This window comes from Bidens hawaiensis, unplaced genomic scaffold (genome assembly GCF_021521415.1).
Source record: "Bidens hawaiensis isolate Kalapana, Puna unplaced genomic scaffold, B.hawaiensis_p1.1 tig00061428_1, whole genome shotgun sequence".
Taxonomy (NCBI): domain Eukaryota; kingdom Viridiplantae; phylum Streptophyta; class Magnoliopsida; order Asterales; family Asteraceae; genus Bidens; species Bidens hawaiensis.
In genome coordinates, this window is record NW_027501055.1 from 1,081 (window position 1) to 73,169 (window position 72,089).

The 72,089-nt window shown below is 37.6% G+C and overlaps 1 protein-coding gene and 1 pseudogene across 2 annotated transcripts; both read left to right on the forward strand.

Moving 5' to 3' along the window:
- The first annotated feature begins 31,395 nt into the window (after positions 1–31,395).
- On the forward strand, positions 31,396–36,749 carry LOC143603365 (pumilio homolog 2-like). The gene is made up of 9 exons (XM_077080175.1): positions 31,396–32,553; positions 33,514–34,742; positions 34,846–34,987; positions 35,081–35,188; positions 35,271–35,483; positions 35,572–35,682; positions 35,774–35,968; positions 36,060–36,234; positions 36,312–36,749. The coding sequence occupies exons 1-9, from the start codon at positions 31,948–31,950 to the stop codon at positions 36,347–36,349; spliced, it is 2,817 nt and encodes a 938-aa protein (XP_076936290.1). The 5' UTR covers positions 31,396–31,947; the 3' UTR covers positions 36,350–36,749.
- Positions 36,750–51,062: 14,313 nt separating this feature from the next.
- Positions 51,063–53,195, forward strand: LOC143603366 (zinc transporter 2-like; annotated as a pseudogene). The gene is made up of 2 exons (XR_013148045.1): positions 51,063–51,932; positions 52,805–53,195. The product of XR_013148045.1 is annotated as a zinc transporter 2-like (transcript).
- Positions 53,196–72,089: the final 18,894 nt, after the last annotated feature.

The following is a 72,089-nucleotide window of genomic DNA, read 5'->3' on the forward strand; positions in this document are numbered from 1 at the left end:
CATGGGAGAAAGCCCAACTTGAGTGGTCTTGAACCATTCGGGTCCCCGTGTTCGATATTAAAGACAAATTCTAAATTTGGTGAAGTAGCCGACGAAGGAATTTTAGTCGGATATGTTGTTGGGACTCCCAACAGACGTGTCTTTAATACATCGACCAGCAAGGTTGAGGTGGTGTGTAACACTGATATCACAAGTTACAAATCACCAAAACCAAGCACGGGACCCGCTGGGGTTTTCGACTATGATAGACTTTTCAAATCTTTTAACATACCTTACTTGGATTGTGCAGAAGTAGATGAAAGAATTGTTTCGAAGATGATTTTTGATGAGGAAGACAATTTTGTGCAACGACCAAAGTATGATGAATGTCAGCCTTCCTCGTCAAAAGCTGTCGATACCCCTGCTGCCTCTACTGAAGAAGAATTTTTCAATCCGTTTCACTCTCAACAACAATCACCCACTGATGAGCTACCTTCGAACCTGGAAGACAATCTAGATGTCAGTTGCGGTTTCGACTACGAGAGTTCACAAAAATCACCCATTGGAGAATGTGATAGGTGATCTGTCCGACGGTGTACAAACAAGACAAAGCTTGAATGAGCACACATGTGTTTATACAAGCATTAAAGATTCAGGCATAATCAACGAATGCTTGTACACCTGCTTCATCAGCCAGATTGAACCAAAGAACTATCAAATGGCTCTCAAGGACAACTCGTGGGTCAAAGCCATGCAAGAAGAATTAGCCCAGTTTAAAAGATGGAGGTATGGAACTTGGTTACAAAACCAAAGAATGTGCATGCGATTGGCACAAAATGGGTCTTCAAATGCAAGAGAGATGAGAAAGGGATTATTATCAGGAACAAGGCGAGGCTAGTTGTAAAAGGCTTTAATCAGCAAGAGGGATCGATTATAATGAGGTGTTTGCTCCTGTCGCGAGATTGGAAGCCATTCGTTTGTTTTTGGCATTTGCTGCACATAAGGAGATGAAGGTATTTCAGTTGGATGTGAAGACTGCGTTCCTAAACGGTAAAGTCGATGAGGTTGTGTACGTTGAGCAACCTCCGGGTTTTCCTGACCCAGACTTTCCTGATCACGTATACAAGCTAAGTAAAGCACTGTATGGGCTACATCAGGCCCCTCGTGCCTGGTATTCCACACTATCCGACTACTTGCTTGAGAATGAGTTTGAAAGAGGAAAGATTGATAGCACTTTGTTCTTCAAAAGAAAAGGGAGCGACTTTCTACTGGTGCAAGTCTACGTGGACGACATCATCTTTGCTGCATCAAAAGTCGCCATGTGTCAAGAGTTTGAGGCCGTCATGAAGAAGAGATTTGAAATGAGTGCTATGGGTGAACTAACATTCTTTTTAGGACTGCAGGTTGATCAGAAGAAAGATGGGATGTTCATTCATCAGACCAAATATGTCCATGATGTTCTCAAACGCTTCAAGATGGAGGACAGCACTCCATACGATACTCCAGTCTGCGTCAACCACAAATTGGGTGCTGATTCAGACAACGATGCAGACGTGGACCCAACTCAATATCGGGCAATAATAGGTTCTTTAATGTACTTAACTGCTTCTATGCCTGATATAATGTTTGCTGTTTGTCTTTGTGCTCGCTTTCAGGCAAACCCAAAGGAATCTCACTTGAAGGGTGCAAAGAGGATTCTACGGTATCTCAAAGGCAAGCCTAAGCTGGGGTTGTGGTACACGAGAGGAGGAGACTTGGAGTTGGTCGCCTACACAGATTCTGATTATGGAGGGTGCAATCAGAGTCGGAAGTCAACTACAGGTGGATGTCAGTTTCTTGGTGGCAGATTAGTGTCATGGCAATGCAAGAAGCAGACCTCAGTCGCGATTTCAACCTGTGAAGCAGAATACATGGCAGCATCTAACTGCTGCTCCCAGGTTCTTTGGATTCAACAACAGTTGCGCGATTACGGTCTGAATTTCACTCATACTCCTATTTGCATTGATAATACTGCTGCTATCTCAGTAACTAACAATCCCGTAAAACACAGTAAAACTAAACATATTGACATCCGTCATCATTTTATACGGGATTGTGCTGAGAAGAAACTGATTGTGCTCGAAAAGGTTGATACGCTAGATAATTTCGCTGACATGTTTACGAAAGCGTTTGACAAAACTAGATTTCAAAACCTTGTTGACTGAATGGGATGATCAATCCCGAGTAACCGTGTTTTTATCTTTATTAAAAAAAAAAGGTCACTATCGCTTAGAATTATGTCGGTTGCCTCAGTTTGAAGGACATATCTTCGGATATGTTTGGTCCTCATTTCTACTTGTTGAATATAAGGATAGCCATTAACCAGATGACTGAAAGTGATCGGGGCGGTTTATGATGTGTTTTTATTCTTTCGCTGAAAATTAGTCGATCATACTTAGTTAGAAGGACACATACTTGTATGTGGTCGGTCCAGCTGATCCATTGGATCTTCGGGATAGCCGTTTACCTGAAAACTTCAATTTGATTGGGGCGATTGAAGTTAAAAATTTTTCCGGGAGATGAAATTATTTTTCAAGTCTACTACTTCGTAAGAAGTTCCTTTACTATGTTTAACAGAAAATTGATCCAACCTTGGAAAGTGATAGATATACTGATTCTGTGTGCTTAACTAGTGAAGTTATTAGGCCTAAAAGACTTTAGAACAGTCATTGTATGTCTTGGTAGCTTTTTATGGTGCGTAAAAGTAGAAGTGATACTAACTAAATCTACTCGATTTTACGTGGAAACTTCTTAACAATTGTGCATGTCTCCATATATATCTTTCCGAATGATAGGCAGAAAAGCTATTACCCAGTCATACACGAGCCCGTGAGTGTTCTGATTCCCGTGAAGATAGCGTGTCAAGAAACTGCAGTGATCCAGATTCGGGACTTGCAGTAGTTTATCTGAAGTTTGTGTAAATACTTAAAAAAAAAATTAGTTATTGAGACATTATAGAGTTCATAATGATAAGACTTCTCAATCAAGATGCAAGATAGAGAACGGGATTAAGAGTCCAAAGATCGAAGAGTTCCTACTATTTAATCAGACACTACGGGTCGAGGTCAACTCGGGGTGACTTGGGGAAAGCTAAATACACTTTGAGAATAGATAGGAGGTATCATAATCTCTGAGTTGTTGCCCACTTAAGTTTTGAGCTTAATTGAACCGAACCCGTATCACAGAAACGATGAAAACCATTTTAACTTATTACCTGCTTACAACGTGTTTCTTTATGTCATAATAAAGCTGAACACGGATCTGTGTGACAGTCACGTAGTTAGTATGATTCCTGTTCGGATCTTTTCTAAAACATGGTAGTCCCTATCGAGACTGAAATTTGATCCCGTGTACTTTAAATTTTAAAATTTTTCTACTTATGTAGTTGTATGATTTTATATCTGGTTACTTGGTCTTGATCGTATCATTTAACACATTAAAGGTTGTTTTAAAACTTAATTGCAAATTGTTCAGATTATGGGGTTTGTTTTGAAATTTTTTTTAATTCCAGCGAAGTTGAGCATAACTTCGCCATTTATTGGCGAAGTTATCCATAACTTCGCCGGAACAACTCTGACCCTATATAAAGAAATTCATAGGTCAAACTGGTCCATTATTTTCCAAAACTCCAGCGAACTTGTCTATCAAATCCCTAGGCGAACTTATCGTATACCTGGGCGAACTTCATCTCGATCTTTCTGTATTCAATTTTCTCAAGTTCTAATCCGTGTTTAAAGGTGTGTAGGGTAATCGAATCGATTAATCATGTTCATTAACGTTTATCATCGGTAGATTCGACCCGTTTAACGTCCTCGTTTTTCGAACCCTTAACAACCGATTTTCAAACGTATCTTTACGTGTTCATAATCAATCTAATCGTCTAAATCGTCATTAAATCAAGTTTTACGAGATCCGCAAGCTCAAAATTGACCAAATCACGTCGTTCGATAAACCTAACTGATGCCGTTTCATATTCGGCGAAGTTACAGTTTAGGCGACGTTGTCCGTAACTTCGCCTGATAATTATTTTTAAAACAGTTTATGAGGCGATGTTGTGGTTAGGCAAAGTTACCATTAACTTCGCCTGGACTTTTTTACTTAACAGTTAACAGACGAAGTTAAAGTTGAAGCGAAGTTGTTTCCCAACTTCGCCCCACCTTTAACTTCGCCTATACTGAAAAGATCACAACTTCGCTCATGGTCACAGGCGAACTTGTTATTTGCTTTGTCGCTTATCTAACTTAGTCTGTTTGGTGCAGATATGGCTGCTATAGGTGGTGCAGGCGGTGATGACGGTGGTGATAACCAAAGACAGTTCTTCCCGGGTCACAACATGTATATAACGTTAGACCCGGAGGCGAGCGGAGTTGATGATTTCCGCGAAATCATCACATTCCTACTACGCTCGCGTATATTCCACGCGATTACGACAACACTGCCAATATCCTTGCCAAACATTGAGGATTTTTGGCAGACCGTGGAATATGATTGTAGGGTCGAGCCCCCGGTGATGCGAGCAACAGTCAACAATCACATTGTTCAGTTCTCATCTGAACAGATCCGGGCGGCTTTACGTTTTGGAGATGAGACGAGGGATGACCGGACAGACTTTGTAGCTCCTTTCCGTGATGGAGCGTTTTGAGGATGGGATACTCAGGTCCCTTGGGAGATACGCAGAGAAGGAAGGGGTTTTTACTTGACCAGTGGCGCTTTCTCATGCATGTCATGATTGTTTGCATGTCAGGGAGAAAGGCGGGCACTGATGGCATGGGCGCGACCATGCAGTCGGCAATGACTGCTCTGACTTATAATAAGCGTTACAGCTTTAGTCAGATGGTCTTCTACGAGATCGATCGACAACAAAGAGCGGTGGCGCGTGAGAGATTTATCATGTATCCAAGATTTCTCCAAATGATCTTCGATCATGTTGCTCCAACACTACCTCAGCGTCCGACCAATCCGATACGTAGAAAGTGTGAGCAAAAGGATCTTTGCCCAATGCAGATCCTCCAGTGCGAGGAAAAAACCTGAGCTCCGTCCTCGACATACTCCACTATTCGGGTACTTAATCAACCCGGGGTATGTGCCTGCTCGTGGGGACGAGTTTCGGGACCCGGCACCACAACAGGCAGGAGCACCTCAAGCTATACCTGCTGCTCCTGTTGTGTCACCGGAGGAGAACGTTGACCTTGACGCAGAGTTTGGCGGTCAAGGATTTTTTGACATGGAGAGGGTTGATCCAGAGAGATTGTGCAAGTCTCTGTTGCACATGTTTCGGGTGTGAATGTTACTAGGGCAGGTACAACGGTGGCTGGCTCAGATTCTGATGATGAAGTGGCCGAAGCAAGACGGATTTTGGTAACACATGAACGGACTCATGGGAAAAGGAAGAGAACTGATGATGATAGCGAGTCAGACTATGAAGAAGAAGTTCAACAGTTGATTCGCAGATCAAGAAGGGAACGGGCAGGTGCAGGATCGGGAGCTGGTGAGAGCTCGAGGGTGGTACGTTTCACCCCACCCGCACTGTCCGGTATGACAATGGTTCCCTCATCATTACAGGTTACAAGGCCAAGCGCCACGGACATTCCCGTGGTGGCTACCTCATCCTCATTTGGCCTCCCACTCACTTCATTTCAACTATCGGCTCCGGAGATTGTCTCGTTGCCACCTCCAACTCTTACTCCAACGGAAGTCGTGGCACATTTTATTGAGTCGATGGTTGTGGCCACTGCAGGGTTATCGGTGACGATACCACCTGCGGTTACGTCTACTTCTGAGGTCCCGGATACATCGGCAATCCCTCCTCAGTACACTCACGATATATCTCATATGAGGTTTGATTTCGATGCAACCCTATCAGACTCTGAACGAATAGCAGCACTTGAACGGGTCGTGGCAGAACAGTCAAGGATTAATCTTATCCAGACCCAGGCTATTCAACGCCTAGTTGCAGAGAATCAGATGCAGTCGTCCCTGCTGGTAGAACATGGAAAAATCATAGATGCTCTAAAGGAGTTCTTGGCATCTCAGGGGGAGACGAGCTGTAAAGGCGATGAGTTGAGGACCAAGAGGAGAAATGATCGAGACGATGATCCCAATGCATCGAAAGGTGCAGGTGGTGAGTTGCCAAGAACTGTACAAGCTCTTGGGACTTCCACAACTCAGGGGGAGTCGACAACTGCAGCTGGTGGTGATGATGTGGTGGTAGTGGAGGTTGAGGAGATGGATGATGACTTTATGTGTGATGATGATGTATTACCGAGTGATGAGATAGAGAAGATTGGTGAACAGATTGTGATTGATGATGAGATAGAAGAGGGAGAGATAGTAGAAGAGAATGTAGAGCATGAGATTCCAGAAGTCGATAACGCAGATATGAGTAAAGAGATGGGAAATGATGAGACTGAATGGGAAGAGCAGCCTAGATGGAAAGAAGGCTATGCTCAGTGGTTCGTCAAAACGAAGAAACCAGCGGTCCCTACTATGTTTAAGAAGACTTACAACATTAGAGGCTATGCTGAAGCGAGAAAAGGGATTATTTGCTGGATATACGATGAGCAGTTGAGGCTCTTCGTGATTAAGAGATATGATGGTATTCAGTACTTCAAAAGAATGTTGAGATCGTTGAACACACTGCCAGAATGTGAAGTGAAAGACTAAGCCAGATTGGGATTGATAAATCGAAGTGATGATAATATGGCTAGAGTCATCGGGAAGATAGTATGGAAGGAGAGTATAAAGGAAAAGAAGTTTGAGCTGCTGAAACCACAGAAGGGTAAACTTATCAAAGATAAAGATAGAGGGTTGAGAGCAGATGGCAAGCCTTGGATGATTATGAAGTATAAACCGATCCGGTGTTTGAAAGAAGTGCCGATGAAACAAATGCCCAAGGATGTGCTCAAAGAGTTGAAGTGGTGGTATGTAGATTGTGAGACAGCTGAAGCAGTGATGGAAGACGAAGATGAACAAGAGCTGCTGAGAGTCTATGATCCGATGCATCTAGTGAACCTGTCTCGAGCTGATCTGCAGGTGCTGAATGAGAAGAAAATCTTTTATATTCCTGCTTGGAAAGACGAAGCGAGGAAATATCAAAGAGTTGTTTCGGTATGTGTACGAGAAGGAGTGAATGCTTAAAGATGAAGATTCAAGATTGTTGAAGATTACAAGACACGTGCTTGAAGATAAAGAGATGAAGCTACTGCCAAGGGGGAGTCTGTTGGTGCATGATGTCAGTAGTTCAGTGTCTAGTGTCTGTAATCGAGTTTGTAATGTTTTGTATTTGATGTAAGCGAAGTTAGCTAACAAGTTCGCTGATATAGGCGAACTTGTTAGACAAGCGAAGTTAGGGACAACTTCGCCTGAACATGCCAGGCGAAGTTGTCGTGATATATATTGATTAGGTTACGGCTTAATCAATAAGAAGTTTTATTATTCGAGTTTACGAGTCAGAGAGTCCTGTAATCAGTGATTGATATCACGTGTTTAAGGTTGCAATATAACGAGTATTTGTTTATTGTAACGTGTGTTCGATTTGTTAACTCGTATCGTCTTCTACGCCGTGCATGTTTTGTGACCGTCGCTATGCAATTCTGTTCAGTGTTGTGGAAGTACGAAGTTAGAGCAACTTCGCCATAGGCGAAGTTGTAACAGCTTCTGCCATAGGCGAAGTTAGAACAACTTCGCCATAGGCGAAGTTGTAACAACTTCGCCTACAGGCCCAAGCCCGCGAAGTTTATATATTTATATGCGTGTCTTGTTTAGGTTTGTGTATCCAGAAAAGTTAGAGTTTTTGTGTTCAGTTTATTTGTCTAGAGAGAAACCGAGAGGGAGAGTTGTGTGGGACGACCCGAGGTAGAGCTCACCTCGGGTCGGCCGTCGTTTGTTTTCATGTTTGGTATGTAAGTGTCTCGGTTATTATATAAAAGATCTGCAGATGTGTTTATCCCATTCGTGTGTTTATTCATGTGTTTGTTCGTGTGTTTGTTTGTGTGTAATCGTGTTCTTAGTATTCCACACCATAAACGAGTCTAGGAGGATTCCGCACTCCTAGACCTCGTGCGGATCTCGTATCGATCAGCGACGCCCCGCAGGGACTTACAAGTGGTATCAGAGCCTTAGGCTCTTATGCTATGGTTCGAGATCTGCGTTTTGGTGTTTCTGGCACGTTTCTGATGCGTTTCTGGCCGATCAGCGCCGCAGGCGAAGTTATGGGGATCAGGCGAAGTTGTCGCTTAAATTTTAGGGTTTAGGCGAAGATATAAGGTTAAGCGAAGTTATTCACAACTTCGCCTACCTCACAAGTTCGCTTATCTCAGGCGAAGTTATCTGTCAGGCGAAGTTTTGGACAGGCGAAGTTATGGTCAGGCGAAGTTAAGGAGGGGCGAAGTTGACTTTTAGGCGAAGTTGACTTTAGGCGATGTTAAAAAAAAAAAAAAAAAGTGTTTGGAGTTTTCGTCTGTATGGCCAGGTGTACACGATTATTGTGAGACCGAAGACGCTGTTCCGTCAACAAGTGAATCTTGTTATCTCTTGGTCTTACGTGTGAACAAATACGTGTCAACTCTGGATATGGGGTTGAGTTTGTGAATGGGATATTGATTGAAACTGGATATTGACACATATTTAGGTGTTTGTGGGCAATGAAATAGTTGTTGTTCGAGGTTGACCAACTGAAGAAAGTCAAATTGAACTGAAGGTTTTCGTCATTATTGGATTGCGGTCAGAGCATATTATTTATGTTATTTTCAAGGCGTTCGAGAATTGGATCCTGAAACGTGATGCTTATTTATTAAAGTGAAAATTCTGGAACAAGTTGGATTTAATCGGGAATTAAAGTGTTTATGCTCTTGATCGTTATCCCTGGTGATTGAAGATGCTTCAGATTAATTAATGGTCATGTGTGTTAGATTCTGTCAAGGTGGTTTTGTGATGAAATTGATCACTTGATGTTGAGTAGTTGAAGATTAAACCTTATCGTATGCCGACGTGTTGGTGAAGTTGTGGAGGGAGCCCAACTTCACGTGTTGGTGAAGTCAGAAGGACTTCACGTGATTGGTTGAGATGATCAATTAGGCACGAAGATGCATGCATTTCAAAGACCTCAATCTATATTGTCGGAGAAGCTTACACTGAATGGGAGATCTGATATGGAAGATGCTGGGTGATTGGTAGATTTGTGAAGCTACAAGACAGTTTCAGACACGGCTGGTTGAAGAGCAAACAGAAGATCATCAGTTAAGAGGGAGTCTGTTGGTGCATGTTTTGTAACAGATGATCTTTTGTGTTTGTTAGAATTGAGAGCAACGGTCAAAGGGGAGTCTGTTGGTGCATGTTTTGTGACCTTCGCTATGCAATTATGTTCAGTGTTGTGTAAGTGCGAAGTTAGAGCAACTTCGCCATAGGCGAAGTTGTAACAACTTCGCCTACAGGCCCAAGCCCGCGAAGTTTATATATATATGTGTGTGTCTTGTTTAGGTTTGTGTATCCAGAAAAGTTAGAGTTTTTGTGTTCAGTTTATTTGTCTAGAGAGAAACCGAGAGGGAGAGTCGTGTGGGACGACCCGAGGTAGAGCTCACCTCGGGTCGGCCGTCGTTTGTTTTCATGTTTGGTATGTAAGTGTCTCGGTTATTATATAAAAGATCTGCAGATGTGTTTATCCCATTCGTGTGTTTATTCATGTGTTTGTTCGTGTGTTTGTTTGTGTGTAATCGTGTTCTTAGTATTCCACACCATAAACGAGTCTAGGAGGATTCCGCACTCCTAGACCTCGTGCGGATCTCGTATCGATCAGCGACGCCCCGCGGGGACTTACACTAGCGCTAGCCGAATCACGGTTGACTTGTAGCCGTTGAAGCTTTGGGCAATGGGGAAATCGGCCCCTTTAGACCATTAGAGGCAATTAAAAAAAACAATTTAGTTTTATTTTTCACCTATTTAACAACCATTTTAACCTTTAAAAATTGCCTACCATTTTCATTTCTTTCTACACTCTTTTAAAAATCTACCTTATTTCTCTTTACACCTTAAAAAATCTATTTCATTTCTTTAAAATATGTGGATCAATTGGGGGTGCCGGGGAGGGGGGGGGGGGGGTTGCTAACGCCTAAATATGGTTTTCGGTCAATACGACAATTTGTTTAGCATGGAGCTTGGCCATAACTTGAGTCAAATGTCACCACTGTTTTCCGACAATTTTTATTCCGGATACACAAGAACCTTCTAAAGAAGGGGCCAAGGGCAAATGATCGCATAATGGTTCCAAGAAAACCGGTAGAGGCGGCCGTTCAATGGGAGGATCTAGCGGAGCGGCCGAGGCAGACGTTCCGATACAAAGTGCAACTCCTTGGACAGTTAAGTTGCTCTGCAATGGACAATCATCATGTAGACTGTGTCAAATCTCATTTCGACGATGAATCCCAGAACAAACCTTGGGAGACTTCTGGCTCTCGTAAGCTCCGATCCATCGATTGTTCTATATATTGTTTCGAGTTAGTGTGTTTAATTGTGAATATTTGTGGCGAGATCAACATGGATTCTGATGGTGGAGTGCTGTAATCCGGAAGTGATCGCTAAATATGACTTGAAGACATATGTAGATGTTCTCGAGATGCTTGATATTGGAGCCGAACAAAAAAACATTTTCACTTTTCACATTGCTTCTTCTTTGATCCCAACTTTCTTAGTATTAGAATATTCGAATGATAAACATGCATCGCATGATGCATCGTTCTAGACTTAAGCCGCCTTTGGTCTGGATTTATATCTTTTTAATTAGCTCATGCATTTTTCTCCTGATGCCAGAATAATTGATGAGTATATTGTTCACCCAATCCGATTGAAGATTAGAACCAAATGCATATCGTCTTAGCACATGTGTCGTGTTTAACACATCGCGTATTATTCTCCATTTCTATCTATATCTCACTCACAAACACTATTTTATTATTTTTTTTCTCTATTAGACATCATATATATATATATATAGAGAGAGAGAGAGTAAAGTTAAATACAAATGATAACAAAAATGAGTAGAATGAGAAAGAATCTAATCTATTGATCTTATATTTGAATGATAGAGATTAATTTAAGAGAATAAATTGATAGGAAGGACATAAAGGTAATAGCACATTTTTTTTACTTTCTCTTTCCACATGCAAGACACATGTCAATTCACCCCATCATTTTGAAACGTCCATAACTTTTTCATGCAACATTCTTTAAAAAAAATCACCATAATAACAAAAGTTTTTTTTATCTTTAACATGAGTATCATATTGTTATATATAAAAAAAATTAGTGGGTTTTTTATATTGTGTTATTAGTTATTCGTTGTGTTTTTTAATTGGGTTTTTCTATGCATTGTGTTGTAGATTTTTATCATTGTGTTATCAATTGGTATCATATTAAAGATAACTATTAAAACAAAGATTACGTCATTGTGTCTTTTTGTTTGTCATAATGTCTTTCTACTTATCATTGTGTTTTAGTCATTGTGGAGAAAAAAGTATTATGTTCATTGTGTATGACGTTCATGTCATTGTGTAATATGTATTTCCATTGTGTTTTACGTTTCAGATCATTGTGTTGTATGTATTCACCATTGTGTTATATGTATTTACCATTGTGTTTTATGTTTCAGGTCATTGTGTTATATGTATTCATCATTGTGTTTTACGTTTCAGGTAATTATGTAATATGTATTAATCATTGTGTTTTATGTATTAGATAATTTGTTGTTATTTTATCATTATATTTACGTATTAAGATTACACAACAGTAACATTTCGGATTTTTCAAATCCGTATTCGTTTACATTTAACTCAACCGGGAACACTTTTAGATCTTTATTATTCATCAAGAAATTAATATTTATAAGAATTAAAGATTTTCAAGGTCAATTTATACCCTTATACTTTTTAGAATGTTCAAAATCTTATTTATATCATAAAAAGTTGAATATTTGACCAAATAACAAACTTCAAGGGCTAATTGTGACAAAAATGAAATTTCCAACCAAAGATGGCCGTTGCACCATGCGAACAACCCCCTCTTCCCCATCGCGTGGTGTGGTGGAGGTGCTGCACAGAATCGTTACATGATCTCGTTTACTAGTTCGTTTTTGGTATGTAAATCGCTTATTTTAAGCATTATTGAGTGAATTAAGGTCCAAGAAAACATATTATAACTAAAACACAACTCCCTATTTGTTTCTTACTGACCAAGATCAAATCTTTCAGTTTATTTCACAGATATTCTCATTAAAACCATATTTTGTTACTTAAATGAGTAAATCTTCCATAAATGGTTCGTTTTTGCTATTTCCATATAAGCACGTCACAATTCTTTGCGACAAACTTTTATTCTAACCCTAGGGAGAGCCTCCAGTCGTTACCTACCTCCAACCTTCATCATCTTCTTCGGTTTTTGATTTATTGTTGAAGATACGAGCTTGTTCGTTTGACTTTGCTTTCGTGTGGACCATTGACTCATTGTTTCTGTTGATCCTTTCACTTTTCGGGTAAGTTGTAAACATAGAATTCGTTCATTAACATTCTAGTCAATAACCTTCAATCAATTTCGGTGGTTGAAAGGTGTTGAGTAGTCAACTCGCTTAAAACTTGTTAAAGGGTAAAACAGTCAATAAGTTTGACTTTACGTTTTCTCATAATTATGGTCGGATTCAACATTCGGTCCAGAAGACTGTTATTATCGTAACAAAATTTAAGGCTACTGACCAAAATCCGACTTCCGACTCGCTGTTTGGATTCTAGTAAGTACCAGCTCGCTTAAATCTTTAATTTATCATAACTTAAGTTCTAAACGTTCGTTTGGATTGATTCCGGCGGCCACGAGTTCGTTTTTACTTGTATTATCATATCTCAAAGATTTAGATTTTGATTTTTCATATCGTTTGACGTGTAGTGGACAACTCACTTATTCGTTAGCTCGTTTAATCGCATTTATTAATCGTTTGTCATTAATCTAAGGTGAGTTTTATCATTCCCCTATTTTACTTAGTTTTCTAAACGTTTTGGGGACATATGCGTATATTATATATATATAATATATATATATATAATATATATATATATATATACAGGGTTAGGTTAGAATAAAAACCCACTTGAGTTGTGAAAACTCTAGAAACTCATTTTTTCTCTCTCATGAAAACATAAATAAAAATTAGTAAACAAATGTAAAAAAAAAATCAAAACATTTTTATTTATGTTTTCGATGTTTTGTATTAAATGTAACAACATATATTACATAAAAAAAATAATGTTACATAGGGTTTTCACAACTCAAGTGGGTTTTCATTTTATACTTTGCCTATATATACTCAAACAATAGCAAACGTGTAATTGTGTATGATTAATCAAATATACTTGTTATGTGCTTACTTGTTTATGTGCGCATTCGTGTTCGGAGAGGTCCCGCATATGCCTTTGTATAGGGTTCTCATATTATTGACCACCGCCCGATTCGCTTGGCAATGGTCTTATTATTATTTTCTCATGGTTGATTTACCGGCGCCCGATTCGCTTGGCAATTGTTTAATCGACAACTTATTTGCTCATGGTTTGATATCATTACCGCATTTATTACGTTTTGCTTATTTCTCTTATTTATTATATTAACATTATTTTATTGCAAAACTGGTAATAAACTCACTTAACATCTGTTGTTAACAAACTCTGTCTTCTACGCATATGCAGGTTGCTGTTGAATTGAAGTTGAAGTATAGACACTTAGAAAGACCTTAGGGTTTTAATGAAGACAAACATAAATTTAAATTTGTTATATATAATTATTTGAATTGTTTTGTTATATTTGGATATTGTGTGTACATTTGAAATAAAATAATTAAATAGATATTGTCACATTTATATTATGATAATATATTCGAGATGTGAGCAATCGGATCAAACCCCGGCATTTCCGCCTTCGGTTGGAGTGTGACAACAACGGTTTTATTAGCATTAAAAAAAGACACACAATGATGATTTGAAAGACACAATGACGAAAAAAAATGACGAGCATAAAGACACAACGACGAAAAAAGACACAATGACAAATAAAAAGACATAATAACGTAATTTTTTTTTTATTTTATGTGACAAAGTCATACTCATATTAAAGATAAAAAAACGATTGTTATTATGGTGATTTTTTTTAAATATCATATGAAAAAGTTATGGACGTTTTAAAATGATGAGCAAATTGACATGTTAACTTGCATGTGAAGAGAGAAAATATGTAGAATTACTTTTATACCCTTTTTTATTTGGTCCTCACTTGACACTTGTCAATTAATTATAACTTCTCACACTTCTCATTTTTGTTGTCCTTTGTAGAATTACTCAACCTATATATATATATATATATATATATAAATAGTGGATATTCGTAAACTTCTAAACTTTAGAGATAAACCTGATTGAAATTCAAAAAGAAGTAATTTTGAAATTTTAAAGATGAGGATAAAGATGGAGATCCTATTGTGAATATGCTTCAAATCTAAACAAAAATTTGGTGTCTTTTCTTAATTTATTGTAGAAAACTGAAGTTAAAACTGAAGTTGTGACTTAAGAGATCAAGAACAACCATATATAGAGAATAAAAAAATATATATATTTACCTTATAATGTTGTGCATTAGCTAACCTTCACTAGTTTCTTGCAAGAATTGACACAAACTTGCAACTTGATATTTAAGGATCTGCTATTCATCAATAATGTTTTCTTCTTTTTTCTTCGTGACAACAAAAACCAATATCCCTTATTTAAATAACGTTAAATGTCAATGTGTTTACACACCAGTAAAAAAATCTTCATACTCATGAGGGAGCTTTACCCAATGTTGGAACAATATATGGGCTACCATATGAAAATGTATGTCTACTCTTATTCTTCAACTATCCAAGTTGATACACCAACTATGGCTCCCTTTCAATGTAAGAACTGAAGCTCTTGTGTTACCCAAGTACGGTGGATGTAGCTTATTATCAAGATACCCCTCAACTTTCTTAACAAAGTATAAAACTAATGCTTATTTTTTTTCCCATCTTCGTTTTATGTAATTGGATACCCCTGAGCCTCTTAGGTCCAAACTGTTTTTCAGATATCCCTAAATATTTCTTCTAGAATCGCCACTGACCGAGTATACAGCATAGTTGGCCCTCGTATATATAAAAATAAGAAGAAACACAAACTTATCTAAATACATTTTAGTATAATTTTTTTAGTAAAGTGCTAAAATCGTCCTTGAAATTTGGTTAATTTTACGACTTTCGTCCAAAAAGTTTCTTTTTTGTAACCAGGCAATCAAGGTTTTCTATTTCTTGTCAATTACATCCAAATAATTAACTTTGTTAGTTTGTTAATGTTAAATTAGGGGTAAAATTGTCTTTTCAATTTATTTATCATTTAATCAATTTTTGCCCCTTTTTACCTAAAAGAAATATTAAATATTTAATACCTTTACTCTATTTATTATTTATATTGTATAAATAATAAAGGTTTTTGACACATGCTATCACACTAGAATGATCATTACAAAAGTTTTTCTCATCTTTCTCATATTAAATACATTTATCTTTCTTATTAATAATTTTATATTTCATTTTTTTTCTTTTTAATCTATCATCTATCATTTTCTTTTTAATAATTATTTTCTGATTTCAAAAATTTAACGACATATATATATTATTTTTTACATAAATATATTGTATTAGTTATTAATATTAAGCTTTTATAAGCAACTAATTTTCACATTGATTTTGAATAATTATTCCAAAAATTAAGGTTTTAAATATATTATATTAGTTAATTAATATTAATGTTTTATAACAAATAATATTAATAGATGAAGAGAAAGCTTAATTTAAAGTTTAAAATTTCAATAAACTATATATATATATATGTGTGTGTGTGATTATTTACCAAATTACAAGTTTTTTCTTTCAAACCCTTAAGATAAATTCACTATTTATGATTCTCAGTTTTATATTAATCTAAATGAGCGGATTTCTTTAAAAGGATCAAACATGGTTCATGTCAAAATAGTCTGTGATTAGAATGAGTTTCAATCCACGAGTAGGTTTAAAAGAGTATCCATTTACAACTTCTTTTTTTTTACTTGACTATTTAATCAACCTATCATTTATATTAAGTTCATCATCTTAAAAATTACCAAAAAAATATAAACACTAGACTACATGTTTTAGTTTTTCAGGTGAATAAAACAAATTCTTACCTTAGGAATACAAATGTTAGACTTAAGTACACTGTTAATCAGATGATAAAGTGACTTGTATATTCTTTTATTCTTGAAGATTTTAAAAATATAGATTTATTTAGTGAACGAGTAATACTTGCAAAAAAAAATGAGTTGTTCAAGAAACTAACAACCGTTTGCTATCCATGTTTCTGATAAATAAAAAATATTACCATTGTTCAAACGGTATCTGCCAGAAATAAATTATATTTACAAGAAAGTATTACTTTTCTAATGGTTTAAATGGCTTCAGAATCAAAGATTATCAAGTCATAGGTTAGTCTAAAAGGCTGATGTTGAAGTGATACTTCTTAAAATATTAACTAGAAAAAGGGCCAATGCAATGAAACTAAACTACATGTGAATATATAATGTAGTAATCGTGTTATAGAAGCTGAAATCATTCTGAAGGTAGTATTGGAACTCACACTTTTATTTAAAAAAAATACTATACCTTTAGATAAAATAATTAATTTCAAATTTCAAATAAAGAAATTTTCACTTTATGTTTGTTTTGCAATAAAGATAAATAAAAGTTAAGGCAAATCATTATAGATTGTTGGTTTGTATTTGTGACAACATGTTTTAACTCATGATCAGTTATGTGTTGTATTATCTAGAGTTAAAAACAACAGAAATAAGGTGAAACTAATAATTTTTGATATAGAGGGTAAAGTAACAATTAAAATTACAAATATTGTTTATAAAAAAATATTTAGATATTTATGAATTTTCAACAACTTTTTATTTCCATATTGTGTAATGTGTGATTTTGTAAGGCCCCGTCACCGGTAACCCTACTTTCTTTTTGGATTTACTCATAAACACAGTTCTAAATATCAGAGTTAATTAAAAACTTTACGCGGAATATAAAACTTTCATAAAACATTACATATCAATTCATAATCATGTCTTAAAACATTCCTCTTGTCTTTCAAAATCAAAACATAACTTATAAAACATATCAGATCTTCAGATGCCAGGCTTTAGTCTTCTGCCATGTGTCCTCCACTCAAGCCAGCTGTCTCATCCTACTCACCTGCGTGCATACTAAAAGTCAGCTACGCTGAGTGAGTTCTAGTTAATCATACAATACCATACAATACCTTATTACATACATACGTACTTAACCTCATAACTTTCTTTCATACACACATAAGTACTCATACCTTCATTCTTACTTACATACTTTCTTTACATTCATAATCATACGTTTTAAAGAGCCTTTCGCCCTATAACCTCACAGATATTATAAGGGTCTGGTCCCTAACATCACAGATATTATAAGGGTCTGGTCCCTAACATCACAGATATTATGAGGGTCTGGTTCCTATCCTCACAGATATTGTAAGGGTCTGGTCCCTATCCTCACAGATATTATAAGGGTCTGGTCCCTAACATCACAGATATTATAAGGGTCTGGTCCCTAACATCACAGATATTATGAGGGTCTGGTCCCTAACATCACAGATATTATGAGGGTCTGGTCCCTAACATCACAGATATTATGAGGGTCTGGTCCCTAACATCACAGATATTATAAGGGTCTGGTCCCTTGTTTTCGAATATTAGTAGGGTTCGATTCCCTCTTCGTTACCATACAACCATACATCATACCTCGAGTATTATTAGGGCTCGGTACCCTTTTCGTAACCATACAACCATACAACCGTCATTTCCTTCTTTTATTAACTTTATTACGTTCATACACATAAACATACATATCATACTTACCATATTTATACCGTTACAACCTGACAGTACGTGCAATATCCGAAGATCGTTCACGTACCATCAAGCAATCATTCTTACATATCACATATATCACATATGGCATACACTTATCACTTAGGATAAATGTATTAACAACACATCAAGTATGCACACAACCATACAACCATACATCATACCTCGAGTATTATTAGGGCTCGGTACCCTTTTCGTAACCATACAACCATACATCATTATTCCCTTCTTTTATTATCTCTATCACGTTCATACGCATAAGCATACATATCATATTTACCTTATACTTAACATTACAACCTGACTGTACGTGCAATATCCGAAGATCGTTCACGTACCATCAAGCAATCATTCTTACATAACACATATATCATATAGGGCATACACTTATCACTTAGGATAAACGTATTAACAACACATCAAGTATGCACACAGCCCCGAAAACATAACAAGGAATGGGGCTAGAAACTCACCTGAACTCTGCTTCTTTCTTCTGATAGCTGTAAATCCTTTCTTTAACTGAGCTCGGCTAACTGTACAAGTTACACGTATCAATACTCGCCTGACCTAATCTGGTGGCCTAGTATTAGCTTACTTTAACTTATCGCTTATAATTTATTTTCTAATCAAACTTGGCTTTAGGCGAAGTTAACCCTTAGGCGAACTTGGCTTCAGGCGAAGTTAAACCTTAGGCGAACTTGGCTTCAGGCGAAGTTAAACTTAGGCGAACTTGGCCGTAGGCGAAGTTATCCTTAGGCGAAGTTACGCTTGAAGGCGAAGTTCATCAGGCGAACTTAATCTTGCAGGCGAAGTTATCGCGCTGCAGATCTGTTTGCCCATAACTCCTTCGTTTCTTAACCAAATAACTCGATTTTGGTACCCACGGAATCGTATGATCGGCGCCTACAAATCCCAACCATCAAATCGGCCTAAAATCGACGTTTTAGGGGTCCGATTTGGGCAGTTTGGGTTTCGGGTCCGGTTAACCCATCCAATCCTAACCATTTTCAGTAATATTAGCTTTGTTGGATTAGTTATTACCTTACCAACTCAGATCTATCAACAAAATCTCGGGTCTCGGCTTCGAATCTTGATCGGTTGGAATGTGTGTGTTTTGAGTGTGTGAAGAAATAGATATAAAATGAAGATATTTTGGGGTTTTGGGGGTATTTATATCCCTGAAATCCCTTTCTCATTTAACCCATCTCAATTAATCCAAGTCCACAACCCGCATCCATTACCCAACACTAGCCCGATTCATACCAACTCCTATTCTGTTATTTATTTCCTGCTAACCCGAGTAAACTTTCCCTCTATTATTAAATAATATAATTAATACTATCTTGAAATTTCGGGATGTTACAAGTCTTCCCTCCTTAAAGAGGTTTCGTCCCCGAAACCTAACTTATTTCCTATAAAAGGAAAACTTCTTATATTTACACGCTTTATTGAATCGCCTTCGCTTTCTATGTTACCCTTCTTACTTCTGACTTTACAGTCACCGAATGGTGGTCACGTGTATTAGCTATTTAAGGTAGCTTGTCCATGAGACCCTCGATGTACCAAGACTCATCTCATCCTTCTAAGGGTTTCGATTAGTACTTTTAACACTATTGTCTAAAACAACATTTCATCATAACATAATAATCATTCATAACCTACTCAATATGTTACACGTCACTGATAACCATAAGTTTTAAACCTTAACACACAACAAGTCCTTAAGCAAAAGCAACTTAATAAAACCATTGCATGAGCAATTATTCCTTCATCAGGCGTTCCTCTCTGCGGTTTCCCCAAGTCTTCATCCTTTCGCACCTTCCGCCCCTGATTCCTTGCAATCCCTAGCCATGTGGTCAGCTTTTCCGCATTTGAAGCACTTTGGACGATCAGGGCATTCTCGAGAATAATGCCCACTCTTTCCACACCGATAGCACCTGTCTGTCCCAGTCTTACATTCTCCCTGGTGCACTCGCCCACATGTCTTACACGCATCCTTGTTTCCAACCTTGGCCTTCCTCTCATCAGTTGTTGTCACCATCTCGCCAGATCGCTTAGCAGAGGTAGCCCATTTCTTCTCCTTCTTTTCTCCTTCATGTCCTCCCTTTGGCTTCTTGCAATCCCTTGCTAGGTGCCCACGTCCTCCACAGTTGTGACACCTATGGTAATCATCACATTCCCAAGAGGAATGCCCTGCTCTTCCACACCTGTAACAAACACCTAATCCTTTTCTGCACTCTCCGGGGTGTCTCTTCCCACATTTTTCACAAGCAGTGAACCCCTCTTGCCTTGCTTTCTTTTTGCGTGGATCCATCTCATTGGCTTCCTCTGGTTCTGGGGTTGGGTTCTTTTTCTTCTTTTCCCCCACCGTTCTTGCTCCCCCACAATCCCTAGCTAAGTGACCCGACCTACCACACTTATAACACTTCTGGTCCTCGGTGCAATCACGGGTTATGTGTCCCTTCTTCCCACATCGGTAGCACTGATTTGGACCAGCCTTGCATTCTCCTAGGTGCATCTTCCCGCACACTTTGCATGTTTCCCTTCCCGCGACCTTTGGTATCTTCTTCCCCGCATACTCCACGACATCTACAGATCCTTTGGTTCCTTTCGCTCCTCCCTTATCATCATCACCCTTCTTCCCGTCTCCTCATGCCTTCTCAGTGGCCCTTGCATGGTTCTCGGCAGACTTGTCAGTACGAAATTTCTTCTCTGCAGCAGCTACAGCGTAGGAGATGGCAAATTGAGTAACAGGATCCAGCTGATACCCTTCATTGCTGCTTGGTCCTTGCAAAGTTTCACTTTTATCCTTTTTCGTGGTAGTAACTAGTTCTTCAGAAGGTTCTCGGACAACGCGTATTCCAAGAGGACGTCCAGTGTGACCTCCCTTACCAACAAACCTTTTTGCTCCAGCCATTAGTATTCAAAGGGAAAACACAAACATCATCACTCAAGGAACTATCTAGTACAAGGATAGCAAGGCTAACAGGTAATAACAGTGGCCAGCTGTGACTAGCTGATCACATTGCTTTCCGTGTCCTATACACTTCCCTTTATGAGTCTATTTGTGCTGGTTCTACTTAAGCAGTTAGTCAAATCAAACAATCAATTATTCCTATCCCTATCGTTCACATATCTTTTCTTTCTCATTAACATATATCATTTAATCATACACTTTACCTTTACTGATCTTGCTTGAGCGACACATGGCATTCTTGAACTGGCATCTTCTTTCCTTTCTTACTTAAATCCCATTTTCTGTTCGAGTCTAAGCATGTAGGATGCTTAAATCTCTCGAACTTATGCTCTGATACCAACTTGTAAGGCCCCGTCACCGGTAACCCTACTTTCTTTTTGGATTTACTCATAAACACAGTTCTAAATATCAGAGTTAATTAAAAACTTTACGCGGAATATAAAACTTTCATAAAACATTACATATCAATTCATAATCATGTCTTAAAACATTCCTCTTGTCTTTCAAAATCAAAACATAACTTATAAAACATATCAGATCTTCAGATGACAGGCTTTAGTCTTCTGCCATGTGTCCTCCACTCAAGCCAGCTGTCTCATCCTACTCACCTGCGTGCATACTAAAAGTCAGCTACGCTGAGTGAGTTCTAGTTAATCATACAATACCATACAATACCATATTACATACATACGTACTTAACCTCATAACTTTCTTTCATACACACATAAGTACTCATACCTTCATTCTTACTTACATACTTTCTTTACATTCATAATCATACGTTTTAAAGAGCCTTTCGCCCTATAACCTCACAGATATTATAAGGGTCTGGTCCCTAACATCACAGATATTATAAGGGTCTGGTCCCTAACATCACAGATATTATGAGGGTCTGGTCCCTATCCTCACAGATATTGTAAGGGTCTGGTCCCTAACATCACAGATATTATAAGGGTCTGGTCCCTAACATCACAGATATTATAAGGGTCTGGTCCCTAACATCACAGATATTATAAGGGTCTGGTCCCTAACATCACAGATATTATGAGGGTCTGGTCCCTAACATCACAGATATTATGAGGGTCTGGTCCCTAACATCACAGATATTATAAGGGTCTGGTCCCTTGTTTTCGAATATTAGTAGGGTTCGATTCCCTCTTCGTTACCATACAACCATACATCATACCTCGAGTATTATTAGGGCTCGGTACCCTTTTCGTAACCATACAACCATACAACCGTCATTTCCTTCTTTTATTAACTTTATTACGTTCATACACATAAACATACATATCATACTTACCATATTTATACCGTTACAACCTGACAGTACGTGCAATATCCGAAGATCGTTCACGTACCATCAAGCAATCATTCTTACATATCACATATATCACATATGGCATACACTTATCACTTAGGATAAATGTATTAACAACACATCAAGTATGCACACAACCATACAACCATACATCATACCTCGAGTATTATTAGGGCTCGGTACCCTTTTCGTAACCATACAACCATACATCATTATTCCCTTCTTTTATTATCTCTATCACGTTCATACGCATAAGCATACATATCATATTTACCTTATACTTAACATTACAACCTGACTGTACGTGCAATATCCGAAGATCGTTCACGTACCATCAAGCAATCATTCTTACATAACACATATATCATATAGGGCATACACTTATCACTTAGGATAAACGTATTAACAACACATCAAGTATGCACACAGCCCCGAAAACATAACAAGGAATAGGGCTAGAAACTCACCTGAACTCTGCTTCTTTCTTCTGATAGCTGTAAATCCTTTCTTTAACTGAGCTCGGCTAACTGTACAAGTTACACGTATCAATACTCGCCTGACCTAATCTGGTGGCCTAGTATTAGCTTACTTTAACTTATCGCTTATAATTTATTTTCTAATCAAACTTGGCTTTAGGCGAAGTTAACCCTTAGGCGAACTTGGCTTCAGGCGAAGTTAAACCTTAGGCGAACTTGGCTTCAGGCGAAGTTAAACTTAGGCGAACTTGGCCGTAGGCGAAGTTATCCTTAGGCGAAGTTACGCTTGAAGGCGAAGTTCATCAGGCGAACTTAATCTTGCAGGCGAAGTTATCGCGCTGCAGATCTGTTTGCCCATAACTCCTTCGTTTCTTAGCCAAATAACTCGATTTTGGTACCCACGGAATCGTATGATCGGCGCCTACAAATCCCAACCATCAAACCGGCCTAAAATCGACGTTTTAGGGGTCCGATTTGGGCAGTTTGGGTTTCGGGTCCGGTTAACCCATCCAATCCTAACCATTTTCAGTAATATTAGCTTTGTTGGATTAGTTCTTACCTTACCAACTCAGATCTATCAACAAAATCTCGGGTCTCGGCTTCGAATCTTGATCGGTTGGAATGTGTGTGTTTTGAGTGTGTGAAGAAATAGATATAAAATGAAGATATTTTGGGGTTTTGGGGGTATTTATATCCCTGAAATCCCTTTCTCATTTAACCCATCTCAATTAATCCAAGTCCACAACCCGCATCCATTACCCAACACTAGCCCGATTCATACCAACTCCTATTCTGTTATTTATTTCCTGCTAACCCGAGTAAACTGTCCCTCTATTATTAAATAATATAATTAATACTATCTTGAAATTTCGGGATGTTACAAGTCTTCCCTCCTTAAAGAGGTTTCGTCCCCGAAACCTAACTTATTTCCTATAAAAGGAAAACTTCTTATATTTACACGCTTTATTGAATCGCCTTCGCTTTCTATGTTACCCTTCTTACTTCTGACTTTACAGTCACCGAATGGTGGTCACGTGTATTAGCTATTTAAGGTAGCTTGTCCATGAGACCCTCGATGTACCAAGACTCATCTCATCCTTCTAAGGGTTTCGATTAGTACTTTTAACACTATTGTCTAAAACAACATTTCATCATAACATAATAATCATTCATAACCTACTCAATATGTTACACGTCACTGATAACCATAAGTTTTAAACCTTAACACACAACAAGTCCTTAAGCAAAAGCAACTTAATAAAACCATTGCATGAGCAATTATTCCTTCATCAAGCGTTCCTCTCTGCGGTTTCCCCAAGTCTTCATCCTTTCGCACCTTCCGCCCCTGATTCCTTGCAATCCCTAGCCATGTGGTCAGCTTTTCCGCATTTGAAGCACTTTGGACGATCAGGGCATTCTCGAGAATAATGCCCACTCTTTCCACACCGATAGCACCTGTCTGTCCCAGTCTTACATTCTCCCTGGTGCACTCGCCCACATGTCTTACATGCATCCTTGTTTCCAACCTTGGCCTTCCTCTCATCAGTTGTTGTCACCATCTCGCCAGATCGCTTAGCAGAGGTAGCCCATTTCTTCTCCTTCTTTTCTCCTTCATGTCCTCCCTTTGGCTTCTTGCAATCCCTTGCTAGGTGCCCACGTCCTCCACAGTTGTGACACCTATGGTAATCATCACATTCCCAAGAGGAATGCCCTGCTCTTCCACACCTGTAACAAACACCTAATCCTTTTCTGCACTCTCCGGGGTGTCTCTTCCCACATTTTTCACAAGCAGTGAACCCCTCTTGCCTTGCTTTCTTTTTGCGTGGATCCATCTCATTGGCTTCCTCTGGTTCTGGGGTTGGGTTCTTTTTCTTCTTTTCCCCCACCGTTCTTGCTCCCCCACAATCCTTAGCTAAGTGACCCGACCTACCACACTTATAACACTTCTGGTCCTCGGTGCAATCACGGGTTATGTGTCCCTTCTTCCCACATCGGTAGCACTGATTTGGACCAGCCTTGCATTCTCCTAGGTGCATCTTCCCACACACTTTGCATGTTTCCCTTCCCGCGACCTTTGGTATCTTCTTCCCCGCATACTCCACGACATCTACAGATCCTTTGGTTCCTTTCGCTCCTCCCTTATCATCATCACCCTTCTTCCCGTCTCCTCATGCCTTCTCAGTGGCCCTTGCATGGTTCTCGGCAGACTTGTCAGTACGAAATTTCTTCTCTGCAGCAGCTACAGCGTAGGAGATGGCAAATTGAGTAACAGGATCCAGCTGATACCCTTCATTGCTGCTTGGTCCTTGCAAAGTTTCACTTTTATCCTTTTTCGTGGTAGTAACTAGTTCTTCAGAAGGTTCTCGGACAACGCGTATTCCAAGAGGACGTCCAGTGTGACCTCCCTTACCAACAAACCTTTTTGCTCCAGCCATTAGTATTCAAAGGGAAAACACAAACATCATCACTCAAGGAACTATCTAGTACAAGGATAGCAAGGCTAACAGGTAATAACAGTGGCCAGCTGTGACTAGCTGATCACATTGCTTTCCGTGTCCTATACACTTCCCTTTATGAGTCTATTTGTGCTGGTTCTACTTAAGCAGTTAGTCAAATCAAACAATCAATTATTCCTATCCCTATCGTTCACATATCTTTTCTTTCTCATTAACATATATCATTTAATCATACACTTTACCTTTACTGATCTTGCTTGAGCGACACATGGCATTCTTGAACTGGCATCTTCTTTCCTTTCTTACTTAAATCCCATTTTCTGTTCGAGTCTAAGCATGTAGGATGCTTAAATCTCTCGAACTTATGCTCTGATACCAACTTGTAAGGCCCCGTCACCGGTAACCCTACTTTCTTTTTGGATTTACTCATAAACACAGTTCTAAATATCAGAGTTAATTAAAAACTTTACGCGGAATATAAAACTTTCATAAAACATTACATATCAATTCATAATCATGTCTTAAAACATTCCTCTTGTCTTTCAAAATCAAAACATAACTTATAAAACATATCAGATCTTCAGATGCCAGGCTTTAGTCTTCTGCCATGTGTCCTCCACTCAAGCCAGCTGTCTCATCCTACTCACCTGCGTGCATACTAAAAGTCAGCTACGCTGAGTGAGTTCTAGTTAATCATACAATACCATACAATACCTTATTACATACATACGTACTTAACCTCATAACTTTCTTTCATACACACATAAGTACTCATACCTTCATTCTTACTTACATACTTTCTTTACATTCATAATCATACGTTTTAAAGAGCCTTTCGCCCTATAACCTCACAGATATTATAAGGGTCTGGTCCCTAACATCACAGATATTATAAGGGTCTGGTCCCTAACATCACAGATATTATGAGGGTCTGGTCCCTATCCTCACAGATATTGTAAGGGTCTGGTCCCTAACATCACAGATATTATAAGGGTCTGGTCCCTAACATCACAGATATTATAAGGGTCTGGTCCCTAACATCACAGATATTATGAGGGTCTGGTCCCTAACATCACAGATATTATGAGGGTCTGGTCCCTAACATCACAGATATTATGAGGGTCTGGTCCCTAACATCACAGATATTATAAGGGTCTGGTCCCTAACATCACAGATATTATAAGGGTCTGGTCCCTTGTTTTCGAATATTAGTAGGGTTCGATTCCCTCTTCGTTACCATACAACCATACATCATACCTCGAGTATTATTAGGGCTCGGTACCCTTTTCGTAACCATACAACCATACAACCGTCATTTCCTTCTTTTATTAACTTTATTACGTTCATACACATAAACATACATATCATACTTACCATATTTATACCGTTACAACCTGACAGTACGTGCAATATCCGAAGATCGTTCACGTACCATCAAGCAATCATTCTTACATATCACATATATCACATATGGCATACACTTATCACTTAGGATAAATGTATTAACAACACATCAAGTATGCACACAACCATACAACCATACATCATACCTCGAGTATTATTAGGGCTCGGTACCCTTTTCGTAACCATACAACCATACATCATTATTCCCTTCTTTTATTATCTCTATCACGTTCATACGCATAAGCATACATATCATATTTACCTTATACTTAACATTACAACCTGACTGTACGTGCAATATCCGAAGATCGTTCACGTACCATCAAGCAATCATTCTTACATAACACATATATCATATAGGGCATACACTTATCACTTAGGATAAACGTATTAACAACACATCAAGTATGCACACAGCCCCGAAAACATAACAAGGAATGGGGCTAGAAACTCACCTGAACTCTGCTTCTTTCTTCTGATAGCTGTAAATCCTTTCTTTAACTGAGCTCGGCTAACTGTACAAGTTACACGTATCAATACTCGCCTGACCTAATCTGGTGGCCTAGTATTAGCTTACTTTAACTTATCGCTTATAATTTATTTTCTAATCAAACTTGGCTTTAGGCGAAGTTAACCCTTAGGCGAACTTGGCTTCAGGCGAAGTTAAACCTTAGGCGAACTTGGCTTCAGGCGAAGTTAAACTTAGGCGAACTTGGCCGTAGGCGAAGTTATCCTTAGGCGAAGTTACGCTTGAAGGCGAAGTTACGCTTGAAGGCGAAGTTCATCAGGCGAACTTAATCTTGCAGGCGAAGTTATCGCGCTGCAGATCTGTTTGCCCATAACTCCTTCGTTTCTTAGCCAAATAACTCGATTTTGGTACCCACGGAATCGTATGATCGGCGCCTACAAATCCCAACCATCAAATCGGCCTAAAATCGACGTTTTAGGGGTCCGATTTGGGCAGTTTGGGTTTCGGGTCCGGTTAACCCATCCAATCCTAACCATTTTCAGTAATATTAGCTTTGTTGGATTAGTTATTACCTTACCAACTCAGATCTATCAACAAAATCTCGGGTCTCGGCTTCGAATCTTGATCGGTTGGAATGTGTGTGTTTTGAGTGTGTGAAGAAATAGATATAAAATGAAGATATTTTGGGGTTTTGGGGGTATTTATATCCCTGAAATCCCTTTCTCATTTAACCCATCTCAATTAATCCAAGTCCACAACCCGCATCCATTACCCAACACTAGCCCGATTCATACCAACTCCTATTCTGTTATTTATTTCCTGCTAACCCGAGTAAACTTTCCCTCTATTATTAAATAATATAATTAATACTATCTTGAAATTTCGGGATGTTACAGATTTAGTCTATCATATATTATATCTTTATATTTGTTTAACATATTTTTTTATATTTCACATTGTATTATTATTTAAAAATAAAAAAATTATTTATTTTAACTCGTGTTCTACACGGGTACCTAACCTAGTTATATAATATATGTGATTATATGCATATATCTAAATATATACCATGAAGGCAGAAGACCGCCCACCACCACAGCTGCAACTAACCACCAGCCAACTACCGCACCACCAATGCTAAAACTCGCCAGCCGTCACCGCATCGCCAACACTAAAACTTTCCGCACCACCGATTGTGTTCTTACTTCACAGTTAAACATTTGAGATCTGAATCCCGAAAAAATGAAATATGTGGGTTTGAAACGCATTTGTAGAGGGGTGATGGTAAACTCGCCATCATTGTTGGGGCCCATAGAGCGAACCCCCTGGGGTCAAAAGTAAGTCAAAATCGTTGGAGCTCACTATGTTGGTGTTTGTCGAAGGCTGGCGGCTGGAAAACGAACGAAGATTAGCAGGAGGGGGGGATCACTATTGAGAATGAAATTGAAATCGATTTGAGCTTATGCATTTTTTGATTAGCCAAGAACAAAGGCAAATTGTCATGGATTTATATAGGAATTAGATTTAAACTTGTTGATTACGAATTGGTTTAAATTAAAGATAATAAGTTTATCTCTAACTTTAAGATAACCCAAAGTTTGAACAAATTGATGGATAATTATGAGTTTTATGATTAGATGCAAGTTTAGTATCATAACTACATTATACATATCACCTAATTAAGAAGATTTGCGAAACAAGAAAATTGGATGAAAAACTTGTTAAATATGAAGTTCGAAAGTGAGTTGATGGTAGCTCCATCGCGCTACGCGCCAACACCAAGACCATCCCCATCATGCTACGCGACGGGCAAGTTACCCAGACTTTTCCATTTTGCTAGTTTTAGCCTCTATACCTTGATAAATGCAGTTTTCAGCCCGAAATAAGCGATTTTAGGATCGTTTAACATATTTAAATGCCTTAGCAATGTGAAATGAATTAAACACAAATAAATAATAGTAAAGAGAAATATGAATCATTTTAAAAACTTTTATGGCTTCCTTTACATGTTTAGGATTGAGTTATTCTACAAAGGCTCATAAAAATGAGAAGATTGAGAAACCATACTTGATTAACATGTGTCAAGTGAAGACCAAAGAAAAAATGACATAAAAGTAATAACATATATTTTCTCTCTTCATATGCAAACACATGTTAATTCCCCCTATCATTTTAAAGCGTTTATAACTTGTTTATATGATATATATATTTTTTAAAAAAAATCACCATAATAGCAAACATTTTTTTATCTTTAATTTGAGTATGACTTTGTTATATAAAAATTAAAACAAAAATTACACCTTTGGCGTCTTTTTACTTGTCATTGTGTCTTTTTATCATTATTGTATATTTCTATTTATCATTGAGTTTTTTTTTAAAACTAATAACACCGTGGTATAATCCTAATATGTAAATATAATGATATAAAACAATAAACTATCTAATACATAAAACATGATGATGAATACATGTTATGCAATAACTTGAAACATATAACACAATGACCTGAAACATAAAACACTATGGAAAATACATGTTATACAATGACCAAAACGTAATACACAATGAACATAGTACTCTTTTTCTTAAATTAAGTGAATGCCACATGTCAATCCTGAACAAAATACAATGAACGTTATACACAATGACTAAAACATAATGATGAATAGAAAGACACAATGACGAACAAAAAAGATGATGAGTCCAAAGACACAATGATGTAATTTTTGTTTTAAATTTATCTTTAATATAAATACCAATTGAAAAACACAATGACCGGGATCTATAACACAACAAATAAAAAACCCAATTGAAAAGCACAATGGCCGATCAAAACACAATGTATAAAAAATCCACTACTTTTTGTATTTTTATATAACATTATGATACTCATATTAAATATAAAAAACACTTGTTATTATGGAGATTTTTTTTAGATAAAAATTGTCGTTTGAAAAGATTATGAACGCTTTAAAATAAGAAGGAATTGACATGTGTCTTATATGTGAAGAACGAAAGTCAAGAAATATATATTATTCCTTTTATGCGTATTTCTTCATTTTATACTCTTAAATTAATTACAACTATTTAAATACTTCTCATTTTTTTTTTTTGACATTTCTTCCTATATGTTTCATGGGGAGTACTTGCGTGTGAAGAAGTGTACGTGTTTCCCAACAAAATTTCTTAAGTTCGTTAATTGCAACTTAATATGTGCAGTAAATGAACTTTTGGTACCTTGATGTGGGGTAACTTATTTTGTTTGATCATTAGAAAAATAAAACTATTAATTTATGTAGTATGCTTATGGAAAGAAAAAAAAAACATGAGATTGCTCTATAATTGTCGTCTTAAAACATTTGATTTTTAGAGGTACCTATATCATGTGACATAAATTACAAAGGTTATTTGAACATTCATAAGCAAAGGTTTTGTCCAATCAATTGTGGGTTCATATACTAAACACTTATTTAAAACCATACATCAAAACAAATACGACCAATTTATTATTGTAATCACAAAAGGTATGAATATGTTTTAGGTTGAAAAACTCTAACTTAGAAACAGCCGTTACGATTTTGATGGAGTGAAAATTTCATTAGAAAGGAGGTAGTGTTCTTGTTCCTTATTATTTGCTAACTTAAAAATCATAATTTAAACATACATCATTCACAATTTTTAGTTTTTTTTCTTAAATAATACATTTATCAATCACATAGGCATAAATATAAGTTCATATGAATATTATTTTATTTTCACATAAAAATAAAATAATATTTTTATATGTAAGAGTCTTAAAATCTTACTTTTAAAATTTTTTATAACAGTAAGAGTTCGTTAGTTTTTAAATCACAAGATACAAAAGTACTTTAATAATCAGTAAAATCATGTAAAACACAGTTTATTACGAACAAACAACTTTTAAACAGCAGTAAAAGGAATATATTTTTGGTTGATCAAGTGATAATATATTAATTCTTTACTAAAACTATATATATAAAAACGCAAAAACAGTAATCTATTTTGAACCATTCCAACATCTTAATAAATCAAACTTAGAAACATACCATGTGTCCCTTACCCATTTCTCAAAAAGATATGATCAATCAAACCCTGCCAAAACTTTACTTATTTTCATCACTTGTTTCAAATAAATTTCAGGCCATACAAAATCCCTTTTATACAATAGTTTTAACTTTCAAAAAATAATAAAAAACAAGAAAATAAATAAAACCTAAGTTTACTGTATATAATCTCACCACTTCAGTGAGTAGTTGAAAACAAAACCCTAAAAGGGTTCTTTCAAATAACAAATTCGCCGCCAGATCGATCTCTTTCACTTCTTGCCATTAGTTATCTATATACATGTAACCCTAACAAACCTTTGTCACCACCATCTCTCTTTATTCAGCTCTAATTTCTTGTTTTATGGCAACCCTTCTGCTAAAGCCTGCTGATTTTGCAATCCAATGTGAAAACAGTTGAAATTTGTTGCTAAAGATTGTTTCTTTTCTTTTTATTGTCTGATCATCTATGAATTTGGTCTTTATGCTATAAAGTTTCGATCTTGATGAGCTTCAAGAGCTGATGAAGATTCTTACCCTTGTTATGTCTAAATTTGTTGATTTCACTTTTGTTTACAAGGTTTTTTGTTTTTAGGGTTTGTGTTGTGTGAGTGATTAAAGATTGGATTTTTATTGTGTAAGATGTCAAATTTCTTTGTGTAATCATTTGGGTTTTCTTTTTTATGTTCTTGGTTTTCATTTTCTTGATATAGATTGCATAGTTTTATAATTAAAAAGATGTTATCTGAATTGGGTAGACGACCGATGATCGGTAGTGGTGGTGAGGGTTCCTTTGGGGATGAATTGGAAAAGGAGATAGGGTTGTTGCTCCGTGAACAACGGCGTGAGGCCGATGATCGGGAAAAAGAGCTAAACATGTATAGAAGCGGTTCGGCACCGCCTACTGTAGAGGGTTCGTTAAGTGCAGTTGGTGGTTTGTTTAACAATAACCATGGTCAAAGTCAAACCAATGGTTTAGCTGAAGATGAACTTAGGGCTGACCCTGCTTACATATCTTATTATTATTCGAACACGAATCTAAACCCTAGGTTACCACCACCACTGTTGTCGAAAGAGGATTGGCGGTTTACGCAGCGGTTGCAGGGCGGTGGTGGGTCGGGTTTGGGTGGGATTGGAGATAGGAGGAAGTCGAATAGGAGTGATGGCGGTGGTGGCGTGTCGCTTTTTTCTATGCCACCTGGTTTTAACTCGAAAAAACAGGATAATGAGAATTTGGAGGCTGAGAAAGTTAAGGGTTCTGCTGAGTGGGGTGGTGATGGATTGATCGGTTTGCCTGGTTTAGGTTTAGGTAGCAAACAGAAGAGTCTTGCTGAAATTTTTCAGGTAGTTATTATTACTGATATGTCATAAAATGATGTTTTGGTTGTTAAATTGGTATTTAGAGTTATGATTGTAGTTAGTTAGAACAAATAAATTTCTGTCTTGCTGGTTCTGATTTTTAAAAAGCTACGCTTTAAGTTTTCTTGTTCGTTACAGGAAAGTTTTTTACAAATGATTTGGTGTTCTTTGGATAGGCAAGATGTAAACTTTAAGCTCCATTGTTTTCTTGATGATTATTTTACGAATTATGATAGTTAATTAAGAAAATGTTTAAGGCAGTTAAGATGATGTGTTCTTTTTTTCTTTCCGTATCCAAACTTGTAATTCTGTTAAAATCTTATACAAATATTTGGTGTTCTTTTGGGTACTTTTAGTTGTATCCCAATTTTTTAATTCTGTTAAAAAGTTTTGTACAAATGAGTTGGTGATCGTTTGGGTAGCAAGATGTAAACTTAAAAGCTCTGTTTGTTTCCTTGATGGTTCTTTCTTGAAATAGGCAGTTAATTAAGAAAACATTCAAGTTATTAAGATGATAAATGATTCTTTCTTTCTTTTTTCTTTTTCTTTTTTTTTTCAATCTTTTCTTTGTTTTTTTTTGTATCCGAACTTTGCATTTCTGTTAAAATTGTTTACAAATGATTTGGTGTTCTTTTGGGTGGCAAGATAGTTCTATAGTTTTTTTTTAGGATATTTAATTAAGAAAACATTTAAGGTAGTTAACATGCTATGGATGGTACTTTTTTTGTATCTAAATTTGATAAGTCTGTTGAAATTTTATACAAGTGATTTGGTGTTCTTTTGTGTAGCAAGATGTAAACTTTAAGTTCCATTGGTTTCTTGATGATTCTTTCTTGAATTGAGGTAGTCAGTTAAGAAAATATTTAAACTAGTTAAGATGGTACTTTTTTATATCACAATTTTGTAATCCTGTTAAAATTACTAAAAATGTAACCTTTTATGCAGGATGATTTGAGCCGTTCAACCCCACCTTCAGGACATCCTTCACGACCAGCAAGTCGTACTGCTTTTGAAAACAGTGATGAAACCCTAGGCCCCACCGATGCTGAGCTGGCTCAACCACATGGTGCGAAAGGCCCACCAACATCATACTCTTATGCTGCTGTTTTAGGTGCTTCTTTATCAAGAAGCACAACCCCTGACCCGCAACACATTGCTCGGGTCCCGAGCCCGGTTCCCACCCCAATTGGGAACGGGCGAGTCAACCCGTCAGATCGAAGAAATCCCAACAGCCCGGGTTTATTTAACGGACCGACTTCTCACCCAAAAGATCCAGCTGATTTGGTGACTGCACTGTCGGGTATGAATTTGTCAAATGGGGTCATGGGGGAAGAGTCAAACCTGACCCAGTTTGACCAAAATAATATGCTGCAGGGTCAGAAAAATAATAAAAACAGCTTGTACTTTGACGGGTCTTCGAGTAACTTACAATCTCAATACCAGCATAATAATGGCAGTGCACATTCTTATTCGACCAACAAAGGGTCAAACGGGCAGCATTCTATCAACTCACCACAAATGATGTCTAGTCAACACGGAAGCGGCTTGAATCTGCCGCCACTTTTTGAAACCGCCGCCGCAGCTTCTGTCATGGGCTACCCTGGAATGGAATCAAGATTTGGTTTGGATTCACCAAACATGAGCAGAATCATGAACCAAATGTCGGGATCTTTTATGGACCCTGTGTATCTTCAGTACTTGAGGTCAACTGAATATGCTGCTCAAATTGCCGCCCTGAACGACCCCACCATTGACCGGAGCAACTCTCTTAATAATTCATATGAAGACTTGCTTCAAAAAGTGTATCTTGGACCTTTATTGTCGCCACAAAAGTCGCAATACGGTGGTGTGCCGTATGCATCCGGTAGTCCTCACCACCATGGGTATTATGGAAACCCTGCATTTGGAGTCGGGCTGTCGTATTCGGGAAGCCCGTTAGCAAACCCACTTCCTAACTCTCCTGGTGGGCCCGGTAGCCCAATTAGGCTCGGTGAACTCAACACACGGTTTTCTCCCCAAATGAGAAGTTTAGGTGGCGGTAGTGGTGCAATGGGACATTGGCATTTAGATGGCGGAGATAATAACTTTGCATCTTCTTTGCTAGAAGAGTTTAAGAGCAATAAAACCAAAAGTTTTGAGCTTTCTGAAATTAACGGTCATGTTGTCGAATTTAGGTATGCGGATACAAAATCATAATATCTTTTTGGCTTTTGCTAAAAATAACGTCTTTTTACTAAATGCATGATATCTAATTTGTTGTTACTTTCTTATCATCAGTGCGGATCAGTATGGTAGCCGCTTTATCCAACAGAAACTAGAAACCGCTACAACGGAAGACAAAAACATGGTTTTTAAGGAGATTTTTCCTCAAGCTTTGACTTTAATGACTGATGTTTTTGGAAATTATGTGATTCAGAAGGTGGTATCAACAACTTATCTTGTATTATCCAAAATAAAGTTTCTGCTATTTTTGCAACTTTTAACGGTTTTTTGGTTCTTTATTTGTTTTCAGTTCTTTGAGCATGGAATGTCAGCTCAGCGAAGAGAGTTGGCTGAAAAGCTGTTGGGCCATGTTTTGTCTCTTAGTCTTCAAATGTATGGCTGTCGAGTTATACAGAAGGTAATAACATGGGTTATTTAGCATCACTTTAGCAAAACTTATGTTTCAAGATTACTGATTTTTAATTTCCATAATGTTTTAGGCGATTGAAGTTGTTGACTTGGACCAAAAGATCAAGATGGTGGAAGAACTCGATGGGCATATTATGCGCTGTGTACGCGATCAAAACGGCAATCATGTTATTCAAAAATGTATTGAGTGTGTTCCTGAAGAGCATATTCAGTTTATTATCACAACTTTCTTTGATCAAGTTGTGGTCCTTTCAACCCATCCATATGGTTGTCGTGTCATACAGGTACTGTAACACTTACCGAAAATGAAAATTTGACTACTTTCAAAGTACATGACTTGAATTTACAAATTTATCCTTGGCAATCTTTCAGAGGGTGCTTGAGCATTGTGTGGATCCTAAAACTCAAAGCAAGGTTATGGATGAAATCCTTGCATGTGTAAGCATGCTGGCACAAGATCAGTATGGAAATTATGTTGTTCAGGTTTGTAATCAGTGACTGTATCTTAATTTACTTGTTTGACTTTTATTTTTGACTAATGATTGTTTGATCCTTTGGTCACATTTGTGAGCAGCATGTATTGGAACATGGAAAGCCACATGAGCGATCAATAATAATTCAAGAGTTGGCCCCTAAGATCGTTCAAATGAGTCAACAGAAGTTTGCATCAAACGTGGTTGAAAAATGCTTGACTTTTGGTGATGCTAGTGAACGCCAGCTCCTCGTTCATGAGATGCTTGGTACTACTGACGAAAACGAGCCCCTTCAGGTTTCTTTTTATCTTTTGTTTTATTATTTTGCTATTATTTTTTCATCATAATTGACGCTTATTTTGGTTTGGTATGCGTGCATTTATTCAGGCAATGATGAAAGATCAGTTTGCAAATTATGTGGTGCAAAAAGTACTTGAAACTTGTAGCGATCAAGAACGTGAACATATATTGTCGCGAATTAAGGTTCATTTGAACGCGCTTAAGAAATACACTTATGGAAAACATATTGTTGCGCGTGTAGAGAAACTTGTTGCTGCTGGAGGTATGCGCATATCCACATATAACTCGTGTTATATTTAACGTTGTTTAAAGATACTGATGGTGTTTTGTTGGGTGCAGAAAGGAGAATTGCTGCACAGTCAGCATATGCTGCATAGGAAGATGACGAACGAAAGTTGTACAGTTAACGAAGGAAGGCTAGTTTGAGCTACCCTTTTTCCTGTTTATCTTTCCTAGTAGCAAATAAAGTTTGGTTTGACTTGGAGAACTGTAAATTCTGTAGTGGTTAAAAGTTTATACGTAGAGTTACTTTTTATCATAAGAAAGAATGTTGAGGGTGGCTAGTGGCGGTTGCACCTGTGGCGGTATGTAAAGGGAAAGGTGAGGGAGGAGAAGGTAATAGTTCTGTGACTTGACTGTACAAAAATGAAGCTCTTATTTATCAGCAGAGCTTGAGAGTCGTTGATGTTTTTAGGCAAGAGAGTTGAGTTGGTTATGCTATGTTATGCTGTTCTGTTTAAACAATTTTCGTATAATTTATGTTTCAGTTTCTTGTTTCAAGTAGTGGATATGCTGCATGTAGGCTATGAGCCTGTGATGCATTTGGGTCGGGCACGGGTCGGGTACCAGGGTGGGTATCACGGGCGGATCTTAGTGTGGGCCAAGCCGGGCCCTGGCCCACTCGGCTTTTTCACTCATTATTATAATTTAAAAAAAAAGTGTATTGAGCTCGGCCCATTTATTGTTCAAGATTTTTTGGCCCACTCATGTTATGCGTTGTGTTCAAGATTTGTCACTAGTGGCCAGTGGGTGGAGTAGTGGGTATATGAAATTATAGTTGGTTTTGGAAAACTTCACGGATTTGGAATTAGGCGATATCTTACTGAATTCTTTTACTGAAATGTTTTATTTCTTTTTTTTAATAGTTTTAAGCAATTTTTTTATTTGAATATTTTAATATATTTCTTAATCTAAGGGGTGTTTGGGTGAGGTTTTAAAAACTGTTTATTTGATTTTTAAAAAACAAAAATTGTGGTAAAGGTTCAGTTTAAAGCTTGAAAAGCTTCAAATCAAAGCTTTTCAGAATTTTGCTTTTACTTTTTAAAAAATAAATAAGCAATTTTAATAAGCTCAACCAAACATCCCCTAAATAAGTACAATGAAAATTATATGTTGAATTTGTTAAAAACTATTTAATTGTCATGCTACGCGGTGTGGACGTAATATTTTTTTCGCACCTGTGGTCATTTACAGATGCATTTTGAAACGTTGATACAATGGGAGTGTTTTTAAAATTTTGTAACCTAAAAATAGGAGAAATAAAATGTTCGGAAGCTTCTTAGTTCAAACAATAATAAAAAACTTTACCGAAAGAAACAATAAAACAGGTTGGGAAAATCAAAACTAAAATAACTTAGATTTAAAAAACACCAATAAGAAGCTAGAAAAAATAAAAATCTGCAGATCTTAAGGATAAATCCCGGGTAAATGTTGCCACAGTTCTTGTTCTTTCAGATCGTCCATGGAAGCTTCTTAGTTCAAAAACATCTATTACTCTTTTATACAGACAAAATCTAAAAATTCAAAAAAAGAGTTGGTCTAATCAAAACGTGAAATGTGGCAAAACGTCCAAAACAACCAATTACGATCCAGAATTGTTCACCTCAATTTGATGTTACAATTATAGAATAAGTGTCATTGTACACTTGTACTTCAAATTTTAGGATCTCAAGCAACGTACATCTTAACATGTAATAGTTAATGGCTTAACTAAATGGGTATTTCTAGCAAATTCTATGGATAGGTGACAACTTTATATTTCACCTATTGTTACCCCTAATTGAACACCCTGAGTCTATGGTGTCCTAGAGGTTGGATTTACTCATGCATCATAGTTATTAAATATTAAGAAACTTTATTAATAACGCAACATAAACACTAACGATCTTGTACCATACACATAACAATCATAAAATTGTCCGAACATAACCAAAATACCATGAATGAAGAAAGGTATGTGACAAAGTAGTGATTGCGAGGCCCTAATTCATGACTGAGGGGACACCAAAGAACTCTGCCCTTCCATCCCTTGATAGATAGAGAGGGAGGGAAGAGCTTTTGGTTTTTCATGTTGTCCAAGAGTTGAACAATGAAAATAGATGGGGAGTGTTTGATCGAATTGATCGGGTCTTGTAGGAACAAACTTCAAGTCTACCATGTAACATCTCGGATTTTTCATATTTGTATTCGTTTAAGTTTAAACCGATTCAAGAACGTAATTTGAATCTTTCGAACCATTTAAAACTTGTATTTATTGGTATTTAACTTGGTTTAACTTATTTTATAATTTTATAACTTTCAATTATGCTAAATAGCCATTAGAAACCTTTAAAATCGCTTAAAACGGCTAAAAATCGCATTTTCGGGAACTACATGGACTAGTTTTGCCAATTCTTTCCTATTTTCGATTAAATTAACGAAAATTAAGCTCCAAAATATATCAATTAATTTTATAAAACATTACACTTTCGATTTATTGCTGTCTAGACCGAAATCTTTAAGTTATTATATCTGATTTTGTCATTAATTGATTATTCGGTTTCCTAAAATAGCTATTTCCTAATAAACAAGTCTTAACCCTTAATACTTAAACAAGGCATATCATAAAACCCTATATTATTACTTCAATACCAGCCCCCATAGCTACAATCCACAAAATTCCTTTCCCCATTGTCGGTTTTTTCAAGAATTTATCAAGTTCGTATTGCTGCGTTGGCTTTCAAGCTTCAAGACCCTTTGACCTCGATTATCTCTTGTTCCATTCATAGTTCGGGTAAGTTGTCTTCTTCAATATTGTAGAATTTTATCTGTAGAACAAAATACCTTAATAAATTTTGCCGATTGAGGGAGTCTCGGTGGTCAATTGGACTCAAACCCGTGTAAGGGCATAATAATCAACAACTTTGACCAATCAATTTCTCATGCTTCTGGTCAGAAGTCATAACCACCGTTCGGTCCAGAAGACTTTTATTTTCGTAACGAGATTTTAAGGATACTGACCAAAACCCGACTTCCGACTTGCTGTTCGGATTCTGGTCAGTATCAGCTCGCTTAAATCTTTAATTTAACATAACAGGAGTTCTAGACGTCCGTTTGAACTTATTCCAGCGAAAACGAGTTCGTTTTTACCTATATTATCATATCTCAAAGTTTAAGATTCTGATTGTTTATCTCGTTTGACGCGTAGTGGACGACTCGCTTATTCGTTAACTCGTTTATTCGTATTTATATTCGTTTGCCTTTAATCTAATATGAGTTTTGTCATTCCCCTATTTTACTAAGTTTTTTAAACATTTTGGGGATATATGCGTACTTCATGTAAGAGGGACAAAATGGTAATCGTTATCCACTTGGGGAGACGCCGTAAAATTTAATGAAATCACCTCCGGACGACCTTCCAATTCATCTCAGGCTACAGTCTCCGGCGACACAGTTAATTTCAATTGATATGAAATCATTACAATTGAATGGCCATCCCAACCGTCCATTACCACACTTTCCTTTAGAAATCAATTTGTATCTTCAATCATCACATTCAGTCCAGTCGGTCCTATCGATTAACTGATCATCTTCATCTTCACACACAAGAAAGAACCCATTGACAATGGCAATACAAATTCGTCATCCCTAATCTCAAACCAGATCTCACCGCGTGCAAGTTCTCCGGCACGATCGACATCCGCCTTGAAATCCTTGCCAATACAAAATTCGTCGTCCTCAGTTCCGCCGACCTCCAAATTGATTCCAAATTCGTCCGCTTTCAATCTTGTTCAAAGGTATTATTATTATTGATGATTTTAGGGATTTGAGGCTGTGAACGTTGTACAATTGGTAGAAAATGAGGTTTTGTGTTGGAGTTCGGTGAGAATTTGCCTCATGATTCAGGTGCTTCTCTGTTTATTAGGTTTGATGGCACCTTCAATGATCAAATGAAAGGACTTTACAGAAGGTAAATGTTTTATTTCTTAGGTTTGATGAGTGTTATATTTTGGATGAATGATTAATTCATAATTCATAAGCTAAGTAGCATGGGACATATTTCTTTACGGGGAGTATGTTTCTTTTATATTGTTTTTTATTTTTGTCGAGACACGAAATGAATCTTACCTGATCCATGACGATGTTTACACGGATTTTCGAGATGAACGAACCACGTCTTGATCTTCTTCTTCTTCTTCGGCGGCGCCGGCGACCTGCAACGTCGAGACCTGCGATGGTTTCGGGAGTGTGGAGGCGACTGCTAAGATATCCTGAGGATTTCTTGTTCACAGACACAAAAAGTGGTGGTGGCTCTTATTGAGCATGACCATGATAAGGAGGTGGAGACCTCCTTATATAGAGTCTCATGGCCACCATCATGGTACCCTAATGGGCCTAGCCCAGTTAGGGTTACCTCCACAAAACCCCCTCGGCCCAATAACATTGTATTAGTCCATGCGATAAAATAGGCCAAACATAATAGATTTAGGGTCGTAGAACCGGGTTTTAGTACCATACCCCTACAAGCCCCCCCAAGTCCAGTGTTGCTCCTGGGCGCGCAAGCGTCTAGGTGGAGCGCTGGACTTTATAAGGTGTGAGGCGGTTTTTTCCCCTTTTCTTTGGCCTTGTCTTTATTGTCTGAGTTTTGAGAGGCTTTCTTCATGATGGTGACATGTTGTAATAAAAGCCTGCGCGCGAGACGACTTACGAGCTATAATAATAATGAAGCTCGCGCGTGAGGCGACTTACGAGCTATAATAATAATGGAGCTGGCGCGAGAAGCGACTTACGAGTTATAATAATAATGAAGCCGGCGCGAGAAGCGACTTACGAGCTAAAATAATAATAATGCCTGCGCGCGAGAGGCGTCTTACGAGCTGTAGCATAATAAAGCCTGCGCGTGAGGCGTCTTACGAGCTAAGAATAATAAAAGCCTGCGCGCGAGAGGCGTCTTATGAGCTTTGAGAATAATAATTGAGCTGGCGCGTGAGGCGACTTACGAGCTGTGAAAGTAATAAAGCTTGCGCGCGAGAGGCGTCTTATGAGCTTTGAAAATAATAATTGAGCTGGCGCGTGAGGCGACTTACGAGCTGTGAAAGTAATAAAGCTTGCGCGCGAGAGGCGTCTTATGAGCTATAAGAATAATAATTGAGCTGGCGCGTGAGGCGACTTACGAGATGTGAAAGTAATAAAACTGGCGCGTGCGGCGTCTTATGAGCTATAAGAATAATAATTGAGCTGGCGCGTAAGGCGACTTACGAGCTGTGAAAGTAATAAAACTGGCGCGTGCGGCGACTTACGAGCCTGTAGAATAATGAGAGCCTGCGCGCATGGCGACTTACGAGCTGTAATAATAAAGAAGCTGGCGCGCGAGGCGACTTACGAGCTGTAATAATAAAGAAGCTGGCGCGCGAGGCGACTTACGAGCTTGTAGAATAATGAAGCTGGCGCGTGAGGCGGCTTACAAGCTGTAAAATAATAAAGAAGCTGGCGCGCGAGGCGACTTACGAGCTTGTAGAATAATGAAGCTGGCGCGCAAGGCGACTTACGAGCTTGTAGAATAATGAAGCTGGCGCGTGAGGCGGCTTACGAGCTTGTAGAATAATGAAGCTGGCGCGCAAGGCGACTTACGAGCTATAATAATAGAGCCTGCGCGAGTGGCGACTTACGAGCTAAGAATAATAAAGCCTGCGCGCGAGAGGCGTCTTACGAGCTGAGAATAATAAAGCCAGCGCGTGAGGCGACTTACGGGCTGTAAGAATAATAACAGCTTGCGCGCGAGGCGTCTTATGAGCTGTGAATAATAAAGCCAGCGCGTGAGGCGACTTACGGGCTGTAAGAATAATAACAGCTTGCGCGCGAGGCGTCTTATGAGCTGTGTGAATAATAAAGGCCTGCGCGTGAGGCGACTTACGGGCCGTAAGGATAATAACAGCTTGCGCGCGAGGCGTCTTATGAGCTGTGTGAATAATAAAAGCCAGCGCGTGAGGCGACTTACGGGCTGTAAGAATAATAACAGCTTGCGCGCGAGGCGTCTTATGAGCTGTGAATAATAAAGCCAGCGCGTGAGGCGACTTACGGGCTGTAAGAATAATAACAGCTTGCGCGCGAGGCGTCTTATGAGCTGTGTGAATAATAAAGGCCTGCGCGTAAGGCGACTTACGGGCCGTAAGAATAATAACAGCTTGCGCGCGAGGCGTCTTATGAGCTGTGTGAATAATAAAAGAGCCTGCGCGTGAGGCGACTTACGGGCCGTAAGAATAATAACAGCTTGCGCGCGAGGCGTCTTATGAGCTGTGAATAATAAAGGCCTGCGCGTGAGGCGACTTACGGACCGTAAGAATAATAACAGCTTGCGCGCGAGGCGTCTTATGAGCTGTGTGAATAATAAAGCCAGCGCGTGAGGCGACTTACGGGCTGTAAGAATAATAACAGCTTGCGCGCGAGGCGTCTTATGAGCTGTGAATAATAAAGCCAGCGCGTGAGGCGACTTACGGGCTGTAAGAATAATAACAGCTTGCGCGCTAGGCGTCTTATGAGCTGTGAATAATAAAGGCCTGCGCGTGAGGCGATTTACGGGCTGTAAGAATAACAACAGCTTGCGCGCGAGGCGTCTTATGAGCTGTGTGAATAATAAAGCCAGCGCGTGAGGCGACTTACGGGCTACTTTATGTCACGCGCCACGTGCAGATGTTGCATGCACGTGCGCGTAGACTTTGGTTTTGTGTTATGCGCCACGCGCAGATGTTGCGTGCGCGTGCGTGTAGACTGTGACATGTGCGAGCATGTGATGCGTAAGCATGTGATGCCTAAGCATGTGTAATATGCGTGAACATATGTGATGCGTGATCATATGGTATGAGGATTCCCAACCCCTAAGTTTGGCGTGTAGCCATATGGGATCTTAGGAGGATTCCCAACCTTGAAGTTTGGCGCGTAGCCATATGGGATATTAGGGGGATTCCCAACCTTGAAGTTTGGCGCGTAGCCATATGGGATATTAGGAGGATTCCCAACCTTGAAGCTTGGCGCGTAGCCATATGGGATATTAGGAGGATTCCCAACCTTGAAGTTTGGCGCGTAGCCATATGGGATATTAGGAGGATTCCCAACCTTGGCGCGTAGCCATATGGGATATTAGGAGGATTCCCAACCTTGAAGTTTGGCGCGTAGCCATATGGGATATTAGGAGGATTCCCAACCTTGGCGCGTAGCCATATGGGATATTAGGAGGATTCCCAACCTTGAAGTTTGGCGCGTAGCCATATGGGATATTAGGAGGATTCCCAACCTTGATGTTTGGCGCGTAGCCATATGGGATATTAGGAGGATTCCCAACCTTGGCGCGTAGCCATATGGGATATTAGGAGGATTCCCAACCTTGGCGCGTAGCCATATGGGATATTAGGAGGATTCCCAACCTTGGCGCGTAACCATATGGGATATTAGGAGGATTCCCAACCTTGAAGTTTGGCGCGTAGCCATATGGGATATTAGGAGGATTCCCAACCTTGAAGCTTGGCGCGTAGCCATATGGGATATTAGGAGGATTCCCAACCTTGAAGCTTGGCGCGTAGCCATATGGGATATTAGGAGGATTCCCAACCTTGAAGCTTGGCGCGTAGCCATATGGGATATTAGGAGGATTCCCAACCTTGAAGCTTGGCGCGTAGCCATATGGGATATTAGGAGGATTCCCAACCTTGAAGCTTGGCGCGTAGCCATATGGGATATTAGGAGGATTCCCAACCTTGGCGCGTAGCCATATGGGATATTAGGAGGATTCCCAACCTTGAAGTTTGGCGCGTAGCCATATGGGATATTAGGAGGATTCCCAACCTTGAAGTTTGGCGCGTAGCCATATGGGATATTAGGAGGATTCCCAACCTTGGCGCGTAGCCATATGGGATATTAGGAGGATTCCCAACCTTGAAGTTTGGCGCGTAGCCATATGGGATATTAGGAGGATTCCCAACCTTGGCGCGTAGCCATATGGGATATTAGGAGGATTCCCAACCTTGAAGTTTGGCGCGTAGCCATATGGGATATTAGGAGGATTCCCAACCTTGAAGTTTTGGCGCGTAGCCTGATGCGCGCATGCACGGCGATAGAGTGGTGACTCGCAAGTGCGTGTGCATGGCGGAGGTCTCTTGCGCAAAACCCAGATGGTGGTTTCCGCGGCGGCACATGCACGGCTGCGGAGTGAGAACCCCCGGGCGTGCGTACATGGCGGCGGAAGTCTAGTAACTTCTGGATCTGCAATTTAAGAGTCAGATCTGCAACTTTAGACCTAAAATCCAGGTCTGTAATCTAGACCTAGATCTGTAAATCAGAACTGGACAGATCTGAAGATTCGGAGCAGATTTAAAACCATCACAGATTCGGAGATCCTGAATCACAGATTCACAGATTCGGAGATCTGATCATTCGAATCACGGATTTTCCTTCTTGCCAAGATCTGGAAGCCTCTTTTTAGATCTATGGATCTTTTTGAGCTTTAAATAGAACAAGCTTTGAAGCCTTTTTCTGTAAACTTCCAGATCTGCGTTTTTCTTGGGAGAGATCTGACAGCCGAGATGAAGATCGAAGGGCAGTTCGTTGCCGTCCCACGGATGGCGCCAATGTCGAGACACGAAATGAATCTTACCTGATCCATGACGATGTTTCCACGGATTTTCGAGATGAACGAACCACGTCTTGATCTTCTTCTTCTTCTTCGGCGGCGCCGGCGACCTGCAACGTCGAGACCTGCGATGGTTTCGGGAGTGTGGAGGCGACTGCTAAGATATCCTGAGGATTTCTTGTTCACAGACACAAAAAGTGGTGGTGGCTCTTATTGAGCATGACCATGATAAGGAGGTGGAGACCTCCTTATATAGAGTCTCATGGCCACCATCATGGTACCCTAATGGGCCTAGCCCAGTTAGGGTTACCTCCACAAAACCCCCTCGGCCCAATAACATTGTATTAGTCCATGCGATAAAATAGGCCAAACATAATAGATTTAGGGTCGTAGAACCGGGTTTTAGTACCATACCCCTACAATTTTTTTTTTAAAATGCACGCATCAGGAGCGTAAAGTGCGTGATGCGCATAGGGTAGTGTACTATGTAATGTATCATGCTTGATCGGGTATGATTCGCTCATTTTTTAGTTGAACTGAGTTTCTGCATAGGTTATTGGATTTGAACAACTAAAAGCCCATGGCTGATTACAGTTAACATGGCAACCATTTGTCACCGGTTATGGATTTTTTAAGCTCTTTTGGCTGATTCCGCCCCATTGAAAAGAAAAAACATAAGCTCGCTAAAGGTCTAAATTTATTACTCAAAATAAATAAATGAGTTTATCTGTGTTTCGCTTGTATTGTATTTTTTTAGTCCTTTTTTTTTAAATTACATTGGTAATCTTTATTGCTTATAAATACATACCCAAATGGCTTGGGTCTTGATGATGTAACTAAGGGCGATGTGCAGGTTAATATTGTTCATATTCAGATAATGATTCATTATAAACTTGTTTTGTTAAATTTGCATTTGTGTGCTTTTGGTTTCAGGTAATGCTCTATTATTTAAAGAATTTGGATGTCTTTGTGCACTTGAGTAGTATTTCTACAGCTGGAGACGATCAATATAAACTATGTAGACAGATCGATCTGAGAACATCAACATGTAAGCCATTTAATGTACACACACATTCTATTCCCTAAATAAACGCTTCAGGCTTTTAATTTCTTGGCATGGTATCTTTTATTATGAACTTCATACTGAAAAATCAACCAGCCACCACATAAAGAAACTACCAGGTGGTCACTCAAGCCATTACTATTCTTGTTGGGTTTAGATCTCAAGGAAAGAATTCGGCATACCAACAATTGCGTACTCACCTGATGGCAGGGGTTAAAGTAGGGGTCACTTCGATTGAAGCGGATGGAAGGGTAGGCTGGGCGAACACAAACAGAGCATGTTCGTGTTCGCTCGTCTAACTTTAATGTATCAAATAATTAATTAAATGAATGGGGTTTTCATGTTAATGTTTGTTCGTTATAGTATAATCGAATACTTCACAGAGCTAAAACTAGCTAAAAGTATTGTGAAGAACAGTGTGTTGGGTCTCAAAAAACATTAAAACTACCAAGTTGTAACGGGCCCAAAATTTTTAAATGAATATATTTACGAATGTAAATGAACAAACGTAAACTAACGAACGTAAATGAACGAGCATAAAACGAATTCAAATGAACATACCTAAATGAATAAATAAATGAACAGGACATGTGTTTATTTCTTTGTTTAACTAAATGAACAACAATTATTGCTCATGTTCGTTCATGCCCCCAATGACATTTGTTTTCATCAGTGAAAAATTGGATTCTTGTTATATAATAATCTATCTATGCATCTGTTTGTATATTAGCCCTTTCTTACTCTCTTTCATAATTTTCCCAACCTGCCCCTCTAATTTTGACATCTTGTTCTTTTCAGATATTAAGTTAATAAAGCACCGAGAAAGATTTGAAATTGAAATCTTAAGTAGGAAGCTATTATAGACCAACAAGTAGTTTTCTGCATGACATTTTTGCACTTTGTAATGTCAGGGTTACTTGATAATGTACCATAACATCTTTCACATAAACCACGTTATAGTCTTTCTTGCTCAGATATGCTCTATTTCTGGTTATAATCAAGTTATTATTATTATTTTTTGTGTAGTCATCTCTGAATGCTTCACCTTCAAATCTTAACCGGTGACCACTTTCTGCATCTTTCTCCTATTTACATGGCTGTTTGGATATGGAACCATTTTCTGGGCCTCCTATTTTTCTAGATTTTTTTTGTCTTGTTCATCAGGTTACTTTTTTTCCCCTTATCTATTTTTTTGTCATAGATTGTTTACCTATTTGAGGGTTTTATGTTTCAGATTTGGTTTTTGATTCCATGCTAAAAAAATCCCCCTCAAACCAGCAAACCGCCAAAACTATCCATTTTGGCTGTTCCAGGAAACCCAGACAATCCAGCGGTTCATTTTTGTTTCTGTAAAAAACGTAGTTACCGGTTTAGCTCTAAATTTTATCAAACCGCCCAGACGACCCGAACGAACTGCGAACAACCTATGATTTGCCTTACGGTTCAGCTAAAAATTTTATCAAACCGGCCGGACGACCCGAACGAACCGTGAACAACCTATGATCTGCCTAAGCCTGGAAAAACGGGTCGGGCAGGTCAAGTAATGGGTAAAAACAGGTTTGGGTCAAATGGGTTGTTTTAAAAGCCTGGAAAAACGGGTCGCCCGGTTCAAGTAATGGGTGAAACAGGTTCGGGCCAAATGGGTTGTTCTAAAAAGTATCAATTTGGTTAACGGTAAAATGGGCTTTCGCCAAAATGGGATGAGGTTGAAACGAGTTGTTATAGATACAAAACTTATATATATATCAGCCACCATATGTTTTTTTTCCGTGTTCGTTTAATATTATTGATGTGATATAATCTTTGTTATGTTTGTTTATAGACTGCCCAACAGATCACAATTTTCCGGTATTCAAACTGGATATCAAAGAAATATTCTTGTTAAAGGGCGGTCAAAACGAAGCTTGTGGTTCGCAACGCACACTTGCCTTTGAGTTTATGATACTCGGAAGTCCTTAGCTAAGTAGGTTTTTAGTCTTTGGCTGATAACATTTATATATTTTCTTAATGTGCTGTTCATTTTTTAATGTCGAAACGTATGCACACTCTCACCGAAACCGACATGCTTGGTTATGTGAAAGGGTATCACAAAAAACTAAATGAACAAGAGTTTCTTGTTCGTGTTTGTTAAGATGAATTAAATTATTCTCTTTTTGGCTAATATTATTGTCTAAAATTTCATTTCTTGGTATCGTAAACTATACGGAATCCAAATTTCACTATCGCAAATGTCGGTAACAGAACGAGCCGCTACTAACTGAATCACAATTGTGTCCCCGCCGCAACGCGCGGGCACTCTTACTGGTATATATATATATATATATCAAAAATTAGCAAACGTATAATTATGTGTGATTGATCAAATATACTTGTTATGTGCTTATTTGTTTATATGCGCATTCGTATTCAGAGAGGCTTTGAAGAAATCGTAAAGTATCAAAGGGTCAAGATGGAAGCTAGCTGCCAGTTGTTGCTTTAAGTTGACGTAGGCTGTCGCGGTCTACTAAAACAATCAATTTTAAATACTTAATTGCCTATAACTAGTACGGGTAAGTAAGGTCGTCTTCACAGGAACTCAAGGAAAGTGCTAATTTAATATTACTAAGTAATTATTTAACTAAAGGCAGACAGACGATGTCAAGCAGTTTTTGAAAAGATTGATTAAAATTAAAACGATTACTTAAAAAGATTTGTAAACAATATTAATGAAAGGTATTCATCCTCGGTTCGGGTAATGTGTTTTTCAACTTAATCACAGATTCAACTGATTTGATTGCGCAGTAATTACTAGACCTATTAGTTTGATTATGATGACAAACGATAGTTTAACTGGATTGTAGAAATAACTGAACTTAGTCTACCAAATTACCAATTTATGTTATAAAAACCAATTAAATTGCAATAACCGATGATTACTAGTTCAATGACACAAGAGCCTAATCCTAAGTGTTGATTAACACAACCAAACAAGTGATGCGACAATTAATAATCAATAACACAAATTGTTTAAACAATCAAAGCAATAATCAAGCAAGATCAAATCATAAACTCAACCAAACTCTTAATCCTTAAGCATAATGAATCTGATCATAAGTTAAAGTACATAAACCCTAGCCTAGAATGAACACGGGAACTTAGCCGAGCATCGACATATCGCTTAAAATACTTATCTTGATGAACATACGGTTAATGATGGAACCGGCAGCTTTGAGATGGTGGAAATCGTCCTTGGGAACTTCTTCTGCCTCTGGAAATCGTGATATCACGAATGATGGGGTTAATGGGTTTATATAGTGATTACCTTAGATTTTTTCGGTTTTAAGGCGGTTCGCGTCGTGCGAAGCCTTCATGGGCCTCATCTTCGCGTTGCGCGAAAGATAAAATAGTCGAGCAGATTTTCCTCAACTTCGCGTTGCGCGAAGTTACTTCTCCAATCCTTCGCGTCGCCTGAAGGACAAAAATTACAGCAAAAATCTTTTTCTTTTCTTTAACTGCCTCGTGATACGTGCACTCCCATTCCCGCACTTCAAAGTCTTCATTTCAAGCTCGTAAATAATTCCACTAAGCTCGTTAACTTTCAAAAACACATAACAATGCTTGAAGTACCAATGTTCACTCGTTTATTTATCTAAAACTGACTAATTAATATATAAAAATAACTAACCTTTACCCAACCATCATAAGTCCATCATAACCCTTAGTAGTAACTGTAAAATCAATCACATCGATGATTATTAAGCTGTTAGCTGCCCATCACTATGAATATAATACACGATAGGTCAACACCTGAAGCTCCTAGCTTCTGCTTCTAACCCTAACCTTCAATCGTGGAAGTTTTGGGCTACAAGCTCCTAGCTTCTAGACCATACTTTAGAAACATTTCCAGCTTATAGACTTCAGTAAACAAGCCTAAAACAGCAAAATGGGTATGTGCATTGGTCTATGAAGAGGCACGCTGGTGAGCCCAAAAGCATTAAACACCCAGGGGGATTGAAGAAAAGAGTTAAGTCAAAAGCATTTATCATGCAACTCAAAATACTTCTGACCGGGGGGGGGGGGGGGCTGATGATGTGGGTACCCATATCCACTCACAAGCTAAAGAAGCCTAACAACTAAGAAGCCACAAGCTCCAGCTGCTAAGCTAGGAGATTTAAAGCTTCATTACCATAGCTAGGCTGGAAATGGAAGCTCCTCGCTACAGTAAACCTTAGACTTTCACATCTGATGTGACATAAAGCTAAAGTCTGACACCTCTAATGTGACATAAAGCTGAAGCCTGAGGAAAAGCAACTATGTCTGCTTGCAGGCTCAACGTAGACTACAAGTTACATCAAAGAGGGATGGCTTGTCTGAGTTAGCTAAAAGGAGGAGTTGACCCATTCATCTTATAGAAGCTTAAGCTTCCCCAGGGAAGCTCCAACGGTGCCTATAAAAGGAGACCCTCACATATTGTGTGATCATCTCATTCTCTCTACCCTTTCTTCATTACAACTCTCCCACTCTCTCACTATATTCTCCTATTCTAGAATAATACTCTCCAGAATATTATCTCTAAAATACTAACAACTAAGAGATCTCCGTCACCAAAGAGTAATTATTGTTAATTGAGTTGTTAGTCCCCTGAGCTGCTAAGTCCACGAGCTGTTGAGGCATAACACTATTAGCTCACTTCAACCCTGACGACCAGTCATCGGTTAAGCAGCTTGAGATCGCCTCAGCTGCTCTCTAACCGTCGAGTCTCAACCACTATATCCTCTTCCATTTTGTATCTCTAGTATACATATCTATATTTACTATTTATATACTTTCATAGGATAAATACTAATGTTGAGTGTCGGAGGGTGGTCGAGAGACCCCGGTCTCCGGTCCCCTACTCCCCTTCTAACGAATTCTTTGGTGTTATAGGTCCAAACTGGAAGGTGACTTTGGAAGCGTCCATATCATCAACCTACCATACCTTCATTTTCTCTATACCCGTTGTAACAACTGTGAAAAAATATGTATGGGAAAGCTACGTTAGGTTTAGCATTAATTGTTAGTTTCACTAAAATATCTTGTACATGCTTAAATGATTAAATAAAATAATAACATATATTAATCCCGATTCTTCGTCATTCCACACATCATCGTATTATCTTCACCGTGTGAGGAGTTTTAGTGCATCACGATCGAGTAACAGATATATATTTTAAGACATACACTCAAATAATTATTTCTAAATCTGTCGTTTCAGAATTTTATCTATAATTTGACATTGTAAATGACAACTGTTGGTGCAGTACAACCAATGCAAAGTCAACACTGTACTACACACCACATCCAAAAATCAGTACTACATACATATATATTAGTATTAGATTAAAAACGACCAAAGACTTAACTGTAACCTAACTGTTCTGCTCCTCCATGGCTTTCTCCTTCAAGGTTCTGAGGTCAAACTCAGCTCTTCTGTTAGTCTCCTTTGTGTTCTTACACCTATCTTTAACCTCCGGTCCTGGCGGTGCAGACCATGATGATGAAGATGAAACCCCCCATGAAAACTTGCATGCTAAAGGGTTGGTTTTGGTGAAAGTTTATTGCTTGATCATCATGTTTTTCAGCACTTTTGCTGGTGGTGTCTCCCCTTATTTCTATAGATGGAATGAAAGCTTTTTATTATTGGGTACTCAATTTGCCGGAGGAGTGTTTTTAGGGACTTCTCTCATGCATTTCTTGAGTGATTCTAATGAAACATTTGTTGAACTCACTACAAAAACATACCCTTTTGCTTTCATGTTGGCATCCTCAGGGTACCTTCTTACTATGCTTGGTGATTGTGTTATATTGTATGTTACTGGAAGGGGCGGTGATGGGGATAATAAGGTGGCCGGTGAGGTGGAGGACGGGAGATTGACCGTTGGTGATGGGACGCACCACCCGGTTCTTGTTAGGACGTCGTCGTTAAGCGATACGATACTGCTTATCTTGGCCTTGTGTTTCCATTCAGTTTTTGAGGGTATTGCCGTTGGTGTATCATGTAAGTTTCTACTCTTTCTGTGATCGTTAGTTGTTACAATCTCTAATGACACATGATATATCTCAAGCTCATAATAATGTTTCAATAGTTCAACAGACGCTTATTATTCATTATGGAACCTATTTTGCATATTATGAAGACATTATATGTTCTTAATTTAATCTCCAATTAAGGATTTATTTTTAGGTTTATGCATACAGTTAGGAAAGTGGTTTTATTTTTCATATATGGAGTTTACAGGTAGATATTTTAGGGAAGGAAATGAGTTTAAAATTATTGGAGTTCTCGTATTCTTATTTGTAACTGATGTGTCCACAACACGTTGATGATATTTAAGAAGTGACATTTCTTATGATCCCAATCCCCCCCCTCTCTCTCTTTTGGTAACATGTCGACAAAACTATCTCCACTTTTGTCATCTTAACTATTGAGTTTTCCTTTTTATTTTTTGTTGAGTAGCTAAATTTACGAGGCCAAACTACTCAATGATTGATGCATTATTTTCCTTTTCTTTTCTTTTCTTTCTTTCTTTTTTTTTGGATTCACAACCAGGATACAGTTTCCTAACAGAAGCATACATTCTAAATATTCTTGATTTCTGAATTATGGAGCTAAGATTTCAAGTGATATATAGAAATATTTCAATCTGAAAATGATCACACAACATAAGATACGGTTCGGGCTTTCATAAAATTATTGATAGTACTATGAGTTACAGAAAGGCCCCCCATCCCATAATAGGAAAATCAAACAAGAAAAATATGGACTATATAAAGGTCTATTTTATAAACCGTAGTCCGATTTGGAGTTCGACTTGCACATAAAATCTTAAACATTAACAATTACCTTTGATTTCGGCATTGCTTGATCAGCAACAAAAGCGGATGCATGGAGAAACCTGTGGACAATTTCTTTGCACAAGATATTCGCAGCTGTTGCAATGGGAATCGCTCTCCTAAGATTGATACCTAAGAGGCCATTCTTGCTAACTGTTGCCTATTCTTTCGCCTTTGGGATTTCCAGCCCGATCGGGGTTGGAATAGGGATTGCCATTGATGCCACAACAGAAGGGGAAACAGCGACTGGATCTATGCAATCTCTATGGGCATTGCTTGTGGAGTTTTTGTGTATGTAGCTATTCACCATCTCATATCTAAAGGGTTTAAACCACAACAAGACTCTTACTTTGACACACCATTCTTCAAGTTTCTTGCTGTGCTTCTTGGGGTTGGAGTCATTGCAGTTGTGATGATTTGGGATTAACTTGATCGTGAAAAGGTTTGTGACTATCTTTATATGATTATGTAATTTGAAAATGCATTTCTTTTTGTTTTATTGGGATGGTTCTTCAAAATGTTTCATTCACCTGTGATTTGTGATTGTAATTATGAATCTGGCCTTTAAAACCAACGTTGTCATGTTTTCGAAAAGTAATCTCGAATATATAGTTCCCTAAGTAGTATGTCACGAGTGAGCGCTCACACAATTTTATAATACATATATTTAAATATACTAGATAAATTAAGATAGAATTGAAGTCCTTGGCAGAGAACTATTTCTAAATTATTTGGAAAGATATGCATATAAAGTGGATTATTTCTACTAAACTAATCAAATTCAATCTCGTCTTTACTCTTTAGAGGGTAGATGTCACATCTGTTTTTATGTTTCTCATGTTGTAAGAATTAGTTCTTCAATGTATCTAGGATCATAGGAGAACATGTTGTACAACAGTTCTTTTAATACATATACCTTTCTATTCTTAGAACTAGTACAGTGGCGAAGCTTGGAATAAGACATCGGGGGGGGGGGGGGGGTGGAGACTCAAAGTGTATACAAAAATTCACAAACGATGGGGGGCCGGACTCAAATTTTCGGCCGAAAACGCCTAAATTTACACTATGCATAAAAAATTTCGGGCGCAAACGGGTAAATTTATACTACTACGCGAAAAAACCGGGGGGGGGGACCTCGGGCCCTAACTAAGCTTCGCCAGTGCTTCTAAAATACATTTATAAAATGCATAATTGCACAAATTCTGTAACCAGAAGTTAGAAAAGTGAGTTCTTTTAGGTGTGTTATTTCCGTAGTAAAATCGATGATTAAAAATGTTATAACTATAAACTATATATTGTTGTTCTTAAATATTTGTTACCATTGTTAAAAAATTAAGTTTAGAATCCGTTATATGGGAACACGAAATGAAATGGTGTGAGCCAATGGCTTACTATTGTTGGAAATCATGCTCAAGAATACGAACACGGAATTTGATATTAACCAAGATCGACTATTTTTTTTTATTATAATTATTGACACACGAATTACATACCCCTAACCATCTACTTATATTAAATAAAAGCTCCAAAACTTGCTATTTATTTGGAAATCCTTGGATGAATTTTGAGAAGAAAATAATGTAAAATAATGTTTTGTAATATCAAGGGTTTTAAATCTATTTTTATGAACAATCACTAGCTTGGTTTAGCGGCAAATATTTATGTCTTACAACCAAATAATTGCAGACTTACGTGTTATAGTCTCACTTGAGACATGAGGTGAAAGATGACAAAAAAAATTAGTTCAAACAAAAAAATTAGTTGTTTAAGGAAATATTTTTATTCCACTACATGAAGTTTGAAATAAAATCAAAACATATATAAAATGTTGGTTACACGTCTAGACTCCCAAAACCGTTCACTTATCCTACATTGCCATCCATACACCGAGGTCTAAGCTGACCCATCGTAGGCGCCTATGTTGACCCGGCGTAGACTACGTCAAGCATGATTTGAGTTTAACTAAGATTTATATTGTTTAAAGTAAAACAAATTTTTGTAACCTTATTTAAAGCACTTAATTATACAGTAAAGTCGTTTCTGATATTAGGGTGTTACAAAGGTGATCTGTTACAATTGATCAACTACAATTTGGTGCATCAGTGGTAAGCATAGTCCGTTGTAACTAATTAACAGTGGTAATTGATCATGATTAGTAACTGACCTATCATTGTTTTTCCTACTGATTTAATTGAATAGCCGTTGATAGTTTATATTGTCAACTGACATAGTTTTTCATGATAGTCATATTAAGGGTGGCAAAACAAACCCAAATGGGTTGTTTGTGTAAGGCCCCGAGCCCGACAGCCTTACATTCAGTTGGATTTACTCATAAACTCAGTTTGTTACAGCGGAAGTATAATCAATTTGCAGCGGAACTAAAACTTTTTATATAACAACTTTCTTCTCTATCTAATCTTCGATATGGATTGCCTCGTACGCGCCTCAAGCTTGCCACTTCATCAATAATACCTGCATGCATACTAAAAGTCAGCTATACGCTGAGTGAGTTCTAACGTTTCTTTACTTTCCATAACATACGATTTATAAATATATCAAATCTTTCATACATTTATACATAGCATAACATTTAAATTTACTTTCTCTACGCCTGCCTGCAAATCATTTCCTAACTATATACATATACGCTTGATCATAACCGAGCCTCCTACTCTTACTCATAATCGAGCCTCCTATCCTTGCTCATAACCGAGCCTCCTATCCTTGCTCATGACCGAGTCTCCTATTCTTGCTCATAACCGAGCCATCTTTCCTTGCTCATAACTGAGCCTCCTATTCTTGCTCATAACCGAGCCATCTTCCCTTGCTCATAACCGTGCCATTTTTCCTTGCTCATAACCGAGCCATAAAAAGTTAGAGGGATTTGTCATCCTAACTTATTGTGCATGAATGAGGCCCGAAGGCTCTACGCATGAACGTATACACATTCTTCTATACATAACATTCATACTCATTTATATTCATATAACATTCTACGCAAGCATTAGTAGGGTTTGTTTCCTAACTCTTTCTATTCTATTAACCATCATTCAAACATTCAAATATATATAAACACGTCCTTATAAGATATATATCATTAATTAAAATTAAATATATCTATTCTTTTACATACGAGTATGCATACAGCCCCAAAAACGTTTAAAGGAAAGAGGAGGCTAGAACTCACCTGTAGATTCCTTTCTGATTTAATCGTAATGCCTTTCTTCAACTGAGCTCGACTAACTGTTAATAACGTACACATATTAATCCTCTACATTTGTTTATTACTTTCTTAAACTAACGGGGTTAACTGTTGAGTTAACCGAACTGAACATATAACCTTCTCCAACCGGTCATATTAATTTAATGTACTTTGGCTTCCTTTATTAGTTATTAAACCTTATCCTCCATACTATGATTCTTTAACTTACTCATATGTTTAAGTGTCTTTACGAACACGCGGGTTATAACTAGTAACGAGCCGGGTTCACATTTAAATCAAGTTCGGTTAAGTTCTCATGTACATATATATATATATATATATATATATATATATAGGGATGGATCTTGCGAGAAATGATATTATAGCGAGAAGTGCAAGAAATAAATCTGGGCCATTGATATTTTGATCTATGGTTCATAATCATAATGACATTCTTGTAATAAATATGGATTCATTTATGAGGCTTTTATTAGAAAATGGGTACTCTGGTTTTATTCTACCATAACAAATACTTACAATCAATAAATTCCCTAAACATTTGCTAATAATTCATTTAATGATTAATATTAACATAATATTCCTATCCGAATTTAATACCAATGTTTGACTACATTTTTTTTTCTTTTGTTTCAAATAGACAAATATTGAAATACATCACGATATAACTTCAACTTGTTTTTTCTTTTTTTTTTCATTTGTTTCAAATAATAAATAATGTGATTCATGAAATTATTTTACAAACTATTTTATACAAATAATATTGTGTAAGTTCATATATGTACTGTGTAGGTGATATCACGAATGTGTATTTGAAAATTTTACAAGTGTAGGTTATTAGCATGATATGTTATTTATTATATGTAGTTTAATGTAAAAAATAAAAAAAAAATTATTTTGTAGTGTGTAGGTTAATATATGTACTGTGTAGGTGGTATTTTGAATTGTGTATGTATAAATTATATCTTATGTAGGTTCATATATGTACTGTGTAGGTGGTATTTCGAATTGTATATGTGTATATTTTATCGTGTGTAGGTCCATATATGTACCAAGTACCTGGTAATTCGAATTGCGTATATGTAAATTTTATCGTATGTGGTAAGTTCATGTATGTACTGTATCGTATGTGTAAATTTTATCGTATGTGGTAAGTTCATGTATGTAAATTTTATCGTATGTGGTAAGTTCGAATTGCGTATATGTAAATTTTATCTTATGTAAGTTCATGTATGTACTGTGTATGTGGTATTTCTAATTGTATATGTGTAATTTTATCTTGATAGGTTCATATATATACACTATGGAGGTGGCATTTCGAATTATGTGTAAATTTTATTGTGTGTTTGATCATTTATGTACTGTGTATGTGATTTTACGAATTCAGTATAAAGTTGAAAATCTTCCTAAATTTGGTTAAGTTCGAAAAATTAAAAGGAACGAATTAATCATAAATTAAAAATACAAAAAAAAAACAAACAATTTTAAAGAACAAAATAATTTGTAACTTAGTTATATTTGTTGATAAAATGGAATTATGAAGATCGATTATTTTATGGTAAATGAAACTAGCTATATAATAAAAGTATTTAAATTAAAAACAAAAAATATGTAACTTATCCTACACATAAGTTACTTGTCATATATGAAAAAAAAAGATGCCCCTTCTATTAAAATAAATCATAAATAAAAGAAAAATTATGATTGGTTGTAATTACTTCTCGCACTTCTCACACTAAAAACACTTCTGAAATGAACCTAATCCTATATAGGGGATATATATATATATATATTCTAAATTAACAACTTGTTAACGAACTCGCATGTTTAAGCTGTTAATCAATGGTAATCGATTGATTGTTTATTCCTTTGCAAAATACATGTACAAATAGGAACCGAGATACAATAATTGAGGAAACCAAATCACCTATTCTAAAGGAGATATACAGCTAGTTAAACTAAACAATCTGTTTACATAAATACAATATATTCATAATATGTTCCCTTAATACGCCCCCACAATCAAAGCAGTAGCTGGTCGGATGCAAAGACTGGATCTGAATCGAATGAACAGCGGCTTCGGGAGTCCTTTTGTGAAGATGTCTGCATATTGGTAATCTGCTGGAACATGTAAAACGCGCATAGCTCCAAGACGCACTTTTTCTTGTATAAAATGGATGTCAATTTCAACGTGTTTCGTGCGTTGGTGTTGAACCGGGTTATGTGACAAGTACATAGCGGAGATATTATCACAATAAATTATGGATGCTTGTCTAATGGGAACATGCATCTCCAAAAGAAGATTACGTATCCATGTAAGTTCAGCAGCGGTGTTGGCGAGACCCCGATATTCCGCTTCTACACTGGAGCGAGAGATGGTGTGTTGTCGTTTCGATGACCAGGATACCAAGTTGTCCCCAAGAAAAACACAATAGCCCGATGTTGAGCGTCGAGAGTCCGGGCATCCCCCCCAATCCATATCAGAGTATGCTGTTAAGGAAGTGGATTTGGAGGGAGATATCTGTAAACCGTAATCTAATGTGCCCTTGAGATACCGGAGGACGCGTTTAAGAAAGTTGAAGTGCGGTTCACGTGGCGCATGCATGAATAAGCAGATTTGTTGCACGGCATACGTGATGTCTGGTCGGGTAAAGGTTAGGTATTGTAGTGCCCCAGCGAGACTTCGGTATAGGGAACCATCCTTAAGTAACACCCCTGTGTTGGCACTTAGTTTCAAGTTAGTATCGGTGGGGGTGTTAGCCGGTTTACAATCATGCATGTTGGCCCGGGCCAAAATATTATTGGCATATGCACATTGAGTAAGAAACAAACCACTTTGCTGATGTAGTACTTCGATGCCAAGGAAATGATGGAGCCGACCAAGGTCGGTCATTGCAAATTCGTGAGACATGGTAGTAATGAAATGACGAAGTAGTGGTGTACTTGATGCTGTTAATATAATGTCATCCACATATAGTAATAAGTAAGCCATGTCGCTACCTCGCATATAAATGAACAGCGAACTATTAGATGTTGAGCTTTTAAATCCGCACTTTGTTATGAAAGTGGCAAATCGATGATACCAGGCCCGCGGGGCTTGTTTAAGTCCATATAAGGATTTCTCAACAAACATACATGTGTTGGGTTCTTTGGGTCAACGAAACCCGGTGGTTGGAACATAAACACTGTTTCATTTAAATCCCCGTGTAAAAATGCATTCTTAACATCGAGTTGGTGTATTGGCCATGAGCGTGACAAAGCTAGACTTAGAACTGTTCGGATTGTAGTTGGTTTTACAACCGGACTAAACGTTTCATCACAATCAATACCAACCTGTTGTGATTTACCATTGACAACTAATCGTGCCTTGTACCTTTCAAGTGCCCCGTTTGCATGAAATTTGGTGGAAATAGCCACATGCACCTAATAATATGCACGTTACTCGATCAAGGTACGAGATTCATGTGTGATTTTCTATCAATGCATTATATTCAGTTTTCATGGTATGAGACCGGTGGGGGTCGGATTGGGCCTGGATATGGGATTTGGGGATGGGAGAAATTGAATTGACATTGAGGTTAAATGGTGTTTTAGGCTTGGTGATACCCAATTTAGACCTGGTGATCATTGGGTGAGGTGGTGGTTGTGGAATGTTGGTTGGTGGGCTTTGGTGAGACAGTTGTGATATAGATGGAGGCTCGTCAGTGGGTGTTTGGCTTATTTGTGAGTTGAGAGGTGAAGTGTTGTGAGAGGTGAGGGGGTCGGTAGAAGTGGGTGACATGTGTGAGTTAGTTTGTGGAGTATGTATTGGAGTGGGATTTGGACTAGAATGGATGTTTGGCTTATTTGAAGGTGAAGGTGATGGGGCCATGGGGGAGGGGTCAACCTATGATGGGGTAGTAGGAGGGGTGGGTTGTTGGAAAATTAGAGGGGAAGGTTCAGTTTCAAGGAAGGAATATGAGTCGGATGTGGGAGTATATGTAGTGGAGATGGGAAAGTTGGATTCGTCGAACGTTACATGATGAGAAATAACCGAGAAACACACATCGAGTGGAGGGGGAGCGAGTTTATGGGGTCGGGTGTCGGATAGGTTTGGGTAACATAGACACCCGAATACACGAAGGTGATCATATGTAGGGTGTTTCATGTAGAGTGCGGAGGTGGGTGTGTTAAAGTTAAGGAGTTTAGATGGGAGTATGTTGTGTAGGTAGGTGGATGTGTGAAGTGCTTCGACCCAATATTGAGGTGGTAAAGAGGCATGCGTCAAAAGTGATAACATAAGTTCGTTTATGCGGCGAATCATACGCTCCGCCGTCCCATTTTGTTGGGAGGTGTGAGGACACGAGAATCTAAATTGTAACCCGTGTTGTGATGCGAACGTTTTGAATTGGTTGTTGTCAAACTCCCCTCCCATATCACATTGGAACGTCTTAATTTTTCGATTAAATTGGGTAAATATGAGATTGTGAAATTGGGTAAATTTGGAGTATGTTTCCGATTTGAATCTAAGGGGAAGACCCAAGAAAAGTGAGTATAATCGTCGATAATAATAAGATAATATTTATAGCCATTTTTGCTTAACACGGGTGAAGTCCAAGATCACAATGCAACATATCAAAAGGAAATAAAGTAGTAGAATTAGATAAAATAAAGGGTAAACGTTTGTGTTTCGCAATTTGACATGAATCACAAATAAACGAACGTCTTTGTTTATTACATGGAATAAACTTATTTGAAATTAAAAAATCTAGGACATGTAAACTAGGATGTCTCAGACGATTATGCCAGTACGTGGAATCCGATTGGGTAACAAAAGCAGAGGTGGCTGTAGAGGCAGGTGCGGTGAGCGGGTATAGAGGACCGGTGCTATTGTGACGGCTAAAGATCCTCCGAGTTGGATATTCCTTCACAGAAAAGCCAAATGGGTCAAAATCAACAAAAACCCAATTATCGATACTGAATTTACGAACTGAAATAAGATTTTTAATTATGGATGGGGTGTGAAGAATATCTTTGAGTTGCAAGGGTTTCGAGGAGTGGGGAAGGGTTGTATGACCCGATCCAACAACTGGGATTCGATTACCATTTCCAACTAAAATTGAATTGATAGAATTTACACTAGGTTGGGAAATCATACCTGGGTCGGATGTGAGGTGGTCAGAAGCACCAGTGTCCATGTGCCATTGAGGCTCACCAGGGTTCAAAGTCATTGCTTGGAAAGCGGCTCAGAGTTCACTAGGTTTAAGAGGGTTGACTAAGGCCAAATTAGCCTGGGCCGTATTATGTTGTGAGTGAGCCTGTGTTGTTGGCTGGGATTGAGCAGCCCACGAAGCAGCCCAACCACCTTGAGTGGGAAAAGGGCATGGTGGAGGAGCCCTGTAATTAGCCCAATTAGGTATTATGTTGTGAGTGAGCCTGTGTTGTTGGCTGGGATTGAGCAGCCCACGAAGCAGCCCAACCACCTTGAGTGGGAAAAGGGCATGGTGGAGGAGCCCTGTAATTAGCCCAATTAGGTGGCATCGGTGGTGGGAAACCTACCCAAGGATTGTTGGACGCCCACTGGTTGCGTGAAGAGGACTGGCCTGCAGATTTGTTAACCCACGATTTGGGTGGGCGTGTTGATTGGATTGAGTCACCTGCTGGGTTCCACGATTTTGAATAGGATTTGGCCTACGATACCCTTTCTGAGTTCCACGATTCCCTTGTCTAAAATTGTTTCTGTTGCCGAAGTCACGACGGTATGACGAGTGAGATGGTTGTGAGGGGTTAATGGCGTCCATGGCTTGAGGTGGTTCTGTTGAATCGCGGGCAGATTGTCTCTATAGTTCGTGCTCAAGCATTCCGCACGCAACCTCCCATTCAGGAATCAAATTATTAATGATGGTGCCCATTGCGTCATACTGAATCGGCAAAACCCGAACCAGTTGCAGAACTAATCGTTGGTTGTTAACATGGGTGCCAAGATCGTTTAACTGATCTGCTAGCTCTTTGAGTTTCTGCCAGTATGACTCGAGGTCAGGCATGGTCGACAATTTGAGATTAACAAATTGGGTTTCAAGGGCCTGTGAGCGAGAGCCCTTGTTATTTTGGAAGATGACTTTGATGCGATTCCAGGCTTCCAAGGCAGTTGACTCGAGTACAAGAACCCAATTGAGTATACGATTTGATAAAGTACCATAAATCCACTGAAGAACAATGGCGTCGATTTTCATCCACTGATCGTAGGAGGGATCAGTTGGTGATGGTGGTGCGGTCCCGTTGATGTGGTCAAGAACGTCATAACCCTTGGCGTGGAGATGAAAGAGTTTCACCCCCGACGAGTATGAGATAGTGACACCGTCAAGAGGTCTAACTTTCTTTTGGATGTCAGTGACGGTGTAAACCGGATGAAGGGCTGTGGTTTTTGAACTTTCTGGTTTGTCAGATGACGTGCGTGAAGTATATATATTTTTAATAATGATTTTTCACACAACTGGGTTTTAAATTTATATAAATGATTTTCACCTCAAAACTAAACCACACACAAATAGGCAAGTGTACCTATCGTATAAGTAGTATAGCATCGGTAAGAACCAAGTATCGATCCATGGACACGATAGCTCTTGATACTAAATCTTCGCTAATGTCTAACCGGCTAAAATCATAAGTTGTTTGGTTTTAACTAAGAATATAATGCAAAATATAAAAACTAAGCTAACGAACACAAAACAAACAATCAAGGAAGAATATCACTTTAATCTCGAATCCATTTAGCTTACAAATGACAATAATTATGGATACATGGCAAGATCACAAAATGCATAAGTGACTAGAATCTCGCCAAAGATATCTAATCACGTAACTTGTTGGAAAGTTAGTATGAAAGGTACAAACTAACCACCTAAAGTCATTCAAGCAGGACGAGTGACACGATTATGTCAATGTTTCATGATGGTATGGACTAGTTTCCTATCACGGTTGACTAATCCAACAACTCTTTTGAAAGATAACATGAAAAACATATAATCACCTAAAGTTGATTAAACTAAGCAATAATCATGCACTTCTTCAACTTATGATGTTCATATCAAGATTACATAAACTAGAGGTTCGTGTCAACAAACCTTAGATAAACATAGCACTTAACATGACAAATCATAACAAATACTTTGTCTTTCCAAACATAAGCATAAGGATGCACATTCAAGAGTTTATCATGAATAATCAATAATCAAGACTTCATTCACCATTCCTAGTTCAAAAGCCATAGACTAGCATAAAAATATACAAATCCATGAATGGATGCTTAAATCATGAGTTTTCCAATATTACATAACCAAATAACCATAAGTCTTGAATATCATGGCATAACAAACCTTTAAATATACAAAACCATTGAAGAATAATCATGAAATTGCTATAACACTAACACAATCCTTGCCAATAATCCATAAATACCATCAAATATTACTAAACTTCATCTAAATCAAAGTGATAACAAAGAGTTTAGCTTATCATGAGCTCAAGAACAACATACAAGCTTGAAAAGACAACAAAATTCATGGTAAAATCAAGAAGAATCAAACCAAGAATCCAAGCTAGATGATGTAGATGATGGATGATGCTTCTCTTGATGCTGGAATCCTTCAAAGTGCTTGCAATTGGATGGAAATCACCAAGGTTTGGAAGTTTAACAGTGGGTTCAAAACTCCCTGGGACTCCCCTTTCCTTCTGCGTGAACGACCTCTTTATATTGTAAAAGGGAGACATGATCATGTTTTGAGAGAGACATGGTCATGTTCAAGCAAAATGTAGATCTAAGCCTCTGATTGGTTCTTTGGTATCCAAGAAACTATTCCCTGTAGATTGAAGTTACTAGGCATGGGAATACAACTAGACATAAGCTAGATTTGGTAAACATGAATTCCTGAATAAAAAGGCAGGGCATGACTTTCTTTTTTGAAGACACTGCTACACGGTTAATTAGATATGTAGAAAGGAGTGGCATGATCATGTTATTACAAAGACATGGTCATGTGTGAATAAATGTGTATGACATGGTCATGCTTGTTTATTAACATGATCATGTTTTGCATATGTTTGCTACGTTTCAGGCTCCACTCTTCCACATTACTCCTCCAAAATTCTCATTATTCAGCGCCAACCCCTGGAAATTCAGAACTCAATATATAAGTATACACTCCAGCAATTTTCTATTAAATTTCCACCAAAAGAGTGTAGAATGAGGTAAAAGATGTGCGATAAATATGAATAAATTTGGACACATCATCAGACATGGTGAATGATATGTGATGGAAGTAGGGGTGGCCGTCAATAACAGGATCGAAATCCGGTGCTCGAAAGCTTAGGCGGTAAGGGCTGATACCATGTTAATCAATGGTAATCGATTGATTGTTTATTCCTTTGCAAAATACATGTACAAATAGAACCGAGATACAATAATTGAGGAAACCAAATAACCTATTATAAAGGAAATATACAGCTAGTTAAACTAAACAATCTGTTTACATAAATACAATATATTCATAATATGTTCCATTAATATAAGCTTTTCTTAACGAACTTACGGGTTTCGGTTCCTTCATGGGTTGGTTCTCGGTTTCGATTCACATTCTACTCATATTCATTTATTTGAGGCGGTTATAGGTTCGAAATGAGTCGGGTCTCGGGTTCGGGTCCGTTTAGTTTCTCATATTTGAATCGAGTTTCAAGTTTTACTTAGGCACATTCGGTTCACATAGGAGTCGTTTAGATTTCACTCGAGTCACATAGGAGTCGTTTGGATTCCACTCGAGTCACATAGGAGTCGTTTGGATTCAGCTCGAGTCACATAGGGGTCATTTGGATTCCACTCTAGTCACATATGAGTCGTTTGGATTCAGCTCGAGTCACATAGGAGTCGTTTGGATTCCAATTGAGTCATATAGGAGTCAAATCCATTTGAGTCACATAGGAGTCATTTGGATTCCAATTGAGTCACATAGGAGTCAAATCCATTTGAGTCACCTAGGAGTCGTTTGGATTCCAATTGAGTCACATAGGAGTCGTTTGGATTCCACTTGAGTCACATAAGAGTCGTTTAGATTCCACTCGAATCAGCATGTCAATCCACTTGACTCGATCGAGTCGAGTTCCCTTTGCTGATATGCGACTCGTTTTGAGTCTTATATACTCATCTTCAGTGATCCAAATTGGGTTCAAACCCAGAACTCACCCGGACCAAGTTCGAATCCCATGGCTCGTTTAGTTTGTCCCGTGTACGAACCTAACCTTTCGGATCCTACTCCACTTGAGCCGGTTATGCATATTTTGAGTTAAAGTATTTAAACCGAGCTCTGATTTACTAGATGTTTATATACTTGTTAAACCTTATAAACCGAACCTTACTCATTTATTTGGGTTCGATTAGAGTTCGTTTTTAAATAGGGTTTATTTGTTTTCTAGCTTTCATGATCCATTTGTTCATTATTTTTAGATCTAGAAATAAGATGGAGATGAATGAAAAAGGATTAATTTTAACTTATTACATACCTTGTAGATAAGAATAGTTGGATCTTGAATATCTTGAAATCCTACCTGAGCTCTCCTTAGATTTAGAATGGAATAATAGGAAGGAATGTTTGGGTGTGAGGAGAGGGTTTATGTGAGCAGGTGTGTGTGTGTGTCTGATATTGATGATGGAATAATGATAAGGATGATGAGGATTATTAGGGGTTTTAGGGTTTAAATAGGCCGAGCCCAAAGGCTTTAGGCCCATAATCGTTTCCAAGTCCATTTTAATCCTAATCTTATCCTCTCCCTAGTGTTATTTAATTTGATTAAATAATGATACACGACACTTATTTAAATAAAACTTAAATTATTTTATTTAATGACTCACAAATGTTCGAACGTTACAGTTTGGGTTAATTTGGATAACTTTTAAAATTGAGATGGGTCAGGATGGATAAAATGAATTTTGCAAGAAGGTCAAGATGGGTTGAGAAAATGATAGTGACTTTTGGTTATATGTTAGAATGGGTTTGTTTATGGGTTAGAATGAATTAAAACAAGCTTTATCCAATTTTATTTCAAACAAAACCCACTGAACCGAATAGAAACCGAGAAATCAAAACCGAACGTATACCGAAATCGACCGAAATGAAAAAAAGAAATTGAAGCGAAAAAAACTGAAAAAATCGAACCTGAACCGAGACAAAAACGATTTTTTTTTAATGAACGAGGAAGACGGAGGAAACATTTATTTTTTGCATCTTCGATTTATATTTTGAGTTATTATTTTTTTAAGGGGTTTTTGAAACCCTTTTGTATTTTAACATTTAGTTCAAGATGGGTTAACTTTACCCATCTTGATCCATACCCATCCTAAACCGAATAAACCGAGAAATCGATACCGAACAAAAATCGAAAACATTGAAACCGAATAGATGCCAAAACGAAAAAAAATGAACCGAAAAAAACCGAACCTGAACTGAGACAAAACCAATTTTTTTTAATGAACGACAACAACGGGGGAGACATTTTACTATTTTAGTTTTTGCGTTTTTGATTTATATTTTGAGTTATTAATTTTTTATTAAATTTTTTGTATATTTTTTTGAGTGGTTTTTGAAACCCTTTGCATTTTAACCTTTACTTGGGTCAAGATGGATTAACTTTATCCATCTTGACTCATACCCATCCTAACCCTTTATTTTAAAAATCCATCTTGACCCATACCCATCCTAACCCAAACCTATTCTAGCCCATCACCTAAATCCAACCCAACCCACTCATATTGCCACCTCTAAGTCATTGTGATGATCACCCAAGTATAAACGAATAAATATTCTTTTGTCTATTTATGGTATTTCATAATAAAGTTTGCATATTGGTTCTTTTCTATTTGAACTATGCATATGAATGTTTTAAACGATTTCTAGAGATAATAGGCCCTTAACAAGCTTACATGGGATGTCAGGATGGTACCACTAGTTAAATGGATCCCCTCATGGTTTAAGTAGGAGTGTAGGCTAGGTTAATTATAATGAGCCCCGCATGTTTAATTCGAAGATCAAATACTACGCCCAATTCCTGGATTCTCGTCATGGCGTCATCATTCATTCATTTGGCACATGATGGTGATTGGTGACCTATGGCTTTTCTTGACTTCACGATTTTGATGGAGGAATTTGTGTCTCCCATTTGATGTATGTAGATTCTCCTAGGATTTGCCTCTTTAGTTGAACCCTCGCTTTCTACTATTAATAATTCATTTTTATTTTATTATTAAAAAGTTAAGATAAAAGTTCGTGTATACACAGGTCTTAGGGTAAAAGTTAAATTAAAGATTTACGAACATATTTTTCTTATAAATTATGAAAATTTTCAAATAGTTTGCACTTTGGCCGCTCTCAACTATTCCAAATGATCTAGACCGGCCAAATCCAAGAAGGAAGTATCAATGCCACTAACTCGGTCAATTTTTGTGAGTTGTACATGCATCTTAACAACGAGTATATGTGAAAAAAAAAATCTTGAATTTGTTACCGCAACTACTGACTATGCTTTCAAATATCATCCAAACAGTAACTTGTTTATTTAAACAACTTGGTTGCCTTCGTAGTCAAGTAGATGGATAAATTCGCAAAACGACATTTCGTAAATACGTAACATTAACTTTTGCTATAATAATATGTGTTGAGTGTAATGTCTTCTTCTTTGTCTTTGAACATACTATTTATAGGATGTTAAAAAGGGACTGCTTAGTTGAGTGACAAGCCACACAACCTAACCATGAAACTTGGCCTACATCAATCCACGCATAAAGATCCAATATATGACTTAGAAATTAATAAAACATGCATTGGTTGTTTAACCTCAATAATTATGTATCTGTTCAACCTTTAGTTAATTATCTTGACTAACAAGATTAGCGTTTTAACTTTAACTTTTTTACATATCTTTCTCATTGACCTATTTATTACCGTTCCTGTTATGATTTATATTAGGGGTGTTCACGGTCCGGTTTTAGCGGTTTTTATGTCAAACCACGAACCGAACCATTAGTAACGGTTTTTTATTTTTGTAAACCAAAACCAAACCGTAGAACTCTTAAACCGAACTGAACCGAACCAAACCATTACTAGCGGTTTGGTTCTGGTTTGGTTTCACGGTTTGCACTTGGGTTTTTATAAGAATTAACATAAGCGATTTTATTAATTTACATAATATAAGTTCAGATGTTTAGAGTTGTTAGGTGTTCTTCAAGAGTTCAAGTAATCAAATGGCTGCAAACTAGTATTTAATACACAAAATTATGAAAGGGTAACCAAGTAAGGGTTTGATACAGACAAAATAATGAGAGTGGCGAGACTATAAAAACTAAATGTACGGTTTAATTTTAAAGAAAGGTAAAGGTTGATTCAAGATTTAAAGTGTGCGTTTGTGTTTGGAATTTGCCTTAGTCCCCTTTTTTATTTAGTAATAATACAAACAAATTGTATGGTAAATGGTTTTTGTCCATTTACACTAACTTAAATTTAGTTATCTCTAATAATACGAAAACACAAACACACACACACATATAATATTTGGAATATTTAGTATGACTAAATCAAACGGTCCGGTCCGGTTTTATCCGGTTGGTTTTTGGTAAAAACCGTAAACCAAACCGTCGCTACAGTTTGAAATATTTGAAACCGACCGACCTAAAGTTAAGATAGAAAACCAACCGTGAAACCGAACCAATGAACGGTTTGAGCGGTTTCACGGTTTCGAACCAAACCGTGAACACCCCTAATCTATATTAGTACATCAAAAAACGACTGATGAATAAAACTTGTTGTGGCAAGTAACCATTTGTACATTCATATTTTTATGGGCGTGTTTCATTTTGTCTTTCTATGAATGATTAATAGAAACGGTATAAAATTTGAATTCATTTATTTATTAGCATGTAACTATTTTGTATACATGATTTGAGATTTGAGTTGACATTAACTTATCAAATGAAAAGCATACTTCGTAATAGTTCACAAGATGGTGGTTGTACAATAAATATAACACCAAACCGAGAAAATATACTACACAGAGATTTTGGTGGCCGGTACATGGTTGAATGGGATGTGTACCGACTAGCAGAATCACCATCTTTTTTTTTTCTTTTGAAAGGTAAATTTTGTTTTTGGTAGTGGGACTTGAACCCAAGTCCTTGATGTTAAGAGACATTGTCTCTACCATTGGGCCACCAAACAACAAATTATCATTATTTTTTGTATATTAAGGTTTTGATCCACCTCTATAGTTTTGAACACCGACATTATAAATTTTTAAAAGTTACTTAGAAGTTAGAGAAATCTATCTATATAATGTTAATTTGAAAAATAAAGTGAAAAGGAAAAGAATATAAAATTTTATTAAGTGTTTAGACTAGTCATTTTGAATGGTTATTAAACGTTGCATTACCTTTCCTTGGTTATAATAAGCTTTACCCGTTAAGTAAACATGATACCATTATTTACGTGGCTCGATTCGATGCAAACTAAAAATTTGGTCGTTGAGTTAGGAGATATCCGGTAACGAAAAAATCAACCATGATGGAAAAACTTCATGGGTTACCACAGTGTGTATAGAATAATTATAATACACTATAACTAGTTTTTCTCTTGCGTTGCGCCGGACAGGTCAGTAAAACCCAAGCGTTGATGCGGTAAGTTGACGTAAATTCGGTCGGTTTCGATTATGTGTGTTATTGTACTGGAACTAAGACAAAAAAAAAACAAAGAAATTATAAAAATTGGGGTGGACCAATGGTGTGGCGTCGGTCGGTAAAACTCGATCATCGGTAAAACTTGATTTTTTATCGATCCGGGAAGTTAAGGCAGTGAGTCTACGTGAATTTGGTCAGTTTTCGTCATGTTTGTTGCGATACGGAACTAAAAAAAAACAAAATCAGCATTTGTTCGGTTTTCGGTACGTTACTGAAATTGAAACAAAACATGACGAGTCTATGCGAATTCGGTCGTTTCCATCACGTTCGCCACAGTATCATAACTAAAATAAAATATTAACAAAAAGAACAAAACGAAATTGACATTCTGTTAGCTTTCGTTACGTTCATTATAAGCCGAAACTAAAAAAAAACCAGTACGGCGCCGCAAAGCGGGTCAATGGGGGGGGGGGTTGCGACACCAAACTTCTAAATGGTTATCTTACTACTCTAATAAAAGAGTACCATATTTTGCCACTTGTCATGCTCTCATGACTCCTCCCTTTTTTTAACCCATATCCACTAAAATGGTATTTATTTCGGATTCGGGTCAACCCGTCTAAATAATTTATTCCGGGTCCATATTTTATTCATACCAATTGTTTTCGTCACCTCTCACAAATAACAAACTCTAGATGCAGCAGACTCACCCCTCCTAAAAGCAACGCCGCTATTAGCTCCCAAATATCAACCCTAGGCTACCTTCTCCCATATCTGATTTAAGCTACAAGATCGTTCATTCCCTCTGTTCTGGATCTGGTCTTTTGAATTGAAGCTCGATTTTTCTAATTCATACGGTAAATATCAATTCCTTTGTTTTCTCTCTCTAGATTAATGTCTTTAGTTGTTTAATTGACGCTTTCAATTCCTTTGTTTAATTGACGTTTTCATTATTAAAAATCAATTTCTTTGTTTAATTGACGTTTAAGGGTTTTGATTTGGCCGAAATTAAGTTGAGTCAATTGAACCCCATTGCGGCTAAATTTGTGCCTCTGTCGCTCTCCTCAAATCATGTGAGGCCAGTTTTGGTGCCACCGTCTCCGACTGCTACAAGGGTATGGATCTTTATTGTTATATACTACTACAATTAGTAAATCGGGTTGGATCAAATTTATAGCTTGATGGGGTATTTAGGTGTTTAGTTTGCAAATCTTGAATAGCTTACTGTTTGTTTTGATTCATTTTTAGGGAGTTTAGTTTAAAGGTTGTTGAATTACCAAATCTAAATCAAGAATCACAGTGTTTTTTTCTTTTATTTATTTATTTATTTATTTATAAGCTTTCAAGTAATTTTCATAAAGAATATAATTTAAGTTATCTGAATATCTAATTAGGGTTTCAAAGACTTCTTGTTGACTTCATTGGTGACTGTAGAATAACTTCATAATGTAAAGAAGACAACTTCCATATGATTCGTGATCCAAAATATCAGAGACATTAAAAACATTACAACTTTGCCATCAAGATTCTTTGATATTCCTCAGTTCAATAAACCAATAAGCAGCTTGTTGAATTTAACAATGGCCTTCAAAAAAGATCTAAATTATATAATCATGATTTAGATCCTTTTCAGGTATATAATCTTTGTTACTTATGTGACTTACGTTTTATTTTTATGGGTAAAAATTGGATTTTTATGCATAGTTGTGTTATTATGCAGATGGTTTATAGTTTGACTGTTTGAGGGATTTTTGCTCGATTTAATTAAAATAGAAACTCAAGAAAACATAAAAAAATATACAGTCATGGCTGCATCCGGGCTATTGCTTATGTGTTGCAGTTTTTTTTGGCCATTGTTTTCGATCTAGAACGAAAGATACAAATGACGAGGTTCTTGCTAAAGAGCCAAATCCGACTGCTACAAGGGTATGAATCTTTATTGTTATATATTACTACAATTAGTAAGTCGGTTCAGATCAAATTTATAGCTTGATGGGGAATTGAGATGTTTAGATTATTTAGTTTATTATTTTTTTGATTATTTAGTTTATTATATCTTTTTGATTGTAGGGGTGAACTGGTCATTTTTAAAAAACTAATAGAAGCTTTTAACGGCAGTTTGTGGAAATGAAGAAATTTATGAAAAGCCTTAAACATAAAGAATGATTTGTGTAATTAACGAAGATTAAGAACGAAAAGTGTAATTTACCTTTTATTATTGATCAATAATTAGTGTCGACTACGATTACTAAATCATATTACTTTGTTAATAATCGAAGCTTTTGAATAAAATTAGGAGCTTCTATACACTAAACACACGCGGGCAATGTTTGGACCGTTCGACCCGCCTTTGACCCATTAAAAACTCACATTTTTGAAGAGTTTTTACCATTCTCCTTTAGTATGCTGCC

What these genes read in the sequence shown, in the direction of transcription:
- LOC143603365 (XM_077080175.1), top strand. Translation starts at nt 31,948, where the DNA reads ATGTTATCTGAATTGGGTAGACGACCGATGATCGGTAGTGGTGGTGAG. An exon ending in GCTGTCGAGTTATACAGAAG is followed by an intron (nt 35,189 to 35,270) that starts GTAATAACATGG and finishes ATAATGTTTTAG; the next exon opens with GCGATTGAAGTTGTTGACTT. An exon ending in GAAACTTGTTGCTGCTGGAG is followed by an intron (nt 36,235 to 36,311) that starts GTATGCGCATAT and finishes TGTTGGGTGCAG; the next exon opens with AAAGGAGAATTGCTGCACAG.